Source organism: Ceratotherium simum, chromosome 27 (genome assembly GCF_057802395.1).
Source record: "Ceratotherium simum simum isolate JZ-2026a chromosome 27, ASM5780239v1, whole genome shotgun sequence".
NCBI lineage: Eukaryota > Metazoa > Chordata > Mammalia > Perissodactyla > Rhinocerotidae > Ceratotherium > Ceratotherium simum.
In genome coordinates, this window is record NC_141926.1 from 15024918 (window position 1) to 15097006 (window position 72089).

At 35.8% G+C, this 72089-nt stretch overlaps 4 protein-coding genes and 1 pseudogene across 5 annotated transcripts; 1 reads left to right on the plus strand and 4 right to left on the minus strand.

Annotated features, from left to right (window-relative positions):
• Nucleotides 1–2911: 2911 nt before the first annotated feature.
• On the minus strand, nt 2912–3058 carry LOC147913415 (keratin-associated protein 19-7-like). The gene has a single exon (XM_087417828.1). It carries the CDS (start codon nt 3056–3058, stop codon nt 2912–2914), a length of 147 nt encoding a protein of 48 aa, XP_087273954.1.
• Nucleotides 3059–10463: 7405 nt separating this feature from the next.
• Nucleotides 10464–10646, minus strand: LOC147913416 (keratin-associated protein 20-2-like; annotated as a pseudogene).
• A 4577-nt stretch (nt 10647–15223) lies between these two features.
• Nucleotides 15224–15361, minus strand: LOC147913417 (keratin-associated protein 20-1-like). The gene has a single exon (XM_087417829.1). It carries the CDS (start codon nt 15359–15361, stop codon nt 15224–15226), a length of 138 nt encoding a protein of 45 aa, XP_087273955.1.
• A 6400-nt stretch (nt 15362–21761) lies between these two features.
• On the minus strand, nt 21762–31857 carry LOC147913418 (keratin-associated protein 20-2-like). Of its 2 annotated transcripts, none has more exons than XM_087417831.1 (2): nt 31815–31857; nt 21762–21883 (listed from the first exon to the last, which is right to left on the minus strand). In XM_087417831.1, exons 1-2 carry the CDS (start codon nt 31855–31857, stop codon nt 21762–21764), a joined length of 165 nt encoding a protein of 54 aa, XP_087273957.1. The 2 variants fall into 2 exon arrangements, with proteins under 2 accessions (XP_087273957.1, XP_087273956.1); XM_087417830.1 differs by having other exon boundaries at nt 21762–21886; nt 31767–31857.
• Nucleotides 31858–55752: 23895 nt separating this feature from the next.
• LOC147913419 (keratin-associated protein 22-1-like) lies at nt 55753–55899 on the plus strand. Its single transcript, XM_087417860.1, has one exon. It carries the CDS (start codon nt 55753–55755, stop codon nt 55897–55899), a length of 147 nt encoding a protein of 48 aa, XP_087273986.1.
• Nucleotides 55900–72089: the final 16190 nt, after the last annotated feature.

A 72089-nucleotide genomic window follows, 5' to 3' on the forward strand; every position in this document is an offset into this window, starting at 1 on the left:
ATGTGCATACTTAGAGTCAGAATTGCTGAGTTATAGAAGACACCACTAATAGTTTTCCAAGGTTTTACTTTCCACCCGCAGTTTTTCCACTACTTGTTACATTTTGTATTTTTCATATGTTTCAGCATTGTTGACTTATTACAGTTTATTGCAATATGTTATTTTTACTTTTTTCCTGATAAGTCTAGGAACTTAGAGCTAGCGGTTTTTATATTCCAGTCCTTTATATTATACTTGTGATGCATCTCATTTTCTACATATTTAAACCTCAAAAAAATTATCATTATTGTTTGTGTACCATTAATATTAATTTCTATTTTTCTATTTATTTCAGTCTTTTGTGAATGTCTGTGTTTTTGTCTGGGTCTCTTTTCTTCTGCCTAAACAACCCTACTGTTTCTTACGATTAATACTTGATAAAAATAAATTTTCTCACTATTTATTTTTCCAGAAAATTATTTTTATTTTTATGTAAGAAACTTTTGATTGTATGAAATTCTAGTTGATAGTTATTTGTGATCCTCCTTGCTTAAAATATCATCACATTTTCCTTTGGCTTCCTTTGTTTCTGTTGAGGAGTCTACTGCTAGTTTTATTGTTACTCTTGTAGGTTAATACGTCTGTATTCTCTAGCTACTTTGATTTTGGCTTTGCATTTAATTTTCAGCTCTTGGGTTATGCTGAGATGTGATTTTAATTGTTCTCCTCCCTCTTGGCAGTACAGAGTTTTTAGAATACAGGGGTTGATACCTTTCATCAGTTTTGGAAAATTATGTACTACTTTCTCTTCAAAATGGCTTCTTCCTAATTCTTTCTTCTCTTGCAGGACTCCAATTACATGTATGTTTTACCATTTCATGAAGACTGGCACATCCTTCACATTCTTTTCGGTATTTTACATTCCAATTTTTCTATCTTTGCTTCAACTGAATAGTTTTTATCAACCTATCTTTAAGCTTAGTAACTCAGAATTTCTGTAGGGAGTCTATTGGATTCTTTATTACATTGTTCATCTGCTTTCTTTTAAAGATCTGGAATTTAAAATTGATTATTTGGTGAATTTATCCAATTTTAACACATATTTCACAATTTTCCATTATGATTCTCGTATATATTAATCATGACTGTTTTAAAATTTCTTGTTTGCAAACTCCAATGTATGGGTCACCTTTTGGTCTGTTGTGTTGTCTGTTGCTTCTTTTATGTTCTTTTACAGGGCTCCATAAGCTCAACATTTTGTGTAAAAATGGTAGAGGAAACAGAATAGTGTTGTATTTCACCATAGAGATATTTTTTTGGTTCTAGGCTATTAGAAAAGGTTGATTGCCTTAATCCAAGGAAAGACTAACATAAAATGAGGCTCTTGATTTTTTGGTAAGGGCTTGTCTACCTCTATTTTGCTTCAGGCTGTAAGGTTACTCCTTCGGCTCTTTCATTTAAGGGCACTTCTTCTTGGCGATGCCTAAACTCTAGTTATTATTTCCTCATCACCTTGATATGGACAAAAAAATTTATCTGCTTTCCAAATGCATCTGCTTGGTTTCTTAGGAAATTGACCTTTACAACTTTAGAATTTGGAAAATATCTCAGAGAAACCTGGCTGTGTGTGGAGCTCAGTGTTCTGCATTTTCATCAGAATCTTATGTCTTTAACTGTATTTGTCAGCCCTGAAAAAAAGCACCCCAAAATTCTGCTGGTTACTCTTTCCCGCAGCAGTCTCTTGCCCTGCTCCTAGAATCAAGAACTGCAGAATTTCAGATCGCTTTTCCACAATTTCCATATCTTCAGGATATTGGTCCCTTTCTTCCAATTTTTTTTTTCATGGCTCTGCATTGTACTTAATGTTGTTAGTTTGAGTTTCCCAAGTAAAACAGAACTACTTCAAGGGTGGAAAACAAATTTGTTTCTGGAGAAAGTTAATATCTATAGACATATATATTTGATAAAAGACAGACCCCTCAGTAAAAAAATGAAATAATCTAATATTAATATGATACTGAGAAAATATCTCATGATTTTGATAAATTTATCTTGTCATGCATATTATATATTTTTTTCCAAATACTTAGAATAAATTAGTATATTTTGAAGTACTATTTGGCCACCACGTTGGTAAGGCAGAATGTCATTATTCGCGCTGACATTTTAAATTTGATAATGCCCATACTCATTTTCTAGGCAAAAATATTTTTTAAAAATTGAAAAATATTTCATAAAAGCTGAGGTCTAGCTGATATAACCCAACCATTGGTGTTGCAAAATACACAAAACATATAAATTCAAACCAGTTTTAATGCTCTGATGTAAAATACAACTATTATAATAACTAGCCATTTTTAAAATTTAGATTAAGAACATAAGCCAACAGAGATAGTAGGCAAGATTATAGAGACATATATAAAAACAGATTTCTTATGAACACCATTGAAAAGAATTGATATTTTTACCCTTTTCATTTTTAGGCACACAAAAGAGCACTCTTGCTCTTTTTCTCTCCCCCTCTCCTACCAACAACCATGCACACATGTGAATAATTACACACAAGTACACAAACATACATGATAAACTGATAGAGATAATTCAGTATAAATGTAACAAAGCAATATTTGCAATGAAATAGTTTATTTAATAATACATGTCTTCCTTAAGTAAAATATATAATCAAATTTAATTAAATTTTATGTAACATTATAAAGGTAATACAGTATCAAAGGAAAAACTTTTCTATAAACTATGATACAATCCAATTGATAATGGTGCATCATTACAATAGATGAATTTCATTTATTTATCTCAGATAGTTTAATACAAAGTTAGTATTTTTGAAGACATTTTAAAATTTCTCAGGTAAAAGAAACCTGGAGATAGCGCCAGTAAAACAAGAGGACATAGCCAATAGACTAAAAATTCCTTAGTGGAAGCTGTAGGACCAGTATCTTCCACAGCACAGTGGGTGGCGGCAGCTGTAACCATAGCCACCATAACCACAGCCATAATCACTGCCCAGGACACAGTAACCATAGCCCAGGCCGCCATGGTAGTTGCTGTAGTAACACATCGTGTCAGGAGTGGAAGATTCAGTAGAGGAGCAGTAAGTGAGTATCTTTAGTCTGAATGTCACCATCTGCCAAGTGCCTTTTATACACCCTCAGTGGTGGGTGGGGAAAACCACGGGCAGTGTAGCATCTTATATTTCACTAATTTGCTTCAGACAGTATCATGAATATCTTGATTTATTGGCAAAATGAGTCCTTCATAACTGAGATAGTTTTGCTCCTATGTCAGGATTCCACAATTTATGGACCTTTAAAATGAAACTCTTGTTCTATTACCAAGGCTATGTTTCATGCTATATTTATTTAGTTGAATAAATATGACCTGATTACATGGTATGGTGCAAAACACGAAAATGAGTATCCCAGTTTTTTGTCTTGTTTACCATTTCTCCATGAGAAGAAGAGTTTGAACATAATTCTCGTCTGGTGGAACATGCCTCCTGAATCTTCCTTGTGAAGGATGGATATAATATATACATACACTCTTATAAAACACTTCCTTCCACTCAATATGACTTTATTGGTTATGTTACTGGCAATATGGCAGCATGTTACTATCACATATAGACATATTTGGCATTTATTTATGAACCTTTCCTTTGGTATGTTCCTTTGATCTTTCCAGAAAGTGCATGACCATTTTATGAGCAGAAACTGTCTATGCTTTATGCTTCCTTTTGTCATCACATAGGAAGGTGCTGTAGATGTATTTGTGAAATACACCAAGGTTAAGTTTGGTGCCCCATTCTCAACTCTTGTGTCTTTTTTTACCAGGGATCATTTTTGTTCTTACAGATGCCCTGGAGTTGCAGTAGTGACTTGTCTCCTAAAAAGTGTGTGAACAGTATCGGAGAGGCATAAAGAGTCATGAACTTATTCTTCACTGCCTCAGTTTTCAGCTGATAGGTGAAGCATTGTTGGAGATAGAAATCTCCAATCATGGAAAGACTAAACTAGCACATAGCAGAGACTATGCTCCAAGGTTTTTTCTTTTTAGTTTTAAATTTTTAATGAAATTTATTAAAATATAATTTATAAAAAACAAATTATATATATTTAAGAGTAAAGCTAAATGAATTTTGACAGAGATTAATATAAATGATATATCTTCACTCTAAACATAGCTATTGGGAGAGTTCATGATGGGGGAGGAAGCTTCCTCCCTGATTTTATAATTGGTGAACCCAAATTTTCTCTGACCCCACAAACACTGCTAGTTATACGCTTTGTTATCTTCACACATTGAAAGTAGTGATGGGTGTATAAATATGATAAAGAACCTACTTTCCCTCATGTTTCTAATTTAGATGATATGAAACTTTGGAGAGAAATTCGCATAGGTTTTCAGCCTCTACAACTACTCAATTGTTATTTATTTGTTAACAACGATTTTTAAGACATTGTTTTATGTGATATCTATTATTGTTTCTGTGTCTCCTCTTATCACTGGCTTTCTCATCCATTGCATGAGATGCTAGAAAATGTGAAAGGATGTTAGAGAAACTTCAGTATTATAAAAGAAAAATAGAGCCAGCACTGATGGCCTGGTGGTTAAAATTTGGTGCTCTCACCACTTCTGCGGCCCTGGTTCGTTTCCCAGTTGTGGAATCACACCACCCATCTGTCAGTTGCCATGCTGTGGCAGTGGCTTACATAGAAGAACCAGAAGGACTTACAACTAGGGTATACAACCATGCACTGAGGCTTTGAGGAGAAAAAAACAAAAAAAGAGGAAGATTGGCAATAGATGTTAGCTCAGGGTGAATCTTTCCCCACACACACAAAAAAGTAAATAAATAAAAAGCAACCTCTATTTAAAAAAAAATAAATTTGCTTTCTTTTAAAATTAGAAAATAAGTAATTATTTTTCTTCATTGGGGCAAATGTTTATCTGACGTTATTGTGTATATCTTCAAACAATTAAGATAGATTTTCAGATATCAAAATGGTACTTGACATCTATGTTAGTCAACCTGAATTTTATTGGTAGTATTCACTTTTCAAATATGACAATGCCTAAATAGTTTTTGGGCAAAATATAGCAATTTCTTGAAAAGCAAACAAACAGTCCACTTAATCAAAATGATCTTTTGCCTGACTGATAATCACATTCCATGAAATTCTGTTGTCTCTTTACCATTTCCCAATATCATTGGGCTTCTTAAGAAAAAATAGAATAAGAGGGCACATTCATTTTTGGGATTTCAAAGGAAAAATACGGAGCTACAAGAGGTGGGGTGAGGTGGTATACGAGAGACGCAGTGACTCAGTGCATTGAAGGCTGTCGTGCTGAGGTTGTGAGCAGCCAGCAGATCCTTTCCAGAGGATTTGAACATCAAACATCAGGCAGTCAGCAGCCATTGGAGAGGGGATGTTTTGTGAACTATTTTATGGATGACATGTAGAGTATAGATAGAAGCATGTGAGGTATGAGGAGTGAATTATCTTTTCTCTGAGGCACGGTTTTAAGTAATTCAGTTGAAACTTATCATATCAAAAAATAGACAAAGGCAGGAGTTTTTAAATGTGGTGATAGAAAAACAGACAATTTTGTGGGAAAAAGTGTCATTTAAAAATTTAGCATATGAATATAAATCCATAGTCTGATCAGATTTAGCAGTGGCTACTGAATCACATGGAAGCCTGGACTACATCTGACCTTAGATAAAAAGAACTGATGTTCAGATCCTTGAATTTTTAGGCACATCAAAATCTCAGGAGACATCCAAAGGCATTGTTTTTCTATCTCTGTCTCTATTTTTCTGTTTCTCTTTCATTTCTTTATCTCTCACTATCTCTGTTCCTTTTTCTTATGTACACACATGCACACAAACACAAAAAGCAAAAATGATGGAAAGAAATTAATATAAATGCAATGAAACAATATTTACAGGGATAGACAGTTTATTAAATATGAACTTTATTTTCTCAAGTGAGCAATATGAAATAAATATTGATGAAGAAGAATAATGTTAATATAAAATAAAAAGTAAAACTTTTCTATAAATTATAAGACATCCTATTGATTTTGGTTAATCAAAATGGGGATTGCTGAATCTGAATTACCCTGTTCTTCCCAGTAGTCAGGAATGAAGTTGGCATTTCTGATGTGAGTATGGAGGTTGAATTAGGAAGCACAAGAGGAGGAGTCCAGTAGGTTGAGCTGCTCAGGAAGAACCTAGATAGAACTCATAGGACCAGAATATTACACTGCAATCTGAGTAGCCCATAACCAGAGACCGGGCACCATAGAGGTTGCCATTATGACTCATGATGACAGAAATGGTAAGTCTGGTAGAGTAGCAGGAAATATCTTCCTCAGATTGAATGTCACCAACTGCACAGTTCAGGGCCTTTTAAACACTCCCAGTTGTGTGTTGCACGAGCCATGAGCAGAGCTGCCCTTGTCATTCAGAATAATCACTCAAATGTACTTTTTAATGTACCATTGTAAGTAATGTATTAATGTATTTTTCATTTGTGTTAAAAAGTAATTGCAATTTACTTTATTTAAAGACAGTTTAGGTTAGCCAAGTCTTATTCAGTTATTAGGTTGGCCAAGCAAAATGATCAATATCAGCATCATGTCTATCATAGTTATAGGATGGGTGGGCAAGAGAGAAGAGCTGCCTGAGCCCCAGTTCTCCACAGCTGCTGTATGCAGATTCCCTAAGGCAGTACCGTTACACACAATGTCATCATTTGAGCAATGAGAGACTGGAGATGGTGTGTGCACATATTTGTGTATAGCTCCAATTTTTCTCATGCTCTCGATCGAAACTTAATGGAATTCATTAAAAATTAGTTTGTTATGTTCCATCATTTAAGCAAATGACATTCCATTATTTAGGCAATATTTATTGTGGGCTCACTATATACCAGTCACTTTCGAGGCAATGGATTGTATTACTTCTATTATTATGATTATGTCTTCTCATATGATCTGTTTTTTCTTTTATAGTATTAAGACATAGCAGTATTTCAAAGCCATTTGAAATATTGAAGTGTCCCGAGAAGACAATACAAAATTGAATTGTTTTAACTGGATATCTCCAAAGTTGGAATAATGACCAGATAACTCCAAAATGTTTCCATTAGGATAATGGGGTTTTACACCCCCTTACCAGATGAAAGTACAAAACATGGTCAGAATCTAACAATAAAGTGGTTATATTTTATGTGAGATATTTAACTAACAAATATTAATAGAATGCATTTGTAAATACAAAATAAATTCCATGTAAAATAGTAAACTCACTGAGACCTAGTCAAAGACTTACACTAAAACTAAGTATAGTGAGAAGGAAACAAGAGTTATTTTTATGGGAAAACAGGAATACGCATGGAGTTGGTCTTGTCTAAATAACTCTCAAGAAATGTGATTTTGGAGACAAAAATAAATTGCCTGTAAGAAAACAATAAAGTGAAATTTTACTGACTTGTCAATCTCTAATTATCTACCCCTTTCTTGTACTCACATGAGTCCACAACCAATTCACAGATTGCAAATCAGATTGAGTTTGGATGTGGCGTTGTTGACATTGCTCCTGTACTTGACTTCCAGGAATTATCTTTGATCTTACAGGTGCCGTGCTGGATGTCTGTTGCTGCAGTAACATGTCTTTTCAAGATGTTTGATTAGTCATAGAGACACATGTAGTGCTTGGACCCATTTTGACCTTCTCAACTCTTTTTTTTTTTTTAATAATTTTATTTATTTATTTTTTTTCCCCCAACACCCCAGTAGATAGTTGTATGTCATAGCTGCACATCCTTCTAGTTGCTGTATGTAGGAAGTGGCCTCAGCATGGCCGGAGAAGCGGTGCGTCGGTGCGTGCCCAGGATCCGAACCTGGGCCACCAGCAGCAGAGCGCACGCACCTAACCACTAAGTCACGGGGCCGGCCCTGATCTCAACTCTTACCTGAGAAGACTGGTGCTTTTTGAAGGCAGATCTTTACTTAGAGAAGACTATGCTCCAGGGTTTGCCTTAAGATGAACACTTAAATGTAATAGATGAGATACTCTTTTCTGACCTTTTATGGATCTAGACGGCAGATGAAAGACTTTGTGTGAACAAAAAGAGCATAAAAAAGTATCTAACTGAGTGAAATCCAGCTTCAGATGAATAGTTAGTTGCAAAGTATTACTAAAACGCCGTAAACAAATGTACCCCTTGAGTTGATGTATTTGACCATGTATTAAAATGCAATTCTGTTCTATTTTATTTCAAGTTTATAAAGACTATGTCTGTCACATATGGTTCTCTCATCAGAGACACTAAAATAGTTCTTTATATGATTAAATATAATTCATTCAACAAGTATTTATTGTCTTCTACAATCTAGTAATGTTTTAAAGCAGTGGATTATTGTTTTCTATCATTCATGGGATGAAATTATAGAAATTACGGAAGGAGAATTTTTTTTCGCAAGTTTCTTCTGAAAAGACTTCAGTGGAAAAATAGAATACAAATATTTTAATGTATACCAAGTTATTATTTATCATAATTTGGGACAATTATGCATATAGCTATACATGGTGTTATGCTTATTGCGGGCTTCTAAAAATAATTTATGAAATATTGCTTTCGGCTTGGCCATATATGTTGGTCTTTTGTAATGCCTTTGATAATGCTGACATTTCAAATATGAATAGGTACATATTCATCTTTTGTTCAAAGTATTAGAATTTCTTACAAATCAAATAAAAAAGAAATATCCAATGTAAATGACACTTTACCAGATGAATATCTTATCAGAGAAGAGCCTATTTCCCATTGTTTATTGTTGGGGTGAAGGGACTGGTGGAAATTTGAAGTGAGCTGGAAAATGAATCTTTTTGACTTCAAAGGAAAACTTGGAATTACAAATTAAGTATTGAATGATATAGTAGGATTATAATATATACATATATACACATATATAAATATTATAAAGTATAAAATGAGTTCCTGTGTTAAATCTTTTTGTGATGAGATGATATCAATGAATCACTCTTGGAGGGATGATGTATAGTAGAATATCAGACAGGTACACTATTTAAGCAGTGTCTGAATGGTGTCCGGGAGCCGGCTTGTACCAGCTCAGAGATCCTATTCTTCTTATCTCTGCATTTAATGGCATCACATTCGTAGCTTTGTATCAGAAACATTGGGAGTACTTACACTATGGAAATCTGCAAACACCACAAACAGGACGTTTTTTCCTCCTGAGGGTAGTTTACCAATACACCACTGCACCAGACCTAAACATATAAGCTTATTACTAGTTGTGATGGGAAAATAAACTGTTGAGTCAAAAGCATCTAAACCTGTAGAGCATGAGACTAAGACTCCAGGCTGATTAGACAGAGGGAGCAGTGACTAAAGAGTCACAAGGAAGCATAAATTTTATATGAACTGGTGTTACACCCTTGTCTTTCTGGCATCATTGTCACCTCAGGATGCGCCAAAGACAAGTGTTCTCTTTCTCTTGTATTTTCTTCTTCCCCACCTCTATTAATCAGAATTCTCCAGAGAAACAGAACCAATAGGAGACATATGGATATATATATAGATATGGATATCTATAGGAAATCTTCTATATCTATATGGAGATTTATTGTAGGAATTAGCACACATAATTATGGAGGCTGAGAAGTCTCATGATCTGCCATCTGCAAGATGGGGAACCAGAAAAGCCAAGGGTGAAATTCAGTCCTAGTCCAAAGGTCAGAGAACCAGGACTGCTGATGTCCAAGGGCAGGAGAAGATGGATGCCCCAGCTCAAGCAAAGAGAACAAGATCACCTTTCCTCCACCGTTTTGTTCTATCCGTCTTCAGCAGATTGGATGCTGCCCACCCACATTCATCAGGGAAATCTTCTATACTCAGTCTACCAATTCAAATGTATATCCCTTTCAGAAACATCTTCACAGACACATCCAGAAAAGTTTTGCCAGCTATCTGGACATCCCTTAGCCCAGGCAAGTTGACACAAAAAATTAACCATCATATCACTCCATTTGCCAATATACAAAAACACATACATGCACCTGCACACACACACACACACACACAAATGACAAAGAAAATCAATTTAAATGCAATAAATCAATATTTTCCATGAGATAAATGTTTACTAAAATTAAACTTTTCTCACATCAAAGTTTTTGATCAAAAAGATAAGAAATTTTGAAGGCAATATAATATCAAAGGAAAAACTTTAAAAAAAATTGTGAAACATTCCTGATGATTTCAGTGATGCTAGGTGAGGCTTGCAGAATCTGACCTATTTTTTTTTTTTTAGATACTTTAGGATGATGTTGACATTTTAGAATAGAAAATGGAATTAGTCATATGAAGAATCATGGAGGCAGATTCAGGGAGCCTAGGTGGAACAATCAATTGAGTTTCTCTGGAAGTTTCTCAGTAGAACCCACATGACCAGTATCTTCTGCAGCATGATGGGCGGCAGCAGCCATATCCATATCCACCTTAGCCACAGCCGTAGCCACAGCCTAGGTCACCACAGCCACAGCTACCATAACCACAGCCCAGACCACTGTAGCCATAACCCACATCTCCATATTAGTTGCCGTAGTAGCACATGGTTTCAGAAGTGGAGGATTTGATTGAGGAGTAGGGAATCAGTTTCCTCGGTTTGAGCATCGCATCTGCACAGGTCCTTTTATATGCACCCACAGTTGTGGGTGGGACACATCACAGGATTTGTTGATCACGTATTTCCTACTCATTTACATTAGCGCACTTCCTGAATCTTTGTTTCATTAGACAACGTGAGGCCCTTGTAAGCAAGATGACTTTGCTATTGAGTCAGCACTATGATCCATCATGTGCCTTTAAGGTGCTTTTCTTATTCTCGTTTTAAAATCCTTACTCATCCTTTATTTATTTAGCTTAAAACAGTTGACTAGTTTTTATCTAGTTTAATCACTGACTAGGTTCTAAAATGTTGATTTTTAACATTCTGTCATTAATCTTGCATATATTATGTGAGGATATTTACAAAGTGAAAAATAACCTTCTTAACAATAGTGCTTTTCAGTAGAGTCAGGTAAGCTTTTCCATGTTTATTATTTACTTTAATAAAAGTAAATTCCATGCAGGCATAAAAGTATAGAATTGCATTTTGAAATTTCATAAACACATCCTCAGAATTTAATAACTATCAACATTCCACCATCAGTTCCTGCTCTCCCTGTCCATTTTTTGTAGTTATTGTTATTTCTACTGAATATTAAAACAAATCCAAGACAAAGTAGCATATTTCTTATAAGTAAAGAATTCTTACTTCAGTGTGTCTCTCTATCACAAAATGAATTTGAAAAATATATATATAACTACAATACCATTGTCACACAGGTGAAATTTAAAAAAAAAGTTTCTTAGCATCCTCTAATACTCAATTCATACTCAGGTTTTCTTGGTTGGTTCACAAATATATTTTTATAGACAATTTTTTCGCTTTGGGACTCACATTGCATTTAGACGTAATTTCTTTTAACTCTTTTTTAAATATGTAATAGTTCTCCAGTCTCTTTTTTCGTGCATTTTATTTTTTAAAGAAACCATATTATTGTCCCATAGAACTTTTAAATTTTGGATGTGGCTAAATTTTGTCTTCCTTGATTTTTCTTTTCATTTATTCCTTTATCCCTCATACCATCTGTGTCCTGGTAGGTAGGTATAGAAGGTTGATGTGATTCTGGGCATTCTTCTTCTTATTTTTGACAATAAAAATACTTTATAGATGCTCTGTGTACATTCTTCTGTATAACATTAGGAGGCACATGCTGTCTGGTTGTCTCATTGCTTCAAATTTTGTAATGTTGGGAATATTAATTGGGTTCATGTTACAATATTCCCCATCAATTTTTTATCTACTGATTTTTGCACTTGGTGATAGTTACTTAGACTCATTACTGCTAGAAGTTCTAAAATACTGATTTTTAAAATTCTATCATTACATCTCAGACCACTGTAACTATAGCCCAGGCCACCACAGTAGTTGCTGCTGCAGCATATGCTGTTACAAATGGAAGGTTCAATTGAGGAGCAAGAAATAAGTTTCCTGAGTTTGAATGTCACCATCTGCAAAGGATCTTTTATACGACATAAATAGTAGATGGGAAAAACCACAGAAAATGTTGACCTCATATTTCACATTAATTTACAATAGAGCTCCTCATGAATCTCTACTTCTTTCATTATGTGAAGTGAGTTCCTCAAGCCATGATTACTTAATTATGATGCCTGGATTCTCACAGTCTATTCACTTGCCTTTAGTAGGAAGATTCTATTCCATTTTGAATAGTTGTGTTCACTCTATGTGAACTATATAAAAATATATTTAATATCTTGCATCAAGTGCCACGATATTTCATGAGCATATAAGGCCTTATTGTTTTTTTCCTCTTTTCACTTGAAGAATATTAACTTCCACTACATAATCAGATGTGAGATAGGTGGTTGGAAGAGGAAAGTACTTGAAGCCATATGTCTACAAATTTTATGAATTATTTTCATTAGAGAAAAAGATTTTTCACCCCAAGGTAATGTTTCTCACTGGTTAATGGCATTGATTGACTAATTATAAATACATTTCTATCTTATTATAAAGACACCTCTTCTTTCGTTATGATATTTACATTAATTTTTAATGTCTGTGTTTGATCATATTTTCTGAAGTTGAATATTTACCCATGAAGTTGACCATTTAGCATTTATTTTATATTCTTTTCCATTAATGTATGATGGTTCCACATTCAGAGAGTTTTTAATCTATTTATTGGTAGAAATTGATGGCATTTTATCCATTCATCCATCACAGGGTGATCAAATCCCACTGACATAGATATGGGAAATGAGGAGGGTTTAGTTCAGTGGTCCTGGTGAAGTTGTCTTCTCTTCCATCCTCCTTCCTCACCCCTGCTAGGTTCCCAGAGTTTCTTTTGCTCTTTGTATTTTGCTGAGGAGCTTCTGAGAAATGCACACACAGGTTAGCTGGATAGTAGCAGAGGGGGCATGTATATCATAGGACAGGTGTTGTCATGCGTGGGAATCAACTGGGTGTTGTTCTTGTTGCATATAGAAAAAAAATCTCTGTCTATGGGAGAACATGCTCCAGGTTTTCAAGTTTAAATGAACAATTTAATTTCTATAACTGAGCTGGGTTTTTTTTCGCAGACACTGGCTGGATCTAAGTGTGAACCAACAAGAGGACATGGTATGTGTGCAACTGACTGAAATCTAGTGAAGCAATGGTATGCATACGGTATCACTGGAGAAGGGTATGATAGATAAACATACGAGATAATTGGTGAAGTTTTTCCAATTATGTCTAAAAAAGTAAGTTTTTGCTATTTTATTAGACAATTTTAAACACACAATCCAATTTCCTCATCAGAATCATCAGAGGGTTCAAAATTGTGCACTTGCCTTCCAGTATTCATGATCACAAGAATGTAGAGTAAAGGATGGTGGATTAAAAACTCTCTACTTTCCACTGCTACTGAATTCATCTTACTCTCTGAGCTTACTCTGGGAAGGTTTGAACAACACCAGTTGGACAAAATAGAATCATTTGAGCATAGAGTCTCCGGAGAGATAAATGTGTACACATCTGAATAGTCATGGTTTTTCACATGCTCTTAATTTTAAAAGTAAGCTCTTAATTTGAAAGCATTTTAAAAGTCATATAAGACATTAACAAAGATTAGTCAGCCTTATATATTAATTCACTTATTTTCCATATATTCATTTAAAAAAAACTTGAAACCTTACTACTGCCGGTCACTGTCCTTGGTGCTGGAACCATGTGAATTCTATCAATAGTATTGTGTTCTTAGTATTATTTTATTTTTCTCTTGTAATACAGACTGTGGTATTTTTAGAGCCATTTGAGAAAATTCCATTATACTACGGGGATACATATATTAGAATATTTTACATACTGAGAAAATGAGACAAGACTTCTAATATTTTATAGCAAACCACAAATGTCCTTAATTAATCTTACAACCTAGTTTTAAAAATTAATTAATATAGACTTGCAATTCCTGAAGAATGGCTTGACATGTATATTATTCTTAAGGAATAATACCTGTAATATGCAATCTGTTGATATTTTGTATTGATATAGTGGCTATGCCTTTATCAATCACTTGGGGAAAAGTTTATAATTGCAAATGAAGGTCAAAATGGCACACAATGTTAAATCAAAATGACTTTTCAACAGACTGATGCTGAAATTACATTATTCTTATTTTTATTTTTCTGATAGTTTATGGAAGAAAGTTATATTCAATATAAAAATAAGTTTCAATATCTTCAAAAGAGAAATTGAAAATATGAAACTCAAAACCACTGTTCCACAAAAGCAGTGATCTAATTTCTTATTAGCCTGATGTGCTAATGCAGTCATGGGGTGGCACTTTCTAGAGATTCTCAAAGACAAAAGCGATGTGCAGACCCACTTTGTGTGATGCCATCAGATATGGGAAATGGAGGGTCATTTAAAAGATGTGAAGTGAAAAATCCAAGTACAACCACCAAGCAGCACAGTCCTAAATATCTACATTATGAGCACAAGGAAATAGCCAAAGACTGGGATCCATAGAGCATGGTGGGAAATAGGAGTATTTATTCATTAATTAAACACCTAGCATGTGGGCTGTTTTAATATGATCAGGTATAGATGGTTGCAGTGATTACAGGTTCATCAAAAGCAAGTTTCATTTAGAAATAACTTATTCTTGGGCTTCGACTTTTTATCATATCAAGAAAGTCAATGTTTCTGTCACAATAATATTTTCTCACATTCATATGCATGCAACAAATGTAACAAAAGTAACATTAAAAAAGCAATATTTTCAACATAGGAGATTTTATTGAAAATTGAAATAAATTTTGTCTCACATGAAGGATGTGGAACTAAAATATATGCAGAGCAATAATCGCAATGCTGTAACAAGAGAAAATGTTCCTTTATAAATCAAGACATTCCAGATGATTTTGTTCAACAGATGACAGATGTAGAATTTAAACTATTCTCTCCTTCCCAAGTAGCCCAGGATGAGACAGTCACTATTTTATAAAGAGAAGAACTCGGAAAGTGCAGTCGGGAAGCACAGGAATAGGAGTCTCGGAGTGTCTCCAGAAGTTTTTCAGTAAAATCCGTAGGACCAGTATCTGTCATAGCAAGATGGGCAATAGCAGCCATATCCATACTTGCCATAGCCAAGGCCACAGCCACAGCCATAGCCACAGCCCAGGCCACTATAGTAGCTGCCGTAGCAGCACATGGTGTCAGGAGTTGAGAGTTGAAAGCTCAATTGAGAATCAGGGAACCAGTGTCCTCAGTCTAAACATCACCATCTGCCCAGGGCCTTTTATACACCTTCAGTGGTGGGTGGGGCAAACCACAGTAAGTACTAAACTCATAATTCACACTAATTTACATTAGAAAACTTCCTTAAGCTCATGTTTTTTTCAGGCAAAGATAGACTCACAGGCTAGATATTTATTTTGCTTTCACGTCAGCATTCTCACAATCAAATCACATAACTCTAATAATAAATAATTGCTGTATTTTCAAATCTGCATCAAACTGGGCTAGTTAGTGAAAATTCATTGACTAGGTTTTATGGGATTTTGAAAGAATGTTGACTCTTCACATGAATTTATAGGTTCATAGGCAGATATTTTAACTAAAGTAAGAATTCTGTCAAAATGCTTATGTATTTTTTTATATGATTCCTCCCTCCCAGGAAAATATATGCCTTCAATGCTTTGTAATGGATAGACTGACACAATGTGTATTCAAATGTCATTATAAAGGCACCCATACGTCCATCTGTAATTACGTTACTTTTTTATTATTTTGGGGGGAAAATTTACAATTTTGTTAAAAATGAGACGTTGGCTTACATATTTGTTTTTCTTATCAAGTTTTAAAAGGATGTGGAGAAATTGGAACCCTTGTACACTATTGGTGTGAATGTAAAATGGTGCGGCCACTATGGAAACAAGTATGGTAGTTCCTCAAAAATTAAAAACAGAACTACCATATGATCCGACAATCCCCCTTCTGGGCATATTTCCAGGTATATATCCAACAGAATTGAAATCAGGTTCTCAAAGAAATATCTGCACTTCCATGTTCATTGCAGCATTACTTGCAATAGCCAAGACACAGAAGTAACCTAACGTCATCGATGAATGAATAAAACAGGGAGTGTATATATACTTTGGAATCTTATTCAAACTTAAAAAAAAAAAGGAGATTTCTGCAGTTTGTGACAACATGGATGAACCTGGAGGACATTATTCTAAGTGAAAAAAGCCAGTCACAGAAGAACAAATAGTACAGGATTCCTTTTATATGAGGCTTCTAAAATAGCCAAACTCATAGAAACAGAGACTAGAATGGTGGTTGACGAGGGCAGGGAGGAGGGGGAGATGAAAAGTTGCTTTCAAAGGGTATAAAGTTTCAGTTATGCAAGATGCATAAGTTGTAGAGATCTGCTGTACAACATTGTTCCTATAGTTAACAGGATTGTATCGTGTACCTAAAAAGCTTGTTAAGAGGGTAGATCTCATGTTAAGTGTTCTTCCCTCAATATCAATAAAAACAAGGAGGTAGGAGGGAACTTTTGGAGGTGATGGATATGTTTATTACCTTGATTATGGTGATGGTTTCACAGGTGTAATCATGTCAAAATTCATCAAATTATATTCTTTAAATATGTGCAGTTTTTCTGTGTGTTTAAATTACACCTCAATAAAACTGTTACCTCAATAAATAAAACTGTTAAAAAAATGACTGATCTTTCTACAGAGAATGGGCAGACTGTGGCAGGATTTTTTGCTTTTCTCTGTCACAGTGTATCAAATTCATGTGTTCCTCTCACAACAGTCCAAGTGGAGGTCTGGAGACTTCTCTATTCCTCCCCTCACCTGAGTTCTTCGGTGTTCCATTGACCTCCCCGTTGCCCTGACGTTCTGGAGTGAGGTATCCTCTCAAGGCTGCTGTTTATCAGCATAGGGAACACATAATTACCTGTGTGAGTTTGGAATTCTGTTCTGAAGGCAGCTAGAAGCACAGTGCATGGGGCAGACAGAACAGTTCTCAGTCATGAAAGAGCGTAGGTTATCTCTTAGGAGAGGCTATGGGGCAGGTTAGACTTTAAGACAAACATTTAAATACAGTATTTGAAGTGCTTCTTACTGATGTCGTCTGTAAACTAGATGGAAGAAGCAAAAGAGGATATTTTGAAAAAAGCTAAAGGAGGAAGACACAGTGATGTATCTAGTTGGCTGAAACCTAGCTACACGATGATATTCAAATGGAATCTGCTGAAAAGTACCATAGATGATATGGTTGAATTGATAAATTTAATCCATTATGTATTAAATAATCGTATTTTATTTTTAAAAGATGGTTTTTATATACCCTACCCAAGAACTCAGTGATCTGTAGTATTCACTTGTTCTCAGTCTCGTCATAGTCATAATGTGGTTGGGTGAGGGACTGAGAATGTCCCTTTTTCCATCTTATAATAAAGCTATATTCCATTCTGAGTACTCCACAGAGAGTACATAAAGAGACAATCAATACTTTCTGGGTAAAATAAAGTTATTTGAACATTAAGACTCTGAAGATAGTTTATATCCCTACTTTCTCATATTCTACTAAAGTAAAATATGAAATTCCAGGGAGATCTTTTTCAATATTATTTATTGTCATTAATTATTTGTTCAAAAACATTGATTAGGCACATACCACGTGCCAGCATCTTTTCTAGCTTCAGGGCTATGATCCATTATCAGTGATATTGTGTGGAATAATATCTTTTTATTATTCATTACTTGAGGATATGTCAGTTATGCAAGGGCCTTTGGCAAAATTCCACCATCCCAGAGGAAAAATTGGAGGAGAATTATTTGAATCAGTTGCTGAAACAATGAAATAGGACTCCTTAAAATGTAAAAATATTTCCTGCATTGTGCTATTGAAAGTTCTTCAAATAATAGTATACTTTTGAAATTTCCGGAGTGCTTCCAGCCGCACGTGTTGATGTCTGAGACTGCTGTCTGCACCATGCATGAGATGGTCAGAGACATCGCTCCTCATTGATGTCTTGAGAATGAAGATTCCTTTTCCTCATTTGCTTGGGGAAGGAAGCTAGAATAACTGAGAAAAGCAGTTTTGTTTTCTTCAAATTAGAAGTTGGAAGAACAAGATTAGTAACCCTAATGAAAGTGAAAGGTGGTGATCCAGCTTGCTAAAACATTGTTTTCCAAGAAGGCAGCCAGATGGCATTTTTGGGTAGATCTCATTGCTAAAATCAGAACAGACCCACACTAAGTAGACAGGTATGTGTTGTACTCTTTTGCTGTTGAACTCAGGGGAAGAACAAGAAGTATGAGAGGCAGAATAAACCACTTATACCTACTGCAAGGCACAAATCTAAATGATACAATTTAACTGTGGAGTTTTAGAAAAACAGCCAAAGACAGACACATCTAGCATATGTTAATAGAAAAAATAGTCTATTACTGTGTGAAATAACATTTAACTTGTCTGTGTATGAATAATAGTGCTGCCTATAGGTATATATGAAAACACAGTTTTTATATACATATTATAATGGACTGATGATCATATCCTTATCTCTTTTGGAAAATGATCATCTAGAATAACAACAAAGGCAATGTCCAAAGGCAGTTCCCCGTGGAAACATACAAATTAATGTAAATAAAGATAAATAATACTGAATATGACAAAACAAGTTCATTAAAAATTTAACCTAAAATTTTCCCTTATGAAAGGTATTGATCAAAAATAGAAAAGAAATATATTGGTAACCCAATAGGAAAGATAAAATTTATCTATAACTTTTGACACATTCATGTCTATTTTCATCAATTGAGAAATATATCAGATCTGAATTTTGTTTTTTCCAGTTACCCTGGATGAGTTTGTTACAGTTCGTATAGAGAATAGACTTAACTCTTGTAAATAACTGTCGAAGCGGAGTCAGGAAATGAGAGGTGAAGGAGTCCAGTAGCCTGAGCTGCTCTGGATATTCTTCAGTAGCATCTATAGGGCCAGAATCTGCCACAGCAAGATGGGCAGCAGCAGCCATGCCCATACCACCATCCCCACAGCCAGAGCAAGAGCCTAGGGCGCCATAGTGTTTGTTGTAATAGTGCATGGCATCAGGAGTAGAAGTTTCAGTTGTGGAACAGGGAATTATTTTCCTCAATTTGAATGTCACTATCTGCACATGAAATTTTATACACCTTCCATAGTGTATGAGGCTGTGTGACCTCATATTTCAGACAAAGTCGAATAATAGAACTTCATGAAACACTTGTTTCAGTGAGGAGAGGTCCTTAGAGAAATACTATTAATTATTTTCCCTGGAATCCAATAATTATGTCATGTCATAATTAGAGCTTCTTCTTGTATTTGGAGATCTTCTCACTCTGTGTTTTGTTATTAATGTCTATGCTTAAGTTCCTTGAAATGCTGTAAATGTTCAAGCCCTTTGACCCAGTTTTCTTTCTTTTTTTCTTACAATAATAATTTCCATTGAGTATTCAGATATGCAATCAAGGAACAGAGAATATATCTATTTAAGTGAGAAATTGATAGAAGTGAGGAGTTATCTGAAATAAAATATCTTTTAAATTACATAATTCTTTTCCTTCGTGCAAACAACTCTTCATACCAAATAATATTTTTTGCTGATTTTATTAACAATGAACTGACATTTACATTAAAATGCTAACATGAAGTCAAGTATTTTTTTTTAGCATGCGAGTTTTATTTGTTAAGCGTAACTTTGATTCTTTCTACATGAGTTCACCATTATATTACGCAATTAAGCATTTATTTAGAAATCCAAGTATTGGTGTTGGGTCTCCTCCCACATCTCACCCCTTGGGTTCTTATATATTCAACTTGGTTTTAAAGTTGTCTTTGAGTTTCTCCAGGAAAGTTTTCTTGAAATAGTGGCAGAAGAAATGTGTGACATGGGCTTCTCATATCTGCTTCTGCATTCAATATATTGTGGTAGCATATGTCATATATAGTATTTATCTGGAAAACTCCACTGTAAGCTTATGAGAGTAAAAAAGGCAAACAAATATATTATGAAAAGAGTTTTGGTTTTATGGACCCCTTGATAGGGTCTGGGTCTCACAAGTGTCAACAGACCACACTGGTTTAGAGCAGTGATCTTCAAATTTTTAGATAAGAAAACATACCCTCCAGAATTTGAATTTAACAATTTATTTACAAGTTTTTTAAATGCATTAATTACTAATAATCATTAAATAAAAAGCATATAACATTATTTATAATAGTAAGAACTCACATTATGATAGATATGCTTTAGTACATTAAAAAATTTTTCTTTAAAATTTTGTAATACATAGATTTGAAGTTTTGGTTCTAAATTCAGGGTTGATTTTAATTATTAGAAAAGATATATTATTTGCTACATTAACCAAATCACGATACTAGTTTTTAATCCCATTATCTAGTTATGCAATTTGTTTTTTAAATTTGGCTAATAAATATGTATCTCCTTTAATTTCAACAGTTTGTTTTTACAAATTAATTGAGATATTTTGTTTTTATACTAATGGGGTCAAAACTGACTAAAACTCTTCATTTGAAAACAATTTCAAAAAAGATTAGTATATTCTATTTTAAAGTTTTAATATTACACAGATATCAGAGTTTTATAGGTAGGGCACCAATATAAAATTTAATAACATCACAATGGAAACAATCTCAAATGTCCATTTATAAAATGCTCTCTCCCAACACAGCAGCAAGCCTGGATTACTTTGGGAGCTGAGTGTTGAATGAATGAATGAATGAATGAATATATGAAACAGACTTCTTAATAAAAATAGTCTATCATAAAGAGATTTACTGAAAAGACAGCCGGGTTCTCAGAGCTGGCACAACATTCCCTATGTCCCATTTCAGCTGGACACAAGTTCTATATGAGTGACCTCAGGCAACTGAGAGGCTTTCTTGTGACGAAGATACCAGAAAGCAGTCAGAAAACAGACACCTGGAAAACTCATAGAAGCGTGACTTAAAATGTGGGTGTGTTCCTCTGTGTTCTGGGGAAACAAAGACAGTCAGCCCCGTGCAACTACTAGACTTTAGATGCATTTTGAACTATTTTGCTGGTGAATTAAAGAGAAGAAGACAAATTTATGTGAGGAGGAAGCAATCAACGATGTCACATGGAAACTCAGCTTGAAATAGTATGAAAAATATGTAAAGGGACAAGAAATAGAAAAAAAGGATGGAGGAAAGCAGTGTCAACCCGTTGGGATAGTAACTCCCTACGGGTTTCCATCATACAATCATCCACAGGCAAAAAAGACCAAGAAAATAAATAAACGTGAAAGCACACCATATTTGCAAAGAGATTGCATTTATTGAAAGAAGTATTTAGGGATCAAAAGGAAGCTTTCATTGCATTTTAAAAGATATTCTTTATGATCTTGCACAATGGAACCAGAGAAAGATGACAGCTGTAGTTTTTTCATGATATCTCAGATTTAGATTTTTGCTATTTTGAGGAGACAAGATGAGATGAACAAGACCAGCAGCAAAATTCATGTTTCACAGAGGGACAAATCTGATGGGCTTACAGGCTCTAGAATTTTTCAGTAGAATCCACATGGCCAATATCTTCCATAGCAAGATGGGCGGTAGCAGCCATATCCGTAGCCACCATAGCCACGATAGCCACAGCCATAGCCACAGCCAAGCCCACCATAGCCATAGCCCCCACAGTAGTTGCCGTAGTACACCATGGTGTCAGGAGTGGATGGTTCAAGTGAGGAAGAGGAAGATAGTTTCCTGAGTTTGAATATCACCGTCTTCACAAGGTCTTTTATACTCCCTCAGTAGTAGCTGTGGCAAGTCACAGGCAACGTTGCCATCGTTACAAATTATTTTGCACTAACCACAAACAACACCAACAGCAAAGCTCTCATAAATCTCTCATTTCATTAGGCATAGTGAAGCCTTCATAGCCAAGATTACTCTGCTGTTGTGTCAAGATTTTCACAATCAAATCATGTGCCTTGAATGGCAGCTTTTTGACTTGGCTTTGAAGCCCTTCCTCATTGAAGGCTCAGATTTAAATTCCATAATGAGATCCTATGAAATCACAGAAACTACGCAAACTGCAATTGATGCAGATTGTTTTGGCTTTAAAAATACCCTCAAACTCATCTGCCCATTGAGGAAGTTACTCTGTTTAGCTTTGGGGAAATAGACATGCTATGGGGCAAGGTTAACTTAAATTATGAGTTGTGTAATATTGCCCAATATTTCTTCATAGATAAAACAACTCATTTTATTTTAAATACATAATTCGGGTAACATTTTTAGAAGATACAATTTTACAAGTGTACGAATACACTTTATTTTTCATATTTTACCAAATTCTATCCTGACTCATCATTTCCACTGGATGGCAAAATATTCTTGTCCCTTCCAGGTAAACTCAGCAAAATTCAATGATGTTCTTAAAATTCAATTGTGTGAAAGGTTTCGCCACTCCTTCTTCTCCTCCTAAGGTGGACTTTAATGTGCAGTGATATTCTGTTGATTGCAATGGAGCCCCTTCATCTGTCTTGTACTGACATCTGTGGTTGGTATGGTGCATATTGGCATTTTCCATTGCCATAACCAAAAACTCCTCTGGCCTGTCCACTAGTTACTACTCAGCGCTACATCTTTGTGTCTCTGGCTGTATAGCCAAAAAGTCTTTCATCGTGCTAGGGAAATCAATGAGTTTCCACTCAGATCCATCTGGGTGGGCACCAATTGTTGCATTCTCTACCTACCTGTGTTATGTTTGTTCAGTAACTCACAGGATTTGCTCCTTCTCAGGAAAATCAGAGTGTCTCTTTCTCTACATTTAGAGGCACAGCTTTAATGTAGGGTTTCTCTTCCTTTCAGCTTCAATGGCACTAGGCCCCCAAATGAGGACTTAATCATGCCTGAGTTCTCTTGTTCAACTCATCAACTCTCCATTAAAGCTTATATCCAGGAAAACAGTTATAGGATGAAATAAATAATAATAGCAAACATTATTCTACTACTCATTATTTGCCAGACACTGTTCTAAGTGCTTGAAACATATTAGATAATTTGACTCTCAAAATTGTTTTGTGGGGTAGGTATTATTATTACCATCTCATTTGCAGATGGGGTAACTGAGGCACATAGTGGTGGTGACACAGCTATAAGTGAGAGAGGTAAGATTTGAACCCAGAGAGCTGATTTCAGAAGTTTTATCTATTATGCTCTACTGACTTTTATAAAGTCATCGTACTAAGAACGTAAGTTTAGAGAGCGATTTCACTTAGTCATTGAATTTGGCTCTGAGCCTCATTGCATAAAAAATAATAAAATTGGCCGTTAATAATATGTTCCTTATAGTTCAAGATATTTTACCAAGAACTCCTTGTTTGTTGTGAAAATCTACTAGTACCATGAAACATATCTTTGGCAGTATTATTGTTTTAAATAAATAAATGTCCGCATTCACCTTTGAGTCAAAAAATAAATACTGAAATTTAAAGAAAACTCTTTCATGAAAGTGCAATTTTATAAACGAAATGAAATCACATCATTTATATTTTCTGGCTGTTGATTTAGGATATAAATTTGAAACCATGGAAAAGATATTTGGTGTATTAAAAATAGAACCCTAAAAGGAAATATTAATGTAAGTGAGAGAGAAAAGTTCAGTTTTCTCAGGCCTGGTGTTCCAGAATTTCAAACTCTTGGCTTTTGGTCAATAGTCTCATGAAGCTGAGTGATACATTTTGGCTTTTCTTGTAAAATATCTCTCAAGTGAAAATGAGGAGAATCTCTAAAGGAAAAAGTGGGTATGGAGCAGCAGAGAAGAGATGGAGAAGCTAAAGGTTAAAGTAGATTATGATGGCTTGTTCAATGTCAGCCAAAAAAAGGTAAAATAATTGGTTGTTTGAAGTAGGTCAGAATGTCTACTTAAAAATGCTCTTTCTTGCCATAAAGACTGGTTACAAATGGGTCATTTGAAGATCTTGTATGACTGGGGTTTTGAAGATGAGACAGTTTTTTTTTTTTTTTTTGTGAGGAGGAGTAGCCCTGAGCTAACATCTATGCCCATCTTCCTCCACTTTATATGGGACACCGCCACAGCATGGCTTACCAAGTGGTGCATCAGTGCATGCCCGGGATCCGAACCTGTGAACCCCAGGCCGCCAAAGCGGAGTGCGCTCACTTAACCGCTTGCGCCACCGGGTCAGCCGCGAGACAGTTGATTTTTATTAATAACTCACAAATGATTCAGTTGTGACTAAACAATAGCAAATGTCCTCAATGCCCCTGAGGCTAGACCTTAAAACCAAGAGTCAACAAATTACTCAGATTGGTCCTACAAGTTAGCCAATAGCTTGACTTGTATGGTGGTTCCCACTCGCATTAAGGGCATATAAAAGGCCCTCTTCAGGGAAATTGTCCAACCTGAAGTCATCTACTCTCTTTCTTTTCCCAAGCACAACCTCAACAACCAACACCATGTGTAGCTACTACAGAAACTACTATGGGGACCAGGGCTATGGATGCTGTGGCTATGGAGGCCTGGGCTATGGCTGTGGCTCCTGCTATGGCTGTGGGTTCCGCAGACTGGGCTGTGGCTATGGCTGTGGCTATGGCTGTGGCTATGGGTATGGGTCCCCCTCTCTCTGTGGCTATAGATATGGATATGGGTCCCCCCTCTCTGTGGCTATGGATGCGGCTCTGGCTATGGTTACTACTATTGAAGACGCCATGGGAGACTCTCATGCTTTACACCTGGACTTTGGGATTCACCAATCTGAACCCCACATGTCCTGAGCTTTATGATTGGGTGACAACTATCTTACACCACAAGTTTTTGATGTGATTTTGCTGAAGACTTGCCTTCTGATGCCTTCCGGATCTGATACTCCAAACTTTTCCTTTCCTGAATTTAACTCATGAGAAGAGGAAGAATGTGAAATTCATCCTGTGAACTCCTGTGTGGTCTTTCATAGGGATTTTCTGTTAGAGATCTTGCATTTTGATTTTGATACAGGGTCTTTTTTTCTGTTTTTCTAGTAAACTTATTCAGTCTGCTATAACAATCCTGATTTTCTTTTCATTTAATACTCAGTACTTATCATTTTAGCTTTTTTTATTGTTTGCATTAAAGGAAATAATCACCTTATTTAAGGGATATCTTCTTTTTATGTTTCTAATTCAATTGCTCTACCAAATCCTTGATATGTGACATAAAGAAAGTAACAATCTTTGTAGCCGTCAGTTTTCCACTCTGGTTAAGCAATAATGATACATGTTATTTTGGGTTATTGTTAAGATAAACAAAATAATATTTGTCAATTTAGTTAAGCATTACCTGAAAACACTATATATTCCAAGTGCTTTTACATTGAAACTTTCATCTACATGAAATTCTTTAGAAGATATGAGTGTTGACTCATAATTCCTGATTCTAATCTTTGATTTGGGTGTGTTTAAGCAAGAACTGTTCCTTATGCTTGTCTAGAGGTAGAGAAGTTCAAATCTACCTGGCCTGTCTCCATCTAACTTTTACACGTCTTGCTATGGTTTACAAATTTGTTTTTAAAAGGTGACATTTCTAAAACCCATTAGGTATTTATATCTAGAGCCATTTCATGGCATTCTACATTCTTATTTGTCCTGAGATATTTCTTTCTTGTGATTTGCGTGGTTTCACAGTTGTATTGCAATTACTTGCCTTTCCACTAATTTTCTGTGACTCATATATTTGTAAACTTGGCAATTATCTTTTCTTGAAATGGGATTTCTAGATCTTGGGCGTGAATGAGTTTAAGTGCTGTATTTAGTTTAAAGTAATGAATGTGCCCCAATTCATGTCCACAGATTCACAGTTTAAAATTGTTAACCTCACAAGAAGGAATTAAGATCCCCCAAAAGATCAAACTCCCAAAGAGACCATTTTTTTCCTCAAAGTATGCCTTATGAGGACTTGTCTTCCTATTTACTTTCTTCTTGAAACTTAAAATTTTTGTTTAATATGAAGTGGAAATTGGATTATCTATGCTTACACATCTCAAAAAATAGTGGATTTTAAAACTCTTTTGGCTTTCTTGGTAAGCCATAATAGCTGGACACAAGCAACGCCTTAGATATAGACTCACAAGCCAAGACTGTTGTTGATTATGATTTCCCAAGATCAGCCCCTGGCACGTGTTTTAATGTTACCTAAAATTGATTAACATTCTTAGCAGCGCTAACATATTGAGTCTGCTGTTAAGTACCACCATTATCATCGCCAAATGAACATCCATTTGTACTCACATTGTTTTATTCACTTTGAAATCTTCAAATTATGAACATCTCAATTGAAATTGAAATATGCAGGATTCTTTCACACTTTATCTTGTTCCTTATTTGTGTCTCTCTTATCCTACAGTGAAAAACCTCTACCTCAACAACATCATTCTGTTTACTCTATCCAACAATATACACAAAATAGTTCCCAAATCACCACACTAAAACGTAAAACGTAGGTCTACCTCTTACTAGCTTGGGACATTTGGCAAATAATGTAACCTCCTTGGAATTGGTATTCTTACATAAAAATTAAATATAATGATGGAACCTACCTTCTAGAGTTGTTATAAATATTAAATATGTTAAAATATGTAAAGCACTTAGAACAATGTTTGATATTTATTGTATCACTTTTTACTCTTGCAACCATGGTTTATTTTCTGAGTCTTTGCATATAAAAAATAATTTTCTGTCAAACTTGCTCTATGCTGCTTATGTAATTTATATGCCAAAGCTCTGTATAATAATTTATATTTATAATATAAATAATAATAATAATTAAGTAGCATTTACTAGCTGTTTACCATAGGACAGTCACTTGCCAAGTCCTTTATGTACCTTATCTCATATAAGCCTCAGAACAACTCTATGATGTATTAAAATTATCCCTAGTTTACAGGTGAATAAAAGCAAAGAAGAATGAAGTAACTTTCTTACTGGCAGGTTTAATGTGGCAAAGATATGTCTCATAACCACCTGTTTGCTATCTCTGTGTATATTGATATAAAATATTGTTGGTTTTTTCCTACTTGGATATTTACAAGGATTTTTTTCCCCTACTAAATGCAAAAGAATCTCCCAGGATGCATTTAGTTACTGGTATCATTTAGTTGTTATCGACCAATATTAAATGAAAACATATCTGATGATCAAGTTTATTTTTATCTCTTCACCCCAATAAAAAGTCTTCCATTACATTTTTCCTTCCTCCTTTATTGTCTACCTGCCACTTTATTTATGAAATTTCAACTCTCCTGTATTAGACATCTAGAATCTTTGATACACATCTGTTACTTACTTGGCATAATTTTTATCTTTTCATGCTTTTGCTCCAAATATTAGGAGAACTTCTCAATCTCTTGCTCCCATCTCACCTTAGGTTTAATTTTCTACCTTCAATAAATTCAATACATTTTTATGACAAGTATATATTTCTTCTTTTTAGATTTTGCTGTTTGCTTGTATGCTTGCTATAGCTTTATCCATTCTGTGGCTCTTATACATTATGAATTTTAGAATTAAAAAAAATGTGTTAAATGATTCTCCTTCTTTTGCAGTAGCACTATTTTGATAGGTCGCCTCATTCTGAGTCCTTAGATTGATCTTTTGATTTTGACAGCTTGTTCTTTTCATATGGTTTTATTCTTAAGAAGAATGATCTACAGGGGGCTGGCCCAGTGGCATAGTGGTTGGTTCGTGCACTCTGCTTTGGCGGCCTGGGGTTAGCAGGTTTGGATCCCGGGCGTGGACCTATGCATCGCTCATCAATCATGCTGTGGTGGTTCATATACAAAATAGAGGAGGATTGGCACAGATGTTAGCTCAGGTCCAATCTTCCTCAAAAAAAAAAAAAAATGATCTACATACTCAGTACCTGGGCTATAGATTTGTTCCATCAGAACTTACGTATTTTCATATGCAAATCTTTCATACACAGACAACTGAAAAGAAAAATGTTTAGATTTCTAATTTTATTTGGCTGATTTACCAATACTCATTCTCAAGGGAGACCTTATAGTGTGAGCAAGTGTTGGTAGTCGTTTCCAACACTACAGAAAAGATGCTATTGTTCCTGTTTATTGTGGCTGTTTTGCTGATCTCCGCTACCATGTTAGTGATGTTCTACTTCAGCTTCCTTCCATCTTCTCTCTAGATGAATTTTTCTTTCTTATACATAGAATCCTAAGCTATTCACCTTTTCTCTCATCCAGTCTTGCCAAAATATCACGAGGAAGTACTCTCAAGATTCTTGCATACACGTGGCAATACTTGCATATGTATGGTACCCTTTATTAGTTTCTTTCAGTATTATAGATTTTTTAAACTATAATTATTATCCTTCCTCCTTGTCTGAAAATATTTGGAAACTTGGTGAATTGAAATTATTTTTTGATCACATATTTGGTCCTAAAGTCAACATAAATTCTATATTTTTTTAAATATATAGTTTGATTGAATATTTAATATCTGCGTATTATAACGATGTTGAGTCAGTCAATGTTCCTGGTCACCAAGAACAGAACAAATATCAGATATTGAATAAACAAAGGAATTAACTAGTCCTAAGGCCCAAGAACCAGGGCAGGAGAAGATGGATATCCTGCTTAGGCAGAGAGCAAATTTGTCCTCTCTCCACTCTTTTAATTCTATTCAGGCCCTCAATGGATTGGATGATGCCCACTTACATTGGTGAGGGCAATCTTTGCAATCTTCTTTACTTAGTTTCTGGACTAAAATGCTAATCTCATCTAGAAATACCCTCACAGACACATCCAAAATAATGTTTTACCAGCTCTCTGAGCATCCCTTAGCCCAGTCAATTTGACACATATAATTAACCATGACAGCATGGAATGGCAGAGATTATTGCCACAGTTAAAGATTTATAGGATGTAGGAATCATGGTACCTATCATATGTACATCTAGTTCATTAGTGTTCTTCCTGCAAAAGTCAGAGTTTTTGGCAAACTCTCGTGTGAGAGTTGCAGTACAGATCTCCAGGGTTCTGAAGTAAGACATACTGTGGCAGAATATATTCATAGCTCAAAAAGAGGCTCCTGACCTACCAAGCCAGTAGAGACTGAGCATCTCTCACTATGCAGCATCAAATGACAATATGAGCTGATCATCATGACTGGGGACTCTCAGATCCACCAAGCCATAAGTTTTGGTGGACTTAGCAGCAGGAATCTAATGTTAAGTGGTAATAGATTCAGGATCAGTCAGAACAGGTGCAAAGGTCATGAGTGAGTTAACACTTGTTATTGACCTCTGTAGCACTAAAGCTTTTCATAAGCTCACTTCTATAGCCCCATGGGGGCATTCATATGACCAAATGGCAGAGCAAGAATATATCCAGGCTCAATTTGTTGGCATTAGCTGAAAATGGACTACTGTTGCACTACTACCCTGCCAAGAATGGCTCTGAGAGAGAATAGTCAGGGAAAATATTCCCAGTGGACAGAACTTTAATGCAGCACACTTGATCATTAGTTTTATGTGGAGGGAGATATGGTCTGAGGTAAGAGTATACAAAGACATCTGGACAGTTACTAATGGTTTGGTTAGTTGTTCAGGGATCTGGAAGGAATACAGTTAAACAAAGAGGCTGGGGAGGAATTGTGTAGACGGACATATTGGAGTGGATAAAAATTATGTAGATAATTGTGTTTGATGTCAGTTTCCACCAGGGTCCATCCACAACAGAGGAGGTACTAAACAACCAGGTGGACGGTGACTCAGCCACTGATGTCTAACAGCTTCTGTCACCTGCAAACCCAGGACATGTGCAATGGACTCAAGGATAGAGTAGCCACAGTGGCATAGACGGCCTCCTTTTACAAAGCTGATCTAGCTAATATTGGAGCTGAACATCCAATTGGGAAGCATCAGAGAATTTCACTGAGCCCTATGTGGGCTGCCACACTTAGAGAATACCAACCAACTCTTGATGGCAATTTGATTTTATCAGACTCCTTCCACGTAGATGGAAGCTGCTATTTAATGGGAATGATAGATATTTTGGGTATGGGTTTGCTTTTCCTATCCACAGGGGTATGACCAGCACCAACATCTAAGATATGCAATGTCTTATTTATAACCATAGAATTCCAGTATAACATTGCATTGGACTGAGGCTCTCTCTTAATTGAGAAGTTGAAATAATGCATCCACTTCTATGGGATCTATTAGTCTTAGCACATACCACATCAACCAGTTGAAATGGCTTCTTAAAACGCAGCTAATGAGAGACTATAAGGACTATACTCTGTGGTATTTGGTACTGTCTTTACAATGTAGAATATATTTTTTAACCAAGGGAACTCTGTCTCTATTATCTAGAATATACAGATCTGAAAAGAATATGCGGGGGTAAAATTGCTCTCTTTTACCTTCAGTCTCTGGGACTCAGTGAATTAATCTAGAGTTTTTCCTACTTGATGATAGTGGTTTTACTTGCCAGTAGATCAGCAGGGAAATAAATTACTATACTGATTATTATGAAGAGATATAAGTTCTTTTATATAGTGGGAGTATGAAAGTATATGTGAGAAATTCACGACACCTACTGGGGTATGTTCTGGTTGCTTCCATTCTTAAAAGACTACAGTCACACAAGGGCACAGGAACTGGGGGCTCAGACTTCTCAGGGATAAAGTTTTAGTTTATCCCCCCAGGCAGGCTACCTAGGCCAGCAGAGATGCTAGCAAAGGAGGGGACAGTGTACAACGGGTAATAAAGGACAGAGAGGATGAATGTCAATTAGTGCTTAGAAACCAACTTGCTGCTGAAAAGGGACTTTAGCTTGTCTCATTAATCTTTTCGTTGCTGTTCATTTTTGTTTTGTTTTTGAGAATTCACGACCAGCTGTTGCCTTTAAGGAGAGGTGATAGAAGAAGGTGAACATAACACGAGATATGACTTCATCTGAGTGGTGCAAAGAGTGAACTTGTTGGTGCCTCATCAATACACTCTCTGCATTCATCACTTTAGGCATGCTAATGGCTTCCTATTGCAAGTTGTTGAGATTCTCAGAATGAAGTCTTTCTCCCTTCAAGTGCCAATGAATTAATGTGCCTGGAGCAGACCTTAGCTGATAGAAAGGCGGCAACTATGCAGCTACACACACATACACACGCACACACACACACACACACATTCTTACACTCAGAAATGAAGATGAATAAACATAAAAAATATTCTATATGCTTGCAAATAAACATATTTAATGAGACATAAAATTAGAATTTTCCCAAATATATATTAAGATTGGATTTATGCAAAAATAAATGATTTTTCCCCACAAAATCATTGGCTATTTCAGATAATTAATGAATTGGTGACTCTTGTATCATGGGTAGCCTAGGATTTAGATGTTAGTGTTAACATAGAAAATAATACTAGTATAATAAAGGATCCATATATAATAAGAATAAATATCCAAGGGATCAACAATCTAGAATATCTCAATAAAAGCGAGAACACCAGTATTTTCCAAAGCAGCATGGGGGGTAGCAGGCATATCTATGGCCACCATAGCCATAGCCATAGCCATAGCCACAACCCAGGTCATGGTAGCCATAGCCCAGGCCACCATAGTAGTTGCCATAGTAGCACATTGTATCAGGAGTGCAGGATTCAATTGAGGAGCAGAATCAGTTCCTTGAGTTTAAATTTCATGATCTGCATGGGACCTTTTAAACAACCTGAGCGATATGCGGGAAAACCACAGGGAAGATTGACTCACTTTCAAACTAATTGACATTTTAAAAAATCTCAAGATTTCCTCATAACCAATATATTAAGGACTCTTGCTATTGAGTCAGGTGCCTTTAGTACAAAATTTGTCTCCTAATTATACAGTATTTGCTCACTTGAGAACCCAGCCTCCATTAGATCTTACGAGCAATGTAAGCCTCACCTCTATTTATTATTATTATTATTGATTTTATCTTTTTAAGATGAGATAGGTGATTTTATTTTTTGAATTTTGTTGAGGAATAACTGACAAATATAATGGTGTATATTTAAGGTCTACAACATGATGATTTGATATACATATTCATTGTGGAATGATAACCAAGATCAAGATAATTAATACATTCATCACCTCACATGGTTAACTCCTTTTTGTGTGCGTGGTAAGAATGCATAAGATCTTCTCTCAGCAACTTTAATCATACAACTCTATTATTAACTATAGTCACCATGCTGTACATTAGATCTTCAGAATTTATTCTTCTTATAACTGAAAATTTGTACTCTTTGACATACATCACCCCATTTACCCCTCCTTCCAGCCCCTAGCAAACACCATTCTATTCTCTGACTGGAATGAAATAGGCATTTATTTTTTTTTAAGATTACACATATAAGTGATAACATACTGTATTTATTTTTCTCTGTCTGGCTTATCTTACTTAGCATAATGCCCTCAGTTTCATCCATGTTATCACAAATGGCAGTATTTCCTTCTTTTATGACTATGTGCCATTTACCTTCATGGACCTTAGACATGGGAAGGAAATATTTATTCTGCTAGAAATCTCTGTTTAGAAAGCTATTTTACTTTGTTGATTTTTTTCCATTTTTTTTCACTTATTCTTCATATCTCTATTATGAACCCACTGTATGCCAAGTATTAATTTTAAGCATATGGGATGGAGAAATGAAAAGGTAGATGAAGTCCTTCTTCTCATGATACTTACATTCTTCATTGAGGGGAAGTCAGTGAGAGACAGACAATAGGCAAGTAAATTCTGAAATAAATACAGTAAATTCTGATAGGGATGAGTACTTTAAAAACAATAAAAACCAATGACTTGGATAAACTTAATTGCTACTTGGGGGAGTTAATTTTAAATTGAGTGGTCAGAGAAGACATATCTGAAGAGACGGCACTTTGCTACCTAAATGAAGAGAAGGATTCAGCCATTCCTGCTGCTGTTTCCAGAAAGAGGGATCAGCAGTACAAAGACAAAGGTCTTAAGGAATGGAACAACTTGATCTGTCTACGATGCTGAAGAGCCACTGTGTTTGGAGCATGACAAATGAGAAAGAAAATGGTAGGAGATGATGTCAGAGAGATAGGATAGGTTATTGTAGGATATTCCTTCTAAATGCAATGGGAAGTCTATGTAGGTATGCTCCAGGGGAAGGCTGTAATTTGATTTTTTTGAGCCATGAGATTGAGATATTGGAAGAGAATATATTTGGTGTCATGAGGGATCATGTTCTCTGTCTTGGTGATGTTAAATTTCTGATGACTATTAAACATAAAAATTGAATTATCAAGCAGACAGTTGAATATCCCTCTATAAAAGAGTGAAGCTAGAGAACATAGGAAGGCCAAGAACATAGCTCTGAGATTGAGGTCAAGTCATGGAGCAGATAACAAATAAAATCCTGAAAAGGTGAAGTTGGAGGCAAAACGAGAGTATGGTGTATTGGATACTGAGAGAGAGTCTCTCAGAAAAAGAAGAGTTCAATTGACCTGAATTTTGTTTCAGAGCTTCAGTAAAATGAAGACAAAGAAACAAATCACATTTGGATTTCACAGGACTTGACAGGAGTACTGTCAGTAAAGTGACGGGTCAAAAGTCCAAGTGTTTGAGAGAAAAGAAGATGAGACAATGAAAACAGTAATCTTAGAAAAACATTTTTGCAATTTTCTATTAAGAGGAACAGTGAATTAAGGAAGTATCTTGGAAAACTAAAGGGAGTTTTCTTGGGCAAAGATTTGTTTGTTATTTGTTTCGCTTTTCAAGGGAGATAATTAAACATTAATTATATTTCAGAATATTAGGGCAGCAACATTTTTTAAAAAAATAGAATTCCATGGTATATAGATAGGCAGAAGACAGGATTTTTAGGGCAGTGAAACTATTCTATATGATACTACAATGGTGAATACATGACATTATATATTTGTTAAAACCCACAGAATATACAACACCAAGAATGAGCACCAATTTAAACTATAGACTTTTAGTCATAGTAATGTGTCAATGTAGGTTCATTGGTTGTAATAAATGCACCACTCTGGTTTTCAATGTGTCAGTAGTTAGGGAGATTGTCTGTGTGTGTGGGGACAGGGAGTTTATGGGAATTCATTGCATTTTCTCCTCAATTTTGCTGTGAACCTAAAACTGCTCTAAAAATAATTTTTATTGAATAAAAAAAGGAATGCCATGGTAAATAAAGCACTCATTGTCTGATTAGAAAAATAAATATTCCTCAAGTTCTTCCTAAAAGATCAAGAATTACTGAAAACAAATTCTAAAAGAATTGCCTCATAAAATTTTATGTTAGGACGTTGAGTTATGTGATAGATGGTACCTTTCACAATCATTTTAACCAGTTACAGAACTACCTGATGAATGATTATTTTGTTCCCTAATACTGTTTAGTCGTTTTCCTTTCTGGTCCCTGAACTTATACAGTGTATAGGACTTAAGTCTAAGAAATGAATGGCTATCACATTATTTCAACTAGTGGTCATTAAAAAATAATTCTCAGTTGAAAGATTACTGATTGATGAGTCTAAAGTAGGATAATATGAAGCAACTGACATTTCCTATAGGGAAAAATTTAAAGTGATATAGTTGATATTTCCTAACAGTTATTATCTCAACGAAGGAGGGACTGAAATAATATGTAACCATAATAATGTGTCTAGTTTACAGAAATACACTTATCAATAAAAATAAATACAAAATACATTTAAAAAGGCGTGTTAAATGGATAAATGATTGTGTTTGATCTGATTATAAGTAGGAAAACATTGTTCTGTTACATTAAGAGGTTATTTTCTCTTGATTAACGTAAATTACTTGTCAAAGCAGAGGAATTGAGTGAATTCCAAATATCTTGTGTTCTGACTTCCAGAGGAGCGTTCACTGAAGTGCAGATGGTTTCCCGTCTTGAAACTTCTTCACTGCTCCATAACCCAAACCCACCCTCTTTGACTGTGCTTGGAGGTTATATGAAGAGGGACATAATAACAATCTTTGCACACAGAACATCACTGGAGTGTCACCCTGGTCATTGATTATGGATATGTCTGCATAATCACACCTCCTTCTTGAATCTTCCCACAGAAATCAAATCCAGTCGTTATTAGACAATAACAGGATTCCCTTGGTTTTGCTGTGCCTCCTAATAGCCTGGGTTATCATAGTGAAAACAGTGAAGCAAAAAAAAAATTTCAATGGTTATTCAAGAGAGTTCCATGTGCCTGATTAAAAATAGATTACCTAGGGTACATGTGTGTGGTGATGGGTTGTAATTAGTATTTTGGTGGTGAACATGATGTAATCTATGCAGAAATAGAAGTACAATGATGTACACCTGAAATTTTTACAATGTTATAAACCAATGTTACTGCAATAAACAAAAAATTAAAAAAAAAAAAAAAAATAGATTACCTATTTAACATTGTGTGTCTTTAAAGAGAAACTTACCTTTGTCTAATGGGTAAAATCAAATATCTGAAGGAAAAAAAATCAGTTAGAGTATTAGCTGATTATTGCATATCCCTAAATGTGAACAGATGTCCCTGTTCACTAGTGAGAAATTACAAAAAAGAAGAATCTTGGAAAGCACTGACATTTCAGGTATAATAAAGCCCATAAGCACATAATTAGCAAAAAATTCTTAAATTTCTCAAAAGTTAAAAAATGGTATCATTTGAGGGGGCCGGCCCGGTGGCGCAAGCAGTTAAGTGCGCGCGCTCCGCTGCGGCGGCCCGGGGATCGCTGGTTCGGATCCCGGGCGCGCCCCGACGCACTGCTTGGCAAGCCATGCTGTGGCGGCGTCCCATATAAAGTGGAGGAAGATGGGCACAGATGTTAGCCCAGGGCCGTCTTCCTCAGCAAAAAAAGAGGAGGATTGGCAGATGTTAGCACAGGGCTGATCTCCTCACACACACACACAAAAAATGGTATCATTTGAAAATGGCAATTGATAGAAGTCTCAATATAATGGAATGTATTGTTATTATTTCTTGTAGAGGTAGGCTCTGCACAGAAATTGGAATCTATAGAAGAAACTATTTTTAGCGTCCTGAAGAAGAATTAGGCATATAAGAATATAATAATAATTTGTACAAGTAAAAAAACAGAGATACAGTTGGCTCAGGCTGGTTCTTCGAGAAATTTTAGTAAGCTGGCTCTTTGTTAATTCTGTTACAGAAGTGAATGAGTGTTGCAATTTTCTATGCTGCGTCTTTTCATAGGTGGAGAGAGAGCTGAAACCCTGAAGAGGAAGAATTGTTTCAAAACAAGGTAGAAGCAAAACTCATTGGTGAAAAATGAGACCTGTTGGTTTTGGAAAGACAAGAAGAATATGGATTTTATTTTGTGCCAAGGGCAAGTCAAAATTGGCCTGCTGCAATGTTGCTTTTTGAAATGATGCATGTTTATTGAAGTTAAAATGCAGATGTGATATAATACAGACATTTGTATGTATGACTGTCCTCTTTCATTATTGGCACTGAATTGTTTCAGGGGGTCCTGAGTGGCCCAATAAAACTAGCTTCCCTAATACCTCTGAAGCTTTAGCTTATGGTTGACTAATTAGATTAGTCATAAGATTAGCCAATGGTGTGATTTGTGTAGTGGTTCCCACCCACAGTGAAGTCATATAAAAGGCCTTCTGCAGGGGAATTGTCCAGACTGAAGTCGTCTACTCTCCTCTATCCAAGCACAGCCTCAACAGCCAATACCATGTGTGGCTACTACAGAAACTACTATGGGGGCCGTGGCTATGGATGCTCTGGCTATGGAGGGTTGGGCTATGGTTATGGAGGCCTGGGCTGTGGCTATGGCTCCTGCTATGTCTGTGGCTTCTGCAGACTGGGCTGTGGTTCTGGCTATGGCTCCCATTCTCTTTGTGGCTGTGCCTATGGATGCAGCTCTGGCTATGGCTACTCTTATTGAGGATGCCACAGGAGACTTTTATCTTCCACACATGTAACATCATGATTCATCAGCCCTGAATCCCATGCCCTTGTGTTACCACACTAGGTGGGCTAATTCTGATGTGATTTGCTGATTATCTACAATCTGATGGTCCCTATCTTGATCCACTACCCATAGCCACTTATTCTCAAACTTTGGTTTCATGAAAAATGAGAGAATGTGATATTCTCCCCCTGAACCCACTTATCTCCTTTTACCAGAGTGAAGCAGTCACTGGTGCTGTTTGATAATTCGTGCAATATTCTGTTTACCAGTGTTCCTAATAAAGTTGGTTAACCTGAAATAAACCTTTGTAAATAGAATTTATTTTATACTTTTTGGACTTTTTTATTTGCTTGATTCCAAGAAAGACTGCAATTGCCTGTTTATGACATGTATTTTCCTACTATTTCTACTTCTGTTGCTCTACCAGTTCTAGATTTGTTACCTTCTAAAAAGTATTTTAATATTTGTAAATTTCCTCCTTTGTTGCTGTAAGTTTTCAGACTAAATGAGATAGCATTTGTCAATTAGCTTTTTGTTGCTTAGGGCATGGTAAATATTCTGCATATTTTTTCCCACCAGAAATCACCATCTACAAAGTTCCATGCCTCCCCAAGTCTTTTTTTATGTTTTATTTTTAAATTACAGGCAGAAAAATTCACTCTCTTGATGTATAGTTCTGTGATTTTGAAAAATGTATGGTGTTGTGTTACAATCACCACAATCAAGATTCAAACAATGCCATCACTCTCCCCAAAAAATCCCGCATGCTTTTTTTTTTTTTTTTTTTGGTGGGGAAGATCAGCCCTGAGCTAACATCCATGCTAATCCTCCTCTTTTCTTTGCCGAGGAAGACCAGCTCTGAGCTAACATCTATTGCCAATCCTCCTCCTTTTTTTCCCTAAAACCCAGTAGATAGTTGTATGTCGTAGTTGCACATCCTTCTAGTTGCTGTATGTGGGACGTGGCCTCAGCATTGCCAGAGAAGCGATGCGTCAGTGTCTGCCCGGGATCTGAACCCGGGCCGCCAGTAGTGGAGCACGTGCACTTAACCGCTAAGCCACTGGGCGGCCCCTGCCTGTTTTTTTAAAACTCTTTTGCAGTCAATCCTTCCCCACACTCCTGAATCCTGGTAATAACTGATTGTTCTATATCCCTATACTTTCACCTTTTCCAGAAGGTTTTATTGTGTTGGAGGTCCCCAACACCACTCTCACTTTTGGTGATTTGTTGGAAGCACCCATGGGACTTAGTATATAATTGTGTTCATGGCTAAGACTTATTATAGCTAAGTAGTAAGCATACATAGCTAGACAATAAGGGGAAAAGACCCAGGCAAATTCTGGTGGTGTCCATGTGTAGACATCCTTATGCTCTTTCTCTCCACACAGAGCTCATTCTTTCCTCGGTAGCAGAGATCAAGCTTTCTGTGTGTGATATTTCTGTTCAAGGAAGCCCATTGGAGACCCAATTCCCAAGATTTTAACTGTAGACAGATCAAAAAGGTACCAGTACTATTCCAGATTCCTGAAAGGAAAACATGTTCAGCAAAAACCACATTGTTTGTACAAACAGTCTAGGCACAGTGAACCAATCTTATTAGTTAGGAAATGGGGGGAATACTTCTGAAATGCAAGTTCCCAGATTTGGTATCAGAGTAAAACTGATTTCATAAAATGAGTGGAGAAGTGTTCCCTCATCTTTTTAAATTCTTTCTTTCTTTCTCTGTCTCTCTCCCCCTCTGTCTCTCTTCAGAGAGATTCCATAGAGTTGATATTATTTCTTCCTTACATGTTTGGTGGAATTCATCAGTGAAATTATATGAACCAGGAGTTTTCATTGTTGGAAGGATTTTAATCACAAAACATATTTTTTCATTAGTTGTGTGGCTATTCAGGTGATCTATTTCCTTTTGAGCAAATTTTGGCATGTTTTGCCTTTTAAGGAATAGATCCATTTTATCTAAGTTGTCGAATTTATGGGCATGATATTGTTCTTTATATTCCCTTATTGTCCTTTTGGTGATTGTAGGGTCTGTAGTGATGCACCTCTTTTATTCCTACATTTGGTAAAATGTGTCTTCTCTCTTTTTTTTTTGTCAGACTTCCTAGATGTTTATCAATTTAATTGAACTTTTCATAGAGTCAGCTTTTGGTTTCATTTATTTTCTGTTTTAAATTATAATGATTCCAACTGTTAGCTATATTATTTCCATTTTTGTTTTTTTGTATTTCTTTACTAATTATTTTGGATGAATCTTGAATTATTGATTTGAAACTTTCTTATTTTTCAATATAAAATTGATTGCTATAAATTTCCCTTTAAGCATTGCTTTATTTGCATCTCAAATTTTTATACCTTTGATTTTCACTTTTATTCCGTTTAAAATATTTTTAATATTCTTTGAAATTCTCTCCTAGACATACACACATATGTATATTTGAAGTGATTTTCTTATAAACAATATATAGATGGGTCTGATTTTAACCAATTTGACAATCTCTGTCTTAATTGTGTATTTAGATATTTACGTGTTATTTAATTATTGATACAGATGGAATTAGTTCTACTATTTTATTATTTGTTTCTGTTTTCTATTTCTCAGTTTCCACTTTGCTGACTTATTTTGTATTATTTGAATATTTTTAATATTAGAGTTTAATTTATCTAGTGGCTTTTTGGCTATACCTTTTTATTTTTTAGTGGTTATCTAGGGTTTGCAACTTACATAACTAATTTTTGACAGTATTCTCAGAGCTGATATTTTACTACTTTAACCAAAAGGCATAAGCCTTAAAAACTTACATGTCCCTTTACCACTGCCTCTTCCTGTTACACTTGTCATATATATTATATCAATAGACCTTCAATCCCCCTCATTCAATAGCATAACTTTTTGCTTTCAGTAGTTATATGTATTTTAAAAAACTTAAGAGAAGAAAAATAATTTATTTTATTTCTCCAAATGTTTACAATTTTCTACTGCTTTTTCTTTATTTATGAAGTATCAAGTATCCCTTTAGTATTATTTTGCTTTAGCATGAAAAACTTCCTTGGGTGTTTCCATTAGAAAATGTCTCCTGGACACAAATTCTTACTTTTCGTTCATTTGAAAAAGTTTTTATTTCACCTTTGTTCCTGAAGGATATTGTTGTTGGGTATAGAATATTGGGTTCTTTCCTACCAGCACTTTAGGTATGTTTTCCACTGTCTTTTGGACTCTATTGTTTCTGATGAGAAATCCACAGTAATTTCATCTCAAGGATTGATTGGGGAAGGATCCCTTTCCAAGCCACATTGTTGTTGGCACAATTCAGTTACTTGCAGATTGTGGGACCAAGGGCCTCAGTTTCTTGCTGGCTATTGACCAGAGGCCACTTTCAATTTCTTCCCAAGTGGGCTTCTCCATTGGGCAGCTCACAATATATCTGTTTGCTCAGTCAAAGCCTGCAAAGAAGCAAGTATGTAAGAAAGATGGACATTTTGATAGTATGTTAACATAATCATGGAAGTAATATCCTATTACCTTTCTATACGGGTTAGAAACATGTCACACTCAAGGAGAGAGGATAATACAAAGATGTGAATATCAGTAGGTGAGGGTAATTGGGGGCCATCTTAGTCTATACACTACAGCATCTCTCAGTTGTCTTCTCCCTTGAGAATTGATCACAATTACTAGTTCTCTGTATGTAAAATGATTTGGAATTGTATCCTTTGAATATTACAGTGTGATTCTCCAGATCTTGTTAAAAATCTTAAGAGGGTATTATATGTTGTTGTTGTTTTCTTTGAGTAGGAGATTAGCCTGGTAAGATTCATTTCACTACAATTTCTGTCTCATATTCATGATTGACTATGTTATACATATCAAAGGCAAAGAAGGAAGCTAAAGCTTGAAGGTAAGGTTTAATACATTTGGCTATATTTATCTAATATGTTCTCAGGCTGCAATATCTCCTGTCGATGATGAACCCATAAAAATTAGTGTCAAATAACTTGCTGAAATGTTGACATTAACCCATGTCCATGGCAGATTCTAAATATTTTAAATAGGGCAATTGGGCAACCTGAACCATGTTTCTTTCCCCTCTACTCCTAAATACAGTTTTCCTTTCCTGATATAAGTGGTTGATAGGGCCTGTGAGCAACTAGAAGTAAGTGAAGACTAGGGCTCTGTTTGGAGTCTAGTGAAAAGAATTAATATAGGGCTTTCTGCATTGTAGGTTTGGCAAACACCAGAAAAAATAATCCCATATATCCTATCTAAGCACTATAAATGAAAATCCTTGACAATATCAGCACTCATAGATCTCTGATCACATAGGGAAAGGTCAACTTCAGGACATCATGCCAGGTCCCTGTTGAGAGTGGAGGCAGCCTGAAGTACCAACTGAAAGACTGTATCGGTCTATAGACCAAAAAATACGAAGAGCTAAAATCACCATAAGAAAAAAATGTATTTCCCTCTTTTTATCAGACCAAACTGAGATTTACAAAGGTCGCAGATTTTTCTGAAGTCATAAATCTAGAAATCAGTACAGTAAAGAGAAATATTGAGAAAAAAGTATTTCCCAAAGAAAAGTAGTTGTTACCCTACTAACAATCAAAAAGGCAAAGGCATACTCTGTCTAATAAATGAATAGAGGTGAAACTAGTTTTCTCTTCCAGATTTATCAGGAAATTCAAAATTTATTAGGAAAACGGACAAGCAAATTTAGCATAAGATTACAAAAATAGGAGCTATATCAACATCATCTTGATGTAGAGGAATGTGAGTTCACAGGATGAATTTCATACTCTCCCAGATATCAAGTGGCATCAGATCCAGATATCAGGCATTTAGGAAATCATATCAGAAGTTTGCAGTATAGTGTAGAATAGACATCACCTGAGGGTGAGGCACAGACCTTGTGGGTTTCAGAACTAGTGAATCATTAAGTTAAGGTTCAGAGAGTGAGAGTCTCCCATGGTGTCCTTTAATAGCAGTAGCCAAAGCTGGAGCCATAGCCAGAGTTGCCTCCATAGCTGCAGCCACAGAGAGAGTGGCAGCCATATCCATAGCCACAGCCCAGTCTACGGAGGCCACAACTGTACCAGGGGCCATAGCTACAGCCCAGACCTCCATAGCCAGAGTATCCATAGCCACGGCCCCCGTAGTAGTTTCCACTGTAGCCACACATGGTATTGGTTGGTGAGGTTGTCCTCGGGTAGAGACGGAGAGTAAAACTGTCGTCTGTACATTTCTCCCTGCAGAGGGCTTTTTATATGCCCTAAGTGTGGATGGGATCCAGCACATGTGCTCATATCATTGGCTAATTTGCAGGACCAATGTGAGTAATTTGTTGATTCCTGGTTTTAGGCATGGCTTCATAAGCGATGAGGAAATCTGCTTTGTTTCACCACATCTGCACTAGTTTGTGGGCCATTAATGAGAATCAATTTTCTCATCCTCAAAGCCTTACTCAGGAGATCTTCAAATTATCCTTTGTAACCAATCTTTACGGTAAGAAATAGCATTTTTATTGACAAACTCTGACTTGCTCCAAACAATAATTTTACCTTGTTTTTATTGACATTCAACAGATCGTTGTATTCTACCTTAACTTTGAACTTCTCCATCTATTACCTCCTACTCCAAATGTATTTTTTTCCTTTAGATATTCTTCATTTTCACGTGAGAGATGGCTTACTACTAAAATATAAGAAGTTATCACTCAGCTTCATGAGGCTTTTGACAAAAAGCAAATAGTTTGAAATATTGGAACACCAGGCCTGAGAAAACTAGACTTTTCTTTCACATTTACAATAATATTTCTTAAACTTTTACCACTCTATTTTTAAAGTATGAAATATTTTCCCCAAGGTTTCAAATTTATGTCCTGAATCTACAGTCATAAAAAAAGAGTAAAGATGAAATTTTGTTTGATTTATGAAGTCACATTTTTATGAAATAATTTTTTAAAACTTTAGATATTTGTACTCTTTGTGATTTGAGTGGGAAGTGAGTATGACTTTTTTTTGTTTAAAACAGTAATACTGGCAGAGATATCTTTTCATGAAACCTACTAGATTTTCCCTAACAAACAAGTTCTTGGTAAAATATGTCATATTGTGGAAATATGAAAAACATATTATTATTATTTTTACTACAATGAAGGTCATGGTTGAATTCAATGATTAAGTCAAATAACACTGAACTTTTATGTTCCTAGTAAAATCAACTCTTAGGAGTCAGTAGAGCGTAGTAGTTAAAGCGTGTGTGACTCTATGTTTGCACATATTCACTCAATTTTTCTTTAGGAAAAAGTTCTAATTTTATTTTTAATTAAATAGAAGCTTCTTTGAAATCATATTTTAAAAATATATATTCATTTATCTCCACCATTTCTTTGTGTGAAAGTATGTATATTGTGCGAGTGTTTGTGGGTTGTGTGCTCTTGTGTGTGTGTGTGTGTGTGTTAGTGCAGATGCTGCTCTTCTATTGGGGGGAGGGCACTTCTAGAGGTATCAAATCCTCGCTACTTGCAGGAAAAAATGCCCTCATTCTAAATGTCTCAAGGACTTGCAGTATGAGGCCACTAGCAGGACTGAAATGATTAAAGCGTAAGAATATGGCTGAGGCACCAACAAGTAGTTCCCAAGAATCTTGAGAGTGTTGCTTGCTGACATACCTTCAAAAAGATAGGATAAAAGAAAAATGCAATAGCTTAAGATTCTTTGTATAAGAAAGAAAATCTCACCTAGGGAGAAGACGGAAGGAATCTGAAGTAGAACATCAATAAACAGGTACATAAAATCTTTTACATGGTGTTAAAAATGACTAGCTCTACTCGCTGCACTAGTAAGTCTTCCTTGAGAATAATGGATATTCCTAATTAGGCAAACTAAAATGAGAAAATCTAAATATTTTTCTTTAAAATTGTCTGCGTATGAGAGAGTTACATATAAAGACACATAAGTTCTGATAGAATAAATCTCTAGTCTCAGTAGTGGGTGTGTATAGATCACTTCTTTTTAAGAACAGAACCTTATGAAAGTAACTAGCTAGTCAAAATCAAGAAGTCAATCAGGGAACTCAGAATGAGCCTCTCTTTCAACATAGTGCTATTACAAGAGAAGAGAGAACACTTTAACATATTTAAAAATTTTTTAAAGTTCACTAACGTTTAAAAGCCAAGTAATTTATAAAACTATAACAGGCATACCTAAAAATGGCAAATCTGGAAAGAGGAAATATATATTTGTCATGAAAGAGTTGATTTCCAAATGTAAATGTTCATTATAGGCAAAAATATTAATATGAGGTGAGATGGGGGCAATTCCAGAAATTCTAGAATTTGGAATAAAAGTATGATAAGAAAAATTATACAAAAACCTAAGAGATGTGCATAAAAGATTGAGAGTATGATGTGATTAGGTTCTTATATATTTCCATACTGATGAAGCTTCACGATCTACAAATTGAAGAGACTTATTAACAGTAAAGAATTGCTCTATTTAAATCTGCTTCAGTTAGAAGAATATAGGTTCAATAAAATTTAAGGTAAATTAAAAAAAAGACTATTATCTTTAGTTTTTGTCATAACCTAGATAAAGCCAGATATTTTGCCTTATAGAGGACATCAATAACAGAGGATCTCCTAAGATCCAACATAGGAATTACCTCCTATGTTCTTCTGGTTTATTTGGCTCCTAAAAAAGAGGCCAACCTCTAGCCCTATGCTTTGCCTGTACAGTAGTCCCCCCTTATCCATGGTTTCGCTTTCCACAGCTTCAGTTACCTGAGGTCAACTGTAGTAGGAAAATATTAAATGGAAAATTCCAGAGATAAACTATTCATAAGTTTTAAATTGAGCACCTTTCTGAGTAGCATGATGAAATCTCACACTGTCCCACTCTGTCCTGTCTGGGACATGAATTATCCCTTTGTCCAGTGTATCCATGGTGTACACATTACCCACCCATTAGTCACTTAGTAGCCATCTCGGTTATCAGATCTACTGTTGTGACATCGCAGTGTTTGTGTTCAAGTAACCCTGATTTTACTTAATAATGGCCCTAAAGAGCAAGAGTAATGATGCCCCAATTGGGGTATGCCAAAGAGAAGCCATAAAGTGCTTCCTTTAAGTGAAAAGGTGAAAGTTTTCAACTTAATAAGGAAAGAAAAAAAATCATATGCTAAGGTTGCTAAGATCTATGACCACTTTTATTACAGCCTATTGTTATAATTGTTCTTTTTTATTATCAGTTATTATTGCTAATCTCTTAGTGTGCCTAATTTATAAATTAAAGTTTTAGTAGGTATGTACGTATAGGAAAAAACATAGTATATACAGGGTTTGGTACCATCCACGGTTTCAGGCATCCTTTAACACAGGGCTCTTGGAACATATCCACATGGATAAAGGGGAACTACTGTATATATTTTCTGGCTCATGAAAGAGCCTGGAAGTTTCTACCCTTATTATAATGATAAAGGGTTATTTATAGTAGAAATCCATAAATTTAGACTTATATAAATAAATGAACAATCAAGTGGAAAGGAAAACTTCCTTGTGGTAGAATGCCAGCTAATATATTTGGAAAAAACAAGGTTGAAAATCAGACAAGTCAGCATTTGCAATCTATCTTCATAATAAATAATATAGGCAAGAAAAATAAATAAATACTAAAACTAGTGGTAAATGTTGGGATATAAATATTTATTCAGTTACAAAATATTTCCACCAAAATACTTCTTAATTGCTACAAGAATAATAAAAATAACTTTTGAGTTGAGAAATCTGGTATTCACCATATTGATCAAGTGATCAAAGTTATCACCATCATTAAGGGAACAAATCAACTTCAGGTGCCTACCAACAGGGTATAATAAAAAGCAAACATCTGTTGATGGGCACTTGGGTTGCTTCTGAGCTGTGCCCTTCAATGGATGAATAGATAAAGAAAACGTGGTATATATGTACAATGGAATACTACTCAGCCATCAAAAAAAGACAAAATTGTGCCATTTGTGACAACATGGAGGGACCTTGAGGGTATTCTGCTAAGCGAAATAAGTCAGACAGAAAAAAACAAATACTGTATGGCTTCATTCATATGTGGAAGATAAACAAACAAACACATAGATAAAGAGAACAGATTAGTGGTTACCAGAGGCAAAGGGGGTGAGGGGAGGGTGAAAGGGTAAACGGGCACATATCTTTGGTGATGTATAAAAACTAGACTATGGGTGGTGAACATGATGCAGTCTATACAGAAACTGAAACATAATAATGTACACCCGAAATTTACACAATGTTCTTTATTTGCTTGATGAAATACATAATCTTGTTCTAATCATGAGGAAACATGAGACAAATCCAAACTGAGGAATGCTCTAAAAAAAAAATCTCCTGGAATCTACAAAAATATTAAGGTCATGGAAGAGACTAGACAGTATGACAACTGGGTGCATGACGTGACCCTGGATTAGATTATTTTTCCAGAAGAGCATTATTGGAGCAGTTGCTTCTTAGAATGAATATTGTGGAAAGGAAGAGGAGGAAGCAGATTTGGATAGAGGGGAAAGTTGAGTTGGCTCAGGCTTGATGGAGGCCTCAGGAGACCATATGGGAGATTCTGAAGTTGGGATGTCCCAGCAGAGGTGTTGGGGTTGAGGCAAGAAGGTGTGTCATTATACCCCTACACTGATCCATTAGTTGAGACTGGCTGCATGTAAGAGGCATAACCTTGTGTGAAGGGTGCTCTTTGGCTGAAGCAGTCCTGTTGAGGGCTGATAGCTGCAGGCACTCTGCCTGGAACACCCTTAACAGCTGAGAGTAATTTCTTTATTGTTGAAAAGGAAACTGGGTGGATATCACAGTATTCATTAGAGTACTATCAAACAAAATAATTTCAGAAGTTGAGTAGCTAAGGTGAATGCACAACATTTAACAAAACTTACGTGTTTAAGAGTGATCCAGTCATAAATATAAAAAAGTTAGTATAAAGTCCTTAAATAATTCACCTATTACACAGCACTCTCAATGATACGTTTTTCATACTTCAATGTGTTTAATTTTGTTCTTAGATTTTATTGTAGGGCACACAGTTACCTTATATCTACTCAATATTTGATTGAGCTTTAAGTTTCTTAATTTTTGGCATTAATTAATTTGGCGTTAATGATATTAATCTTTGTCTTAAAATATTAGTTTATGAAATATATGATTACTATAATTGATAAAATAAAAAACAGATTGTGGCATATTCTAGTAAATAATTGTCTTGGGGTGTTAAAAATGTATTAGTGTATTAACATCGTGAACTAATAAAAGGCTGGGGTAATGCTCTAGACTCCATGAAATGCTAAATTACAACAGACAATAAATTGCAAAGTATCATATTTTCCACTAACTGAATTCTGTATCAAAAGTAAAAGATATTAAAAGACAGTTGGAAAAAATTGAACATGGACTATGAATTAGATAACAGTATTGTATCAAACTATTTTTTTGTAATAATAGGATCGTGGTTACTTGAAGAACCATCACCATTCATTTATGAATGAAGCGTCATGAAGTTTACAACATATTTTCAAATGGTTCAGGAATAATGTTTGAGCATGAGCGTATGTAGAGAGAAAGAGGCAGAGACAGAGAGACAGAGAGGAAACAAAACTGGCAAAATACTAACGATTGTCAAATCTAGGTGAATAATGTTCAGGTGTTCACTAGACTACTTTCTTGACTTAATTGAGGGTTTGAAATTTTTCAAAATTAAATTCTGGGCGAAATGAATTTATATCTAGAAAAATATTATTTTTGGAGTACTAAAATCTGCAATGAGTCATTTCTTTATATATAAATTTAAATGATTCCTATTTGAAAGATGGAATATGAGCATAAAGGATCAAAAATGTAAAAAGTAAAAAAATTTAAAAAAATAAGCCCAAAAATGTATGTAAACTCTGGATAACAAAGAAGGGGAAATAAGAATACATAAATTGATATATATAGCATATACAAATATATTATGTATGGTTGTTTCTGTAACAAGAAAGCAGAGAAAAATAAAAATGCTTACATATAAGAGTGAGTGGGAATGGGGCAGAAGGAATAAATATGGAGTGAGACTTCTCTAAGTATATCTTTTTATACAGTTTTGATTTTTGAAACTTGTAAACATTTAACACATTCAAAAATAAAATAAATATGCTTATAATTGAATATACATAGAAACAAACTCTATACATAAAATGAATAGCACAACTACTCAAAAAGAAAATTAATTCACATAAATGTTGAGCACAATACTCTCTTCATTCTTAGTGGGATACTTTCTAATGCTAAAAAGTATTGCTAAGAAATTTTAGCAGGTTTCTCATGGGTATTGCTTTCAGTGTGGTAATTCAGAGTGTATTTTGTGTGTAGGGTTGATGTAGTTGGGGTGCAGAGTTTTCACCATAAGAAAAGAGAGAAACAATTGAGGAATAGGGTAAAATGTAAAAGAATCTCATGTTTTTGGACTTCAGGTGGAGTTATTCACACTTTGAAGTAAACAAGCCAATGTGAGTACAAACTAGATGTTTGTTTGGGGCTGTTATTGGTGGCATTTAATTTCAAGTTAAATATGTTAGGGTAGCTAAGAATGTCAATGGATTTTGCTCACATTAATACAGGTGTGAGGAGCAGATCTTGGAAAATTATAATCAACAAAATCTTGTCTCGTGAGTCTATGATTAAGAGTCTATTATCTAATTTAAGTCAATATCTAATTTATTTTTGTTCAATTATTATGACCTATCAGGTAGGCCAAAATAGTTTTAAACTATACTATTTCTTGAGATGAGCAAAATAGACCATCCAATTTTTGCATAATATTAAATAGAAAATTCTAAGCTTCAAGAGTAAAGTAAATGGGAAAGATAAGTCTTCATACAAGAATGGCTTTAAAGGAAAAAAGTGCTCTCTTTTGGGTTATGATCTTTCCAGGGATCTTAACTCCCTCTTGTGGTTTCAACTTTTTTACTACCTTAAACTAGTCAAAATGAATTGGTACATATCCATTATCCGATGCTGAAACGCTACTTAAACTCATTCATGCCCAACCCAAGAGCTTGAAATCCTGTATCAAGAGAAGATACTTGCCAAGTTTACGGATACATTTGTCACAGAAAATTAGTGGAAAAGCCAATGATTACAGCTACAACTGTGAAATCACAGAAATCACAGGAAAGAAAAATCTTAAGACCAACAGTATAGAATGCCATCAAATGACTCTAAACTTAAATATAGAATGAATGTAAGAAAAGGTGTCATTTGAGAAAAATAAACCAAATTTCAAGGCATATAAAATTTAGGTGGAGGTAGAGTGGGTTTGACCTTCTCTGCCTCTCGTGTTGGGGAAGCATAGGAAACACTTCTTGTTTAAATATGTCCGAAACAAAGATTAGAATCGAACTGTGTCAACTTTCATGTCTTCTAAATGATTTCATACAAAATGAAGGTTTGGTGTAAAAGCACTTGAAATAGATAGTGTTTCCAGGCAATGCTTAACTAAATTGACAAACATTACCTCCTTTAACCCTAACAATAACCCAGCATAACACAGCATCACTGCTTCACCAGAGTAGAAAAATGAGGGCTACAAGATTGTTACTTCCTTAATGTCACAAATCAAGGATTTGGTAGAGCAACTGAAGTAGAAATATTAAAAAAAGATATCCCCTAAATAAGGCAAATTGTTTCCTTTAATTTAACCAGAAAAAAAAAAAAAGGCAAATGACAAATACTGGACATTAAAGGAAAAGAAAACCAGATTTATTATTCCACATTGAATAGGTTTATTAGGAAAATAGAGAAATAGGTTTTGCATAAAAATCGAACAGCGGGATCTGTGACAGCATCATTCCAATGAGAGACCACACAGAAGTTTTCAGGATGAATTTCACGTTCTCTCACTTTTCATAAGTTAAGCATAGGAAAGGAAAAGATTGAGGTATCAGATGCAGAGGGCACTGGAAGGCAAGTCTTCAGCAAGGCTCAGAATAGGTGGGGTTCAGAATTGGCGAATCCTGATGTACAGGTATAGAGGGTGAGAATCTCCCGTGGTGTCTTCAATAGTAGTAGCCAAAGCCAGAACCATAGCCTGAGCCACATCCGTAGCTGCAGCCACAGAGAGAGCGGGAGCCATATCCATAGCCACAGCCCAGTCTGCGGAAGCCACAGCCATGCTAGGAGCCATAGCCATAGCCCAGGCCTCCATAGCCATAGCCCAGGCCTCCATAGCCACAGCCCAGGCCTCCATAGCCATAGCCCAGGCCTCCATAGCCACAGCACCCATAGCCACGGCCCCCATAGTAGTTTCTGTAGTAGCCACACATGGTATTGGCTGTTGAGGTTGTTCTTGGGTAAAGAAGGAGAGTAGATGACTTCAGTCTGGACATTTCTTCCCGAACAGGCCTTTTATATTCCTTCAGTGTGGGTGGGATCCACCACATGTGCTTATGTCATTGGCTAATTTTATGACTAATCTAATTAGTTTGTTGTTCCTCAGCCGTGAGATAAAGCCTTAGAAGTATCATGAGGATTCTTGTGTTTGGTCTTTCAGTTGCCCCTCCCCCCATGCAACTGAGGGCTTTAATGAGAAGAGAGGCACGTCGCACCCACACAGTCCTGCCCAAATTAGACTTTCATTTTAACCTCCTATAACCGTCCTTTATGTCAAGAAAGAATATGTTTGTTAGTCTCAACCTTATTTGTTCTTGGCCCCAGTTAGTTCAACTAGTTTTTTTTTTTTTGTGAGCAGGACTAGCCCTGAGCTAACATCCGATGCCAATCCTCCCCTCTTTTCTTGAGGAAGAGTGGCCCTGGGCTAATATCTGTGCCCATCTTCCTCTACTTTCTATGGGATGCCACCACAGCATGGCTTACCAAGCGGTGCGTTGGTGCACGCCAGGGATCCGAACCTGCAAAGCCTGGGCCGCCAAAGCGGAGCGCGTGCACTAAACCGCTTGCGCCACCGGGCTGGCCCCTTGACTAGTTTTTTTAATGTTTCATTAAATAACACTCCTTTTGACTCATGAGTTTTTCTTCTCTTGATCCAAATTAGTTATCTTCTTCAGGGTTTCAATTCCTTTACTATACTGAAACCATAATATATCTTTCATCCCCACGATGTTGATAATAATCCAACTAATTAAATTTTCCAAAAACATCAAGTCTGAGCAAAATGCAGTATACTTTTTCTATTTGTAGCAATAAGTCTAATTCTCATTTATGTTCAGTTTCTACCGAAGGACTACAAAGTAGAAATTATTCCTTGGAATCCAATTTCTCTGCTTTTTTCCCTCTAAATTGAATATACAGTTATACAAATTATTATTCTAATTAATATTAGAATTATATTCTTAGTAACTATGCAATAAGCTTAACATCACATTTATGTTTATCAATGTATTGGACAGAGGTCTGTTCCTTTATCAAGACATCCAGTCATTATTCTCTTTATAGCTAGTTCCACTGAGATCTCTTGCATAGCCTTGGCATTATTACTGTCTTTACTAAAACTAGTGTGATAATCGATCCCACTGGGAGGCACCTGAAAAGTGAGAATATTTTCATAATACAGATTAAAAAATGTACTTTCCTGTCTTTAAGGGAATGAATGTGGGGAGATAGCGTTCTCCAAACAGCCATGTGTAATCTATCAGTAGATTTCTGTTATTCTAATGATAGTTCTGAGTCAAAGTATTATTTTTATGTATCCTCTCATAACCTTAAGCAGGGACAGAGAGTACAAGATGTAGGACGCTCTCTGTATTTTAGTCATCTCTCCTCTGGAGATCATTACAATGAAGACACAAGATTTTTACAATTTCCCAATTCTTCTGTCTTGATAAGCATATCCAATGAGTCAAAAAAATGCCTCTTAATAAAATAGAATGTTTTTATACTAAGGATCTGGTCAAACACATTCATCTATTCATCCAATATGTGTTTTTGTACGTTCTTTCCATGCATGTCTTTTGGTAGGTTCATTTTTGTAAAATAGACACATTGTGACATTTTATTCACACTTTATTGGGTTGAGATGTTAGAATTAGAGGACATCTTCGTTATATCATTTTCAAAGTTCCCATACAGAAAATAAAAGTAGCCTCAACTATCACAGTGCAGAGTCAATCAAGTAATAACTTAGAATATGTTTCCAGAAAAACTAACTTAAATAATATGATGATCAGTCTTCCTCTAGGCTACGTTCTCAGAATGTCTCCTGAAGTTGGTAAGACTAGATTGCATCAGTGATAAAAAAAAAAAAACAAACATACAAACTATAATTAACTCGAGTGTGTTTTTTTGGTATTTGATTAAAGTAGCTATAAAAGACATTATTATTTTGTGCAATAAAACATCCTTAATAACAACATTTATTAGGTTATTTCTCCGCAGAATTTACTCCCTGGAGTTAATTTGTTTCTTAAGAATTAAGTTCCTCTCTCTAATGCAACAATGAGAGCATTGCACTCAATGAGATTCATGTAAAAAAATTTTGTCCTACTGTGATTTTCTCAACACTATTCAGTTTTTAAGAACATTTCTTAATCAAAAACAAAACAAAACAACCCTTTTTGTCGTCTCAGTCCTCGCCAGCTAATATCCCATTTTCTTCTTCTGTTTCATTGTAAAACTTCATACGTATTTCCATGGTAGCTTTCTATTCTCGCCGTATGTCTTTTCTCACACCTTTTGTTGTTTGGTCCCCCTCACTGTACTAAAACTGCTCCTGTAGGGATCACCGACACCCCAATCTTACCAAGTCTAGAGGTTCATTCTTCTTCATTTTACTAAGGCTCGGAGTAGCATTCAGATTCACCAACTTTTTTTTTCGTTCCTGAAAGACTCTCCAGTCCTCACTTACATCCTACCACACATTTAGTTTAATTCCACTTATCACCAGCTACTCCTTTTCGATATCCTTTCTCTTTTCTCTTCTTCAGATTTAGTTCTCAAGTGTGAGGTTGCCTAGCTAGATGCTTGCCTCTCTTATAGTTTATATTTACACTCTCTTTAGATGGATTACTTTGGATACACTACTGTAACCAATTAATGTCAATTCTCATTTTCAATTCTGATTGGATCTTCCCAAATGACCACTTGACATCTCCTTAGATTGTTATTAATGGTCATCAAAAATGTAACAAAACAAAACTAAGTTCATGATTCTTCATACTCCCAGATATTTTCTCTTCTTTTTTCCTCCATCTTAAAGCATGCAAGACGTAAAACAGGTCAGGATCTTCCCAGTGGTTTATCTTTTAATGCCTTTCCACATTAAGGTTTCTAGATTATACCAGACACTCAGTTAAATTTGAATTTCAGAACACTGAATTTCCCAAATATTGCATGGGATACATTTATACAAAAATGGTTTATCTGAAAATTAAATTTATCTGGGTGTCCAGTATTTTTATTTGCTATATCTGGCAACCTAAAGCTTAGAAAGCACAGCCTTTCTGGTCTGCCTTGTTACAGTCTTTACTACATCCGGGAGTGCATCTTGCAACATTCTTTCTCTCCTTATAGTACACAGACATCAACGGTCTTTGTGCTCTTCAGATGTACCGTTCATTTTTTTTGTGAGGAAGACTAGCCCTGAGCTAACATCTGTTGCCAATCCTCCTCTTTTCGCCGAGGAAGATTGGCCCTGGGCTAACACCCGTGCCCATCTTCCTCTACTTTATATGTGGGATGCCTGCCACAGCATGGCTTGATAAGCAGTGCATAGGTCCGTACCTGGGATCCGAACCCGCGGACCCCTGGCTGCCAAAGCAGAGCGCCAGAACTTAACCACTATGTAATGGGCTGGCCCCAAGATGTACCATTTTTGTTTCCAACTTAAAGCCTCTGCCTTTGAGTTACTGATCCTCTGAAAGTAACAGAAGAAATGGCTAGAACGTCCTCTTCCCTTGGTTCTCTCAGAGAGGCTTTCCCTGACCATCCAGTGCAAAGTAATCTCTCACCAGTACTCTTTAAATTTACCTTACCTCCCCTTGATTTATTATTTAAATACACTCATCATTATAAGAAATTATCTCATTGACTTTTCATATTTGTTTTCAAATATCTGCCTGCATTCCCTGCCCTTGCTCAATCTAGATTATCAGCTTCATAACAATAGGAATCTTGTCTGTCCTGTTCACTGCTCCATCCCCAGTGCTCGTAACAGTGCCAAACCTGCAAGTGATTCTTAAAAGTTTGACGTACAAAAGAATTAATAAAAGACCAAACCAATGCAATCAAGTAGAATTTTTAAATTCTCCTTTCTGACTTTTTTATTTGAAATAATTGTAGAGTTACCAAAAGTTGCAAAAATATGCAGAGTGTTCCATATACCCTTCACCCAGTTACACCTATGTTAATATCTTTCACAACCAAGTACAATTATCAAAACTAAGAAATTAACCTTTTCCAATATTCTTAACCAATCTAAACACATTATTTGGATTTCACATTTTTTCTATGAGTGTGTTTTTTTCTGTTCCAGGATCCAATCCAAGATCCGATGTGGCATTTGGTTGCTTTATCTCTTTAGTCTCCTCCAATTGGTGACAGTTTCTCAGTCTTTAATTTTTATGGCGTTGACAATTTTAAAGAGCCTAATGTTTTGTAGTATGTTCCTCAATTTGGGTTTGTCTGTTTTCTGATAACAAGGTTGAGGTTATACATTTGAGGCAAGAATACCAGAAGAGATGAGCCTATTTCGTTGTGTCATAGCAGGAGGTACGTGGCATCAGTAGATCTTTGAGAGTTTCTGGAATAGATTTTTAAGGTAAGTTACTAATAGAATAAATCCTTCTATTTCTATATAACCATGGTCCATGGATTTAAACTTCAGGGACTCTACCATGGCTTTTGATCGTATATGTAAAATGATAGATGCATATATATCTATATATATATATCTATATCTATCTATCTATCTATATATATATATGAAGTATAAATCAAAGTGAATAATATTGCTCCACAAAAAAATAATAAAACACATTAATCATTCAAAGATTTACAGCTGAACTCTATCATGTTCTCTCTGTCTTCTACCATGTCTTCTCCACCACCTTTCCATCCTTCCCCATCTCTGAAGCCACACTTTATTCCCAAGGCTGTGTATACGCAGATAGGAAGGAGAATATTATTAAGGGAAAAAAATAATTTTCAACAGGTGAAAACTTTATAGGTTATATGATTTCACAGTAGCTAGTAATATAGGTTAGATTTCACATCTGAAATAAACAAGCCACCAAAGTAGGAGAAGAATCTTTCATTAAAGGCGCATGATTTTATTACAAGCATCCTGACACACAGCAAAGTTGTCTTGGATATATTGGTTATGAGGAATTCTTGAGATGGTTATAATGCCAATTAGTTTGAAACATGAATGCAACAGTTCCTGTGGTTCGTCCCACACACCACTCAGTTGGTGTATAAGGCCCTGTGTTGATTATAAACTTAAAACTCTAGAAACTGATGCTGCTCTTCAACTGAGCCTTCTCCTCCTCGTACCATGAGCTTCTACAGCAACTGCTACAGTGGCCTGGGCAATGGCTATGGTGGCCTGGGATGTGGCTATGGATGTGGCTATGGTGGCTATGGATATGCCTGCTACTGTCCATGCTATTATGGAAGATACTGGTCTTCTGGCTTCCTCTGAGAAATTCAAGATTGCTCATCTGTTCAGGACATTCTTTTGTGAGGCACTATGTGTACCTCTTGCATTATTTGTAATAGTGATGTTATCGTTTGTTCAAACAATGACAACCAATTCTTAGAATCCTGTGCAACATCAGAACCTTTTGGATTGAATTGCCTGAGTTTCCAATGATTTAGAAAAGTAGTAATTTCATTTTGTGTTACTATTATATAATTGAATATAAACAATCTTAACCATTTCCATTTGGGAAAGTGCCTAAATTCATTTTTCATTAAAGGCAATTTGTTTTTCACACCTACAACATTTTCATGTACATTTATTCATTATATTTCTTGTGAGTATGTATATGTGTGTGAGAGAGAGAGAAGAGGAGAGAGAGAGAGGGAGAGAGAGAAATCATCGACCTTCTGGCTATCTACAGTTGACAATTTGGATGTGTAGATGAATAGTTGTATTCAACCAGTGTTTTTTTAATATGGGTTTTTGTGAGCATATTCAAGAGTTACTATTATCTATATTGATCTAATCAAAGCCTTATCTTTGGTATATCCAAAGTTTGACTAAAGACGTTGGCAAAGTGATATTCCTCTTCTCACCACTTCATTCTATTTCTTTTTTTTTGGTGAGGAAGATTGGCTCTGAGCTAACATCTGTTGCCAATCTTCCTCTTCTTGCTTGAGGAAGATTGTCCCTGAGCTAACATCGGTGCCAGTCCTCCTCCACTTTGCATGTGGGATGCCACCATAGCATGGCCTAACGAGCAGTGCAGGGGTCTGCACCCAGGATCCGGACCAGTGAACCCCAGGCTGCCGAAGCAGAGCACGTGAACCCAACCACCATGCTACCGGGCTGGCCCCATCTATTTTTTTATTATTTCAGTCTTTCTTGACCTTGTATTTGAATGTGCCTCTGGGCGGATGTAATTTTTTCTTCTAAATGGTATATTGTTGCTGTGTCTATTCACTCACTGACAATATGTCCTTGAACTCATCTTATGTGTTGTAGCTGCACAGAGGGCTTTCTGTCCTTCTCACATTGTCGCAGGAAGATATGGAATTTGAGGTCTGTTCCAGTGAAACTTTCAAGGGGCCAATCTTTGCTTGCCTTTTGGGAAGAGATCTGTTATCTTTAATAACAAGGCAGTGGCTTGGGTAGACTAAAATCATGCAAACACAAGTCTGATCCAAAATATAGGCTTCAAACTGTATTCCTGATCCTGGTAATCTGAGTAATATTCAGTAAAACTTTATAATAACTTCTATTAACTCCCTTCATTTGCTAAGTAATAATAATATCAACAATGATAAAATATAAATCAATAATACCTATTAATATTTTAGTAACTAATGTTAGAATTTGGGGTACCTAAGACTGACAATGGATCCATAAAAAATTACCTTCTGAATAGAGATCAAAGTCTAAGGCTAGTCAAAATCTTGACCTGCCCCCAAATGCATGTTTTCTGGAAGCATCTAGAGGAGAGAATTATGTATATATGTCTTCCTCCATCAGTTGAAGACAAGCAACACATGGGATTATGTATTATATCAATTCTTTTAATTCATTGGCTCTTGTTTTGGCCTAGTATATGGTATATCTTGAAGAACATTCTGTGTGCGTACTTGAGAGAAATTTGTATTCTTTTTTGTTGAGTAAAATGCTCTCTAAGAGGTATGTTAGGTCTAGTTGGTTTATAAAGTTTTTCATATTTATTTGTATTATGAGTTTCTATATAGTTGTTCTCTCCATTGTTCTAAGTGGGATATTGAAGCCTTCAACTATTATTATCACAGTCTCTTTCTCCTTTCAATTCTGTCAATTTTTTGATTTGTGTAGTTTTGAGCTCTGTTGTTAGGTACATATGGATTTAAAGTTGTTATATCTTCCCGATAGACTGCCTCATTTATCATTACAAAATATCCTTCTCTAACTCTACTAAAATTCTTTCTTTTAAAATGATATTGTGGGCTGGTCCCATGGCTTAGTGGTTAAGCGTGTGCATTCTGCTACTGGCGGCCCGGGTTCGGATCCCGGGCGCACACCGACACACCGCTTGTCCAGCCATGCTGAGGCTGCATCCCACATACAGCAACTAGAAGGATGTGCAACTATGACATACAACTATCTACTGAGGCTTTGGGGGGGGAAAAAAAAAGGAGGAGGATTGGCAATAGATGTTAGCTCAGAGCCAGTCTTCCTCAGCAAAAAAAAAGAGGAGAATTAGCATGAATGTTAGCTCAGGGCTGATCTTCCTCAAAAAAATAAATAAATAAATAAAAATAAAATAAAAATAAAATGATATTGTTATATCCTCTCCAGCTTTCTAATTGTTCGTTTGCACTATATATATAAATATCTATCTTTTTACTTTCAACCTATTTGTTTCAAGATAATTTGGTTATTAAAACATTTTTATGATGGCTACTTTAAAATCTGTGTAAGATAATTTGAACATTTGATTAACTTAATTAACTCAGTGTTAGGGTCAGTTGATTATCATTTCTCATTCAAGTTATAATTTTTTCATTTTTTTGATATGATGCTGTGATAGAAATTCTGTGTATCAGGAGCTTCTTGGTCCCGTTTAAATTTTTTTTTTTTTTTTTGTGAAGACGACCAGCCCTGAGCTAACATCCGATGCCAATCCTCCTCTTTTTGCTGAGACAGACCGGCCCTCAGCTAACATCTGTGCCCATCTTCCTCTACTTTATATGGGACGCTGCCACAGCAAGGCTTAACAAGCGGTGCGTCGCCTCGGTGCATGCCAGGTATTCCAACTGGCGAACCCCAGGCCACCACAGCGGAGCTCACACACTTAACCGCTTGCGCCACCGGGCAGGCCACTAAATTTATTTTTTAAAGCAGATAGTCATTCTGTTTAGGTTTAGTTCATGGGTCTAGTGGTCTATGATTCACAATTTTGAGAGTTGTTGCAGTGTTATTTTGGTCTGTTTGGTTTATCTTGTGATACTGGTTGTGTCGCTGGTCTCTGCCATTGCTTCCTGAAAGTGTGAAAAGAGTTTTACCAGCCCATCTGCTGTGTGTCTTTTGATGGATTAGTGGCATAGTAAGATTCCTCACCTATATCCCTCACTGTCAAGGTGTCTCTTGGAGGGGACAGGAGAGTCTCAGGTACATGAGGAGAGAGTCTTCCTGGACTTGGAAATAACTCCCTTTAAATAACATATGAATCAAAAAAGAAATCACATGGGGAATTAGAAAGTATTTTTAATTGCTTAACAAAGAAATGAAATATACCAGATGTATGGCTTACCACTGAAGAAGTGATTAGAGGAAAAATTATAGCTTTAAATATTTATGTTAGGAAAAAAAAGACATTTTAAAAATCAATGCTTTAAGCTTCTTTAAAGCTAGAAAGGAAGAGAAAATTAAATATAAAGTGAGAAGAATGAAGGAAAAATAAAGACAAGAGTAGAATTAATTCAATAAAAAATGGACAAACTATAAAGAAAACCAATAATATCCAAAGTTGGTACTTTGATCAGATCAATCCAATTAATAAATTCTAGACAAACTGATCAACAATATAGGACAGAGAATACAAATTACCATATGAAGAATGAAAGAATTAATGTCTTTTAAGATCCTACAAGCTCCAAAAAGGATAAGTGGATGTTATGCCAATAAATTCCACAACATAGATTAAATGGGAAATTTCCTTTAAATACAAAATTACCGAAACTGACTCAAGTAAATCTGAATAGCATATCAATAAAGAAAATGAATTCATAATTAAAAATACTTTTCTACAAAGAAAACTCTAGATGCAAATGTCTTCACTGGTAAATTCTATTAAATATTTATACAGCATTCTTATGGGTAACTTAAGAAAATCACAGTAGGTTAGGAACGTGACTGTGAATATTTTTCTCTAAAAGCAATCCTGAACAAGAGGTATATTACACTTGTGAGAGTTTTATTTATGTACCAAAAACACAGGAACCATCTTTATGAAGAATACATATCTATCTATCTATCGATCTATCTATGTATCCATCTATCTATATCAAGGAGACATAGATAGAAACACATTGATAATGAATGACTTTAATATGCCACTCTCAGAATATACAGATCGAGTAGAAAAAATAAGTAAAAAGAGAGAACACCTAAATAATATAGTCAATAAGGTAGCTCTTATGGATATATATCCATCTCTATATTGATAGTAGAGAATAAACCTTCTTCTCAAGCTCCCAAAGAAATTACACAAAAATTGATCATATATGAGGTCATGAAGAAAAACATTAAAGTTTTTAAAGTAGAAATACTGCAGAAAACGCTCTCTGATTGCTATCGAATAAAGCTAGAAATTGCTTACAAAAACAAAGAACAGAAAATCCCCTTCACCTGGAAAGAAAATCTTTGATTAAACAACTCTCAGGTGAAAGAGAAAATATAGTATGAGATTATAGAATTTCAAAGTAAATAATGGCAATGGAAATAGTGCTTAAAAGAATCTATGAAAAAATTTCAAGCAGTCATTAGAGAAAAATTCATAGCACTAAACACTGTTATCATTGAAAATGAAAGAACATAAGTTAATATCTCAGTTAAGAAAACTTGTTTTTTTTTTTTTTGCCCTTTTTCTCCCCAAAGCCCCAGTAGATAGTTGTATGTCATAGTTGCACATCATTCCAGTTGCTGTATGTGGGACGCCACCTCAGCATGGCCGGACAAGTGGTACATCGGTGTGCTCCGGGGATCCGAAGCCCGGGCCGCCAGCAGCGGAGCACGTGCACCTAACCCTAAGCCATGGGGCCGGCACCAGACACGTCTTAAAGAACACGTAAGTAAACTAAAGAAAGTGCAAGGAAGGAAGTAATAAATAAACAACCACAAATTAATGAAGTAGAGAATAGAAAAAAAATAGAATTTAAAAATGACTCATAATGCTATTACTTGAAAAGGTTAACATTTATAAATCACTTGCTAATTTGATCAAGGAACAAACCATATACAAAACAAGAAATAACAAAACACGAACAGGGAAATAAGAGGTTTTAAAAATTATATGAATGTACTTTTCAATTTTTATGGATATGAATTTGAAAACCTAGATGCAATGGATAATTTCCTGGGGGAATACAGATTATCAAATTTGACACCATTACATTTAGAAATTATAAAGAGACTAATTTCCTTAGAAGAAACAGAGAAATTTTTTAAGGAAATTCTCTAAAAAATACTCCAGATCCAGACAATTTTTCAGGGAAATTCTACAAAATCTTCAAAAACAAGATAATCTGAATATGCTGTGAATTGTTCCAGAGCACTGCCAATGAAGGAACACTTCCTAATTCCTGTTAGGAAGGAGGCACAGCATTGATATTATTGGTGGGCAGACTACTCAGGTGCCTCCATGATTTCTGCCTCTTGATGTCAATGCCCTGTGTGATCTCCTCTTCTTCAGTATGGGCAAAACTTCTAACAGAATATGGCAAAAGTAATACAATATATGTAATTGTGTATGTGATTCTGATACCTGAAATTGTATGGAATTGTAGCACCCCTCTTGCTGGAGTATCTTCCCCTCCCTTCCTGGCTTTGAGAAAGCAAGCAACCATGTTTGGGAACCCACATAAAAAGGAACTGTAGGTAGCCTCTTGGAGCTGATGGTGGCCTCTAGCAGACACCCTGCAAAGGCCTCCCACCAATAGTCAATGTTGAGCCCCTGCCATATACCTGAGCTTGGAAGCAGATCTTTTCTCAATTGAGACTCAAATGAGACCACAGAGGTGACCAACACCTTGATTACTGCACTGTGAGACCCTGAAACTTTCAGTTGAAACCTGAAATGCTGTTTTTATCTAATTATTATGGCCCACAATGCAGGCTGAATAGTTTTTCAATCTACTATTACCTTAGGAAGTAATAGATTGCAAAAATGTTCCTTAGGTTGTTTCTTTCATCCAAATATTTTTTAAAAGATATATTGGAAGTAGAGAAGGATATTTATTACAACATTCATTTAAGAGATATTATGAATATGAAAATTGGGGAAGTTATTATTTTTTCTTATTATTTACCATACAGCACACAATGCTTAATTTATAAATAATACTGCATTTAGTGTTGAGAGTTACCCAGAACAACAAATATTATTGTTGTTCCTCCTCAGTAGCAGAGGAGGAAACTGAAGTTTACAAAGAATAAGTTACTTTCCTGAGAAAATTCACAATGGAATGGGTCAAGAAGCTGACCTAGAAATTGTAGGGAAAATATCTCCCCAAGGGGGCAATTCTTACTTTTCTTGCAAACAGAGATCAAAAAATGTCGGTAGGAAACTTGGGACATCAAATGTCTGAAATGAAAACCAGGGTTGCTGTTTGAATTAAAGTTTATTAGGTCAACAGAGAAACAAGCTCCAGCATGAAAGACATCAAGGCAGTTTTTGTGACATCATCATCTTGATGAAAACAGTGAGGTTGCAGGTGAATTTCACCTTATCTCATTTAATGAAGTAAATTCAGGGAATTTGTAGGTTAGATTGTAGGTCAACAACAGACCATGCTAGACTTCCATGATGCAGGATAATCATCAGCCAAGGGAAAGGCACAGGACTTGTGGGGTTCAGAACTGGTGAATCCCAATGTCCAGGTATAAAGAGTGAGAGTCTTCCATGGTGTACTCAAGAGTGGTAGCCAAAACCAGAGCTGTAGCCAGAGCCACAGCCATAGCAGGAGCCGTAGCCACAGCCCAGGCCTCCACAGCCACAGCCCAGGCTTTCCATAGCCACAGCATCCACAGCCAGCGCCCCCATAGTAGTTTCCTTAGTAGCTGCCACACATGGTGTTGGTTTCTGAGGCTATCCTTGGGTAGAGGAAGAATGTAGGTGACTTTAATTGGGACATTTCTTCTTGCAGGGAGCCTTTTACATGCCCTTAGTATGGGGGGGACCCACCCCATGTGCTCATGTCATTGGCGAATTTTATGACTAATATAATTAGTGTGTGTTTCAAGACTAGAGCATAATGCCTTAAGGCATTAAGAAGGCTCGCTTTAACCACTTGAGGTTCCTTAATAAGATGGAACAGTCACACTTACAAAGCTGTCTTCCATAACAAGTCTTCACTTAAATGTTCTATAATCAGATATCATGTAAGCAGGGAGCATTTTCAACAGTCTCAATTGACTTGCTCTTGACCACAAATAATTCTTTTTTTCTCCTTGACCTTCCAAAATTATACTCCCCTCCATAAGATATTTTAGCTCTCATTCCGGCCCAGAGTCAAATAGTAGAGTGGTGTGGTGGCATATGTAACAGTGATGAGATTAGTATAGAAGGTAATTTAGGAGATCATCTGTATTTTAATAAGTCCTCCCCTAGTTGTCAGACATGTGAGGACATAAAATCTTTAAGATACTGATTTCATCTGCCTTGATGAGAAATTCAAATAAGAAAACAGGATTTTAATACAGTCAAACTAATAAATGAAAAAATTTTTTATTCATTCAAAATGTTTGCTTCCTATGTAAGTGTCTTTGTAGGTATATCTTTGTAAACAAAATATATAAACACATTATTGTGACAAAATGTTATTCAGTGTCCTTGATAGAAGCATAATTAGCAGATAGATCTTGATCATATCACTGAGAATTTTCCCATAAGGGAAATGCAATTTTCACTCTGGAAATGGTATGCAAATATTGTTGTTGCCTGTCCAAATTTGACCAGATCTAATCTTTGAGCGCTATAGGTCATAAGTGTGTTGATTGGTGGAATTTCCCACCAATTAGGGGAAAAAAATCTTTTGATATTTTGTTACTTTCATATGTTTGTTTACATATAATAACAATTTTCACGTGGGAAAATTTCAATTTTTCTTTTCAATAAAACTAATAAAACTTTCACAATATGTAGTGCTTATCATATACATTCATTTTTCTCTATCATTTGCATCTTCTTGTGTGTGTGAGAGAGAGAGAGAGAGAGACAGCAGACAGAGACAGACAGAGAGAAACTGCTGCTTCTGTAGCTATTTTAGTTACTAACGTGGCAAAACAGGAAAGGCATGGCTAATGGTTTTTACCAATAAGGAGCTGTGTAAAAGTATTATCATGTGCAGCTCCAAGAACTAGTATGCTCTACATTGATCTAATATAAGTCTCATTTTAGGAAAATTCAATGTTTGACCCAGGTCATTGGCAAAAACGGTAACACCATTGTCTATTAAATATTCTATTTTCCACTGCAATTTTCTCTGTCCTGATAGTCTACATTTAAACCTGTGCCTCTGGAAAGGTATACTTCCACCCCCACATCATGTAGTCTGCCTTCTTTTCACAACAGATAAGAATCTCTATATGCAGCTTGTTGATATGCCTGATAATCCTATATTCCCACAGCAAAGATCACCTCAATTTGAAGTCTGTCTCAGTGAGTCTTTTGAGTGTGTCTGGCTCTGGTCATCTTCTGGCAGAATCCCTGTTACCATTTATAAAAAGTGGTGACTTAGGGGCCAGCCTCAGTGGCCTGGTGGTTAAGATCAGGCGCTCCGCTTCGGTGGCCTGGGTTTGGTTCCTGGGCACGGACCTACACTGCTGGTTGGTGGCCATGCTGTGGTGGGGGCCCATGTACAAAATAGAGGAAGATTTGCAACAGATGTTAGCTCAAGGTTAATCTTCCTCAAGCAAAAAGAGGAGGATCGGCGACATATGTTAGCTCAGGGCGAATTTTCCTCAGCAAAATAATAAAAAAAAAAAGTGGTGACTTGGGTAGAACATCATGAAAAGCACATGACTGACACAAATGAGTGCTGAATAATATGGTCTCCATCCTGGTAGTTTAGTTGACTTTCAATGAAGCTCCCAGTCATAAAAAGATGACTTTTTATCTTTATTCCATTCATTTCTTAATATTCTTAATTATTCATTATTAATTATTCTTAATAATGATTAGTGATATTAATAACATGGTGATAAGTTATAAAGTAACAATAGTTACTATTATTTCCTGTTCTACTCTTAAATGTAGTAGGCTAACCAACGATAAAGGATCCACCTGAGGATTACCCTTTATAGGTCAACATAAGAGACTAGTCAGTCTCCACACCAGTTCCCAACTTCAGGCTTCCTGAAAGCAAACAGAGGCAAGAACTCTGTGCTGGTGTCTACTCCTTCCTCAATGAGGTGAAGAAGTCAATCCATCATGCAGTGCTAACCTGACTTTCCCAACCAGTGACTGGATAGAGAAGTTGGTGATCATTCCTCTAAGAAAATATGAAGAGAAGAGTAAAATGATTCCTCCTGACTGAAATATATGTTGGGTCTCTGCTTGGTATTTGCATAAATTATCCCATTTAATGGATCAACAAATTTATAAGTTAAACATTTTAATTTCTGTTTTAGCTATGCCAAATTAAATCAACTCTCAGAAAGGTAAATTTGAAGTATTTTTGGTGAAATTCTGTAGGATTGAATATCATTTGTGTTTAGCCCTGTGCACATATCTGATTCTTGATAGAAGTTGTGATGGAAGCCATTATAATTTTGCATAATATATATTAATTATTAATTTATTGTGAAAATGAGAGTCAATGTATTTTGGAACACAGAACTTTAAATCAGTGAACAAAATATTTTGTATCAAATATGATACAAATTATGCTGCTCAATAATAATAATACTGGTACCAAATGTATATGACATATTAAGTTCAAGAAAAGGCAAAACTAACTATCAGTGATAGAAGAAAGAATAGTAGTTATCTCTGGGTAATATGAATATGAATTAATTTTGTCAAATGTTTTTTCTGCGTCTGTTGGGATGAGTGTAGGTAACTTTTGCCTTACTTATCCTGTTAATTTTTTGAAATACGTTGCTTGTTATATGGTAACCAAACTTTACATTCATAATTTAACTTTATTTGGTAAAGATTTATTATGTAAATAATTCTTACAACGTCTTTGTCTGGCAATATTGGCCTTATATATTGTCATAGAAAAATGTTCCCCCTCCTCTAATATAAGATAAATATTTTTAAATTTAATATTTGATATAATTTACCATTTGAGCCATATCGGCCTGGCTATTTGGGGTGTGTGTATGTGTGCACATGTGTATGAGTATGTAAAAGTTTTTTTAAAATATGAGAATGTTTTTTAAGACATAGGGCTACTTAGATTTCATGTTTATTTTGTACTAGTTTTGGTTATGTGTGTCCTTCAAGAAATTTATCCATTTCATCTAAGTTGTTGAATTTATTGTTACAAAATTATTCACCTATTCCTTATTAACCACGTCTGTAAGATCTGTAGTGACGTCATCTCTTTTATTCCAGATATTGGTAATTCCAGATGTTGGTAATATTCCAGAAATTAATTAAAATAAAGATTAAGATTTTTCTGTATCGTAGACCTTCTCAAAGAAGCACAATTTAGTTTCACTAATCTTCTCATTCTTTTTTGTTTTTAATAATTGTTTATTGCAGTAACATTGGTTTAGAACATTGTATAAATTTCAGGTTTACACCATTATACTTCTATTTCTGCATAGATTACATCGTGTTCACCACCCAAATACTAATTACAAGCCATCACCACACATGTGCCAAATTATCACTTTCACCCTCCTCCCTCCCTCCTTCCCCTCTGGTAACCACCAATCCAATCTCTGTCTCTATGTGTTTGTTTATTGTTGTTATTATCTACTACTTAAGAAGGAAATCATATGGTATTTGACCTTCTCCCTCTGACTTATTTCACTTTGCATAATACCCTCAATGTCCATCCATGTTGTCACAAATGGCTGGATTTCATCGTTTCTTATGGCTGAGTAGTATTCCATGGTGTATATATACCACATCTTCTTTATCCATTCGTCCCTTGATGGGCACTTAGGTTGCTTCCAAGTCTTGGCTATTGTGAATAATGCTGCAATGAACACAGGGGTGCATGTCTCTTTATGCATTGGTGTTTTCAAGTTCTTTGGATAAATACCCAGCAGTGGAATAGCTGGATCATATGGTAGTTCTATCCTTGATTTTTTGAGGAAACTCCATACTGTTTTCCATAGTGGCTGCACCAGTTTGCACTCCCGCCAGCAGTGTATGAGAGTTCCCTTCTCTCCACATCCTCTCCAACACATGTTGTTTCCTGTCTGGTTAATTATAGCCATTCTGACAGGAGTGAGGTGATATCTCATCACAGTTTTGATTTGCATTTCCCTGATAGTTAGTGATTTTGAACATCTTTTCATGTGTCTGTCGGCCATCCGTATATCTTCTTTGGAAAAACGTCTGTTCAGATCTTTGGCCCATTTTTCAATTGGGTTGGTAGTTTTTTTGTTGTTGAGATGCATGAGTTCTTTATATATTTTGGAAATTAAGCCCTTATCAGATGTATGGTCTGCAAATATCTTCTCCCAATTGTTAGGTTGTCTTTTCATCTTGTTGATGGTTTCCTTGGCTGTGCAGAAGATTTTTGGTTTCATGTAGTCCCATCTGTTTATTTTTTCTATTGTTTCTCTTGCCCGGTCAGACACGGTGCTTGAAAATATGTTGCTAAGACTGATGTCGAAGAGCGTACTGCCTATGTTTTCTTCTAGAAGTTTCATGGTTTCAGGTCTTACATTCAAGTCTTTAATCCATTTGGAGTTAATTTTTGTGTATGGTGTAAAGTAAGGGTCTACTTTCATTTTTTTGCATGTGGCTATCCAGTTTTCCCAACACCACTTGTTGAAGAGACTTTTTTTTCTCCATTGTATGTTCTTGGCTCCTTTGTCAAAGATTAGCTGTCCATAGATGTGTGGGTTTATTTCTGGGCTTTTGATTCTATTCCATTGATCTGTGTGTCTGTTTTTGTGCCAATACCATGCTGTTTTGGTTACTATAGCTTTGTAGTATATTTTGAAATCAGGGAGTGTGATACCTCCAGCTTTGTTCTTTTTTCTCAGGATTGCTTTAGCTATTCAGGGTCTTTTGTTGTTCCAAATAAATTTTAGGATTCTTTGTTCTATTTCTGTGAAAAATGTTGTTGGAACTTTGATAGGGATTGCATTGAATCTATAGATTGCTTTCGGAAGTATGAAAATCTTAACTATGTTAATTCTTCCAATCCAAGAGCATGGAATATCTTTCCATTTCTTTGTGTCTTCTTCAATTTCTTTCAGCAATGTTTTATAGTTTTCGGTGTACAGATCTTTCACCTCTTTGGTTAAGTTTATTCCTAGGTATTTTATTCTTTTTGTTGCAATTGTAAATGGGATGGTATTCTTAATTTCTCTTTCTGCTACTTCGTTGTTAGTGTATAGAAATGCAACTGATTTTTGTATGTTGATTTTGTATCCTGCAAGTTTACCATATTCGTTTATGGTGGATTCTTTAGCGTTTTCTATATATAAAATCATGTCGTCTGCAAATAGTGACAGTTTCACTTCTTCCTTTCCAATTTGGATCCCTTTTATTTCTTTCTCTTGCCTGATTGCTCTGGCTAGGACTTCCAGTACTAGGTTAAATAGGAGTGGTGAGAGTGGGCATCCTTGTCTGGTTCCTGTTCTCAGAGGGATAGCTTTCAGTTTTTCACCATCGAGGATGATATTACCTGTGGGTTTCTCATATATGGTCTTAATTATGTTGAGGTACTTTCCTTCTATACCCATTTTATTCAGAGTTTTTATCATAAATGGATGCTGGATCTTGTCAAATGCTTTCTCTGCATCTATTGAGAGGATCATGTGATTTTTATTCTTCATTTTATTAATGTGGTGTATCACGTTGTTTGATTTGTGAATGTTAAACCATCCCTGCATCCCTGGAATAAATCCCACTTGATCATGGTGTATAATCTTTTTAACGTATTGTTGTATGCAATTTGCTAGTATTTTGTTGAGGATTTTTGCATCAATGTTCATCAGTGAAATTGGCCTGGAATTTTTTTCGAGTGTGTTGTCCTTGTCTGGTTTTGGTATCAGGGTAATGTCAGCTTCGTAGAATGAGTTAGGGAGCTTCCTCCCCTCCTCAATTTTTTGGAAGAGTTTGAGAAGGATAGGTATTAAGTCTTCTTTGAATGTTTGGTAGAATTCACCAGGGAAGCCATCTGGTCCTGGACTTTTATTTTTGGGGAGGTTTGTGATTACTGTTTTGATCTCCTTATTGGTGATTGGTCTATTCAAATTCTCTACTTCTTCTTGATCCAGTTTTGGAAGTTTGTATGATTCTACGAATTTATCCATTTCTTCCAGATTGTTGAATTGGTTGGCATATAGCTTTTCATAGTATTCTCTTATCATCTTTTGTATTTCTGAGGTGTCTGTTGTAACTTCTCCTGTTTCATTTCTGATTTTACTTATTTGTGCCTTCTCTCTTTTTTTCTTGGTGAGTCTAGCTAAAAGTTTGTCAATTTTGTTTATCTTTTCAAAGAACCAGCTCTTGGTTTTATTAATTTTTTCTATTGTTTGTTTAGTCTCTATTTCATTTATTTCTGCTCTGATTTTTATTATTTCCCTTCTTCTACTGATTTTGGGCTTGGTTTGTTCTTCTTTTTCCAGTTCCTTTAGGTGTATTGTTAGATTGTTTATTTGAGATTTTTCTTGTTTGTTGAGATAGGCCTGTATTGCTATAAACTTCCCTCTTAGAACTGCTTTTGCCGTATCCCATAAATTCTGCCATGTCGTATTTTCATTTTCATTTGTCTCCAGGTATTTTTTGATTTCTTCATTGACCCAGTCATTTTTCAGCAGCATTTTGTTTAATCTCCACGTATTTGTGGCTTTTCTGATTTTCTTCCTATAGTTGATTTCTAGTTTCATACCGTTGTGGTCAGATAAGATGGTTGGTATTATTTCAATCTTCTTAAATTTATGGAGACTTGTTTTGTGGCCTAATATGTGATCAATCCTGGAGAATGTTCCATTTGCATTTGAAAAGAACGTGTATTCTTCAGATTTTGGATGGAATACTCTGTATATATCTACTAGGTCCATCTGCTCTAGTGTATCATTTAGGGTCAATGTTTTCTTATTGATCTTCTGTTCGGATGATCTAACCGTTGGTGTAAGTGGAGTGTTAAAGTCCCCTAGTATTCTTGTGTTATGGTCTATTTCTGTTTTTATGTCTGTTAATAATTGCTTTATATATTTAGGTGCACCTACATTGGGTGTGTAGATATTTACCAGTGTTATATCCTCTTGTTGGATTGTTCCCTTGATCATTATGTAATGCCCTTCTTTGTCTCTTTTTACAGTTTTTGTTTTAAAGTCTATTTTGTCTGATATGAGTACTGCTACCCCAGCTTTCTTTTCATTGCCATTTGCGTGGAGTATCTTTTTCCATCCCTTCACTTTCGGTTTGTGAGTGTCTTTAGGTCTGAAGTGTGTCTCTTGTATGCAGCATATATATGGGTCTTGTTTTTTTATCCAATCAGCCACCCTATGCCTTTTAATTGGAGCATTTAGTCCATTGACATTTAAAGTAGCTATTGATATGTATGTACTTACTGCCATTTTTTAACTTTTTTTTCTCAGTGTTTTAGTAGTCATTCTCTGTTCCTTACTTCTTCTATACAGAATTGATGGTCTCTTTAGTTTGACCTCTGTCTGAAAGCTCTACTCTTTAACTCCCCTCCTCCCTCCTTTTATGTTTTTGATATAATATCTAACCTCTTTTTTGTGCATTTGTATCCATTACATTCTTATCATGGAAATAGATAATTTTTCCTATTTGTAGTCTTCTCTTTTCCCCTTAAATCAGTCCCTTTAACATTTCTTGTAGCACTGGTTTCTTGGTGACAAACTCCTTTAATTTTTGCTTATCTGGGAAATTTTTGATCTCTCCTTCCATTTTGAATGATAACCTTGCTGGGTAGAGTATTCTTGGCTGTAAGTTTTTTCCTTTTAGCACTTTAAATATATCATGCCACTCTCTTCTAGCCTGTAAGGTTTCTGCTGAGAAGTCAGCTGATAGCCTTATGGGGTTTCCTTTGTATGTAACTTGACTTTCTCTTGCGGCTTTTAGGATTCTCTATCTTTAATTCTGGACATTTTGATTATGATGTGTCTTGGTGTGGGCCTCTTTGGGTTTATCTTGTTTGGGGCTCTCTGTGCTTCCTGTACCTGGATGTCTGTTTCCTTCCTTAGGTTAGGGAAGTTTTCATCTATTATTTCTTGAAATAGATTCTCTGCCCCTTTGTCTCGCTCTTCTCCTTCCGGGACACCTGTAACACGGATGTTAGTGAGCTTGATGTTGTCCCAGAGGTCCCTTAGACTGTCCTCACTCTTTTTAATTCTTTTCTCTTTTACCTGTTCAGCTTGGGTAATTTCTTCTAGTCTTTCGTCCAGCTCACAGATCTGTTCTTCTGTATCCTCTACTCTGCTTTTGAGTCCCTCTAATGAATTTTTCATTTCCAGTGTTGTATTCTTCATTTCTGATTGGTTCTTTTTTATATCTTCCATTTCTTTGTTGACATTCTCACTGAGATCATCTATTCTTCTCCCCAGATCAGTGAGCATCCTTAACACTCTTAGTTTGAACTCTCTGTCAGGTAGGTTGCTCATTTCTGCTTCACTTAGTTCCTTTTCTGGGGTTTTGTCCTGTTCCCTTACTTGGAATGTATTTCTTTGCCTCCTCATTTTGCCTCTTTCCCTGTGCTTGTGTCTATGTATTAGGTAGGTCAGCTACGTCTCCTGCTCTTGGATAGGTGACCTTATGTAAGTGATGGCTTAGGAGGCCTACAGTGTGCTTCCTTCAGTTCTCAATGTTCCAGGGGTGACCCCATGTGGGCTACATGTGTCCTTCTGTTGTGACCTGTTTGCTTTCCCTCTAGGCACCCAGGGAGACCGAGTTATGCTCCTGGCCAGCTGTTGTAATGCTCAGCTGCTTGTAGTTGTTGTGGGCCCTTCAGTCTCTTTATCAGTTGTGGGGACCCCCAACACAATTGGCTGCGAGTCCTAATACCACATTTGTGTTGCAGTCTTTCTTTTAAGTGAGTAGGCCCCCAGCGTGGCAGGTTGTTAGACTCAGGGCCTTACAATTGCTATAAGCCTCCAGCCTTTAGGCCTCTTGTCACCTCTCTGAGGATTGCAGGTGGGTGGGACTGGCCTCAGGCATGGGAGCACCCAATTGTTTCAGGTTTTGGATGGTGGGGCAAATCCCCTATGCGGGTCTTTGTGAAGCACAAGTCTTCTGCAACTGACAAGCCCTGCTGCCCACTGGTCCACACACACAGTCAACA

Bases quoted from the DNA above. Each gene is read 5' to 3' on its own strand.
- LOC147913415 (XM_087417828.1), bottom strand. From the start codon at position 3,058: ATGTGTTACTACAGCAACTACCATGGCGGCCTGGGCTATGGTTACTGT.
- LOC147913417 (XM_087417829.1), bottom strand. From the start codon at position 15,361: ATGTGCTGCTACGGCAGCTACTATAGTGGCCTGGGCTGTGGCTATGGC.
- LOC147913418 (XM_087417830.1), bottom strand. From the start codon at position 31,857: ATGTGCTACTATGGCAACTACTATGGTGGCCTGGGCTATGGCTACCAT. The intron at 21,887-31,766 runs ATAGATATGCCT...GCAACTACTGTG, and splicing joins TGGCTATGGCTATGGTGGCC to GGGGCTATGGCTATGGTGGG.
- LOC147913419 (XM_087417860.1), top strand. From the start codon at position 55,753: ATGAGCTTCTACAGCAACTGCTACAGTGGCCTGGGCAATGGCTATGGT.